Here is a 70192-nt window from a genome sequence, read left to right on the forward strand (position 1 = left end):
CAAGAAGGCGATCTCCAATTACCGGATTTTGCCAAGGCATCATTGTCGAATGTGATGCTTCTGGCTCCAAGATCGGCACCATTCTCCACCAAGGCAAAGAACTGCTAGCGTTCTTCGGCCAGCCGCTGGCACCGCAACACGCTGGACTGGCAGCTTATGAACGCGAGCTCATCGGCCTTGTGCAAGCCATGCGACAGTGGCGAGCCTACCTCGAGGGACGCATGTTCACTGTGCGAATGGACCACTACAGCCTCAAGTTCCTACTCGACCGGCGCCTCTCCATCGTACCACAACATTAGCAAGCTCATGGGATTCAACTTCACTGTCGAATTTTGCCTAGACCGCATCAATGTAGTGGCAGACACACTCTCGCGCCACGAGGAGAACACTACAGCCGCGCTCAACGCGGTGACCCAGCCATCCTTCCATGTGTTCGACGATTTACACTGCGAGATCTACGACGACGCCATGCTGGCGCAGCTCTGGGACAATGTGGCAGGCGATCAAGGTCTGACATGGGTGTTCCATGACGACCTTCTCGTTTACAAGAAATGAGTCTTCATCGCGGTGGCATCCCCATCGCTGCCAGCCTTACTGGAGGCCACCCACGTGGGACATGAAGGGTTCAAACGTATGCTTCACCGCCTTGGAGCAGATTTTGATATCCCGGGCACCAAGAAGATGGTTTAGGAACACGTCTGCATGTGCGCGGTTTGCTAGCGAAACAAATATGAGCACCTCCATCCAGCCGGCTTGCTACAACTGCTGCTCGTACCGACCCATGGACTTCGTCGAAGGCCTCCCTCATGTCCACAACAAGTCCGTCATCCTCACTGTCAACGACTGGTTCTCCAATTTTTCCCACTTCATCCCGTTAGGGCACTCGTACACGGCGACGTCGGTGGTGCAGGCGTTCTTCACCGAGGTGGTCCAAATTTATCTCATGCCCAACTCAATTGTGAGCAACCGTGATCTGGTGTTGACAAGCACGTTCTGGCAAGAGCTCTTTCGCCTGGCCAAAGTAAAACTCAACCTCAGCTCGGCGTTCCACCCATATATCGAGCGACAGCCAATCGGAGGCAACAACCATGTCATTGGGTACCTGAGTTGTTTAACGGGGCATCGGCCTCGCCATTGGCTCTGTTGGCTTATGTGGGCGGAATTTTGCTTCAATTCGGCATATTAGTCGTCCCTCCGAACCACGCCGTTCCACGTCGTCTATGGACAGCAGCTGCCGGTTCTCAGAAGCTACGACCGCGGTTCTGCCTAAGTGCCGGCCATTGATCAAGCATTGGCGGATCACAATGAATTCCTCGCTGACATCCGCGAACGTCTTCTCCCAGCTTAGGACTACGCCAAGCTCTACTGATGACAAGCACCGTGATGTGGCATTTGGTGTGGGTGACTGGGTGTGGGTTCGCCTTCTACAGTGGTAGGCTGCTTCACTACCAGGATTTAGCTGGGGCAAGCTCTCGCCTAAGTTCTATGGACCATACAAGTTGTTGGCTCGCGAGGGTGATGTGGCCTATCATCTTCAACTATCGACGGACACTCGCATCCACGACGTGTTTCATGTTGGAGTTCTTAAGCCATTTCATGGTGCTCCGCAGGTGACAAATCCTTCTCTTCCGGCCATAAACAATGGTCGTGTGCTCCCAGTTCCGTACAAGGTGTAGAATCATATGATGATTTAATCGTAATGATGAACAATTGTCAAAGGTAAGTGTTTATGAAAATACAGTGATGAGTTTTCGGACAGTGCATAGTGTGGGTGTCTGTCAGGGTTATGGATACCACATAACTAATAGTAGTCGACTAAATCTCGGCAGGACCCACCACATACCATGTCCTAGACGGAAACAACCTGCGGATATAAGAGGAGTTCCGGATAAGGAAAGACAACCAGAGTTCTACATGGAAACGACAAGGACTACTCGGATTGTATCCATATTGGTTTTCCTAGTTCTTCTTGGACAAGAAGACACCTATGGGTATAAATACAAGACCCCCTAGGAGGAGAGGGAACACACCCACCATGGAAGAGACCCACAATCAATATACACGGAACAATAGATCAAGACACAAGATCAACATACAAGCCAACATACGCCAAGACAAGACGCCGGATATCAACTTCAGAGATAGGCACGGCTAGTCCCCTACGGTGTCTCCGAATACTGATAGGAAAGACATTGCGCTGTCTCTGATCTCGCTGGGCACGAACTCGAGGAGGAAGACTACCCTGTTGTCGACTACAAGTCAGACCTTCAGACCGCCATGTCGACAACAGTTAGATAGGCTACCCTAAATATTGTACTTGTGTGATTATGGTGAATAAGAGCAATACCGGCTTCGGTCAACAGGATGTAGGGTTATTACCTGACACTTCAGGGGCCCGAACCTGTATAAAAATCCTCATCTCCATCTCTTTTGCCTCAGTCTCGCGTATACCCTAGTACCAACGATCCCCATACTATGCAAATACCAGAATCGCGACATCAAACGTCGACAGCTGTCACGCCCCGAACTAGTACCGACCGGAACTAGCCCGTGACGCTCCAAATTAACCTGTTAATCGATACCAGTCCCAGGAAACAGTGCTGGTATCACAGGAAGACGGATTATCACAGCAACAGAGGTCTCTTTATTATAGAGTAGAGGTACAGTCATGTTGTGCTGCGGACAGATCCCGAGCTCACAACTGCATTACAAAAGGGAAACGGAAGCCAGGACTTGGACCAACCAACACAGGCGCGACTTGGGAACTAGGCCGAAACCCTAAAACTCATCGTAGCCGGCTTGCTCCTGGAAGAACTCCTCATCAGCAGGAACTGCTTCATCTTCTTCAGCAACTGGGGGGGGATTATTTATATAGAGCAAGGGTGAGTACGGGAGTACTGAGAAAACCATGGGAAATAAGTGTTTAATGCAGGCTTCAAGGAACGGCTGTTGTTTTTGCAATTGATTTTATTTGAACTCTTTTCTAAAAACAACTAAGTGAGTGCTTCTCAAACGACGCGGATGAGACAGTGCGTCTTGTCCGGTCGGAGTATGTGCAATGTATCAGTCTTTAGAATTGAAACAAGGTTGGCACCCGGCCAACAGCTTTTCAAATGGCCACCCGGGCCAACAACTTTCAAACGGCCACCCGGGCCTAGCTGATCCCATCAGCTGCAGATTTTTCAAACATCGAACCCCTTTCCACAACAGTAATTTCACAAGCAGTAGTCAAACAAAACTACGCTAGGAATCACCTCACATCCGCCCATGACCGTGGGCACGGCTGTTCGAACAGTTTATTAACCTCTGTAGAGGGGGTACACTTTACCCACACGACATTACTAACCCGGATCATCTAGCCCGTGGGAATCAGCCACGTCGGGAGACCTCCAAGCTTTCATGACAAGGCATTTCCAAAGCCGACACAGGTTTACTATATGCCGACGAGAGGGGTCCCAGACCAACAACAGGTTAGGTCCCAGACCATACTGTGCCAGGAAGCCCAGGGGTCCTCCCCGACAGCACCCCGGCGAATCCACATGTCTCTCGGCATCAAGGCTCCCCTGATAAGCTAGTTACTCAGCCAGGGGTGTCCCATTCCACCCATGTGGTCGTACTTGACTTATGTTTGGATGAAATTCCAAAGAATCGGTCCTTAAGTGCGAGAGCGGCAAACCGTACACCCGGTACGTTCCCCGGTCCGCGGTTTTGGAAATTCATTTAGTTCGCAAGCACCGACCCAGGTGTCGGGTTTTCCATGTCTTTTGTAAAACCCAAGTTTTACCCAAGTTGTTATTCAAATTTTTAAGTTTGAAGGCGTCCGTCGGTACTCGCATAGGGTGCACGAATATCGAGACGCAACTAGATGGATACAAGGGGACATGATATAACAATTGACAAAGGAAGGATCAAATGCAACAAATTAGGTAGGTCCGCCAATCTGCCTTGCAGACGGGACAACAGATTAAGTGCGGTCCTATCAATGCATAATATTTTTCAAGCAACATAATTAAATTTCAAATATAGGCTCAAGATGTTCAAAGGTGGCTTGCCTTGCTCGAGATCTAGAGCTTGATCCTCGAAATCCTCGCACTGCGGGTCTTCGGGCTCCGAAACTACACGCGAAACGGGACAACTCAACAAACGGCGAAAATAAAGCCCTATTAATGACCTCTAACGTGCCATTACATAGATCTCGAGATTTGAGGAATTTTGGAAGTTGAACGTAGTCAAACGGATTTACGGTTGAGAAGATATTGAATTTCTAAGATTATTGGATTTTTGGTCTAAAGGAAAAGGATTTAATTAAATCCTTTTTGAAAAAGAAAAGAAAAGAAAAGAAAAGAGGGAGGGAATATAGACTTCTCCTCGGTGGCTAGGGCGCGGCCCGAGAGGATTGGGGCGGTCCGGCCGAGCTAAATGGGCCGGCCGGCCCAAGGCGGCCCAAGGCGCGCGCGCGCGGGGGAGGGAGGAGAGAGAGAGCCGGTGGACCTTGCTCACCACGCGCGGTCCCGGGTGGGACCCGCTTGTCGGTGACACGGTTCACCGTGCGGAGCGAGCACGCGGCACACGCGCGCGGGCGGGGGAGGGACGCGGTGCACGCGCGCGGTTCGCGGAGAAACGGATGCGGCGGGCCCACGCGCAGCCTCACGGCTCGCGGTGGAACGCGCGCACGGGAGGGGCTGACCGGGGTCGGCCCGATCCGATCTCGGCCGAGCTGGCGCCGACGTGGCGCCTACGTGGCTGCCACGTGGGCTGGCGGGAGGAAGACGAAGGCGCCGGCCGGGAATGGACGGCGGGCGGCGGTGGTTTCTCCGGGACGCCTTGCGACGATGAGGGACGGCGGATTGCGGCGGCGGCACCCGGCGGAGAGAAAAGGGGGAAACGGCGACGAGGTCACGACGGGCCAATTCCCGGCGGTGAGAGCATCTACGCGGCCATGGGGATTCGTTGCTAGCGTCGGATTGAGCGGAGCTACGCCGAGCGAGGCCGGCGACGAGCGGGTGCTACGGAGCACGGGCGGCGACGGCGGCGAGCACACGGCGAGCGGCGGCAACGGTCGGGGCGGCGCCGGCTAGCTACGGGGAGGCTACTCGAGCTACTACCGAAAAGTAAGGGGGGGAGATGGAGCGAGGAGGAAGAACGGAGGGAGGCATTACCGAGTCGAGGAGGGGCACTGAGACGAGAGGCCGACGGCGCGGGAGTGATCTCTCCGGCCTCGGGCCGGGGAAGAGGAAGGAAAGGGCACGCCCGGAGTCCCCTTCCGCGTCCTCGAACGCACCGGCTCTCCCGGCGCTTGGCGATGAACGGCGGAGGCGAGACAGAGCTCGGAAGGCGGCGGCAACAATGGAGTGGAGGCGATGGGAGGAGAAGAGAGGGAGGGCGCCTGGGCTTTAAGGGCGGCAATGTCGGTTTGGAAACCGACTTTGGGCGGTCAAGGCGCGAGCTGGCGCTCGGCGCTCATGTCCAATCGGCGACAGGGCGGAGGGAGGATGACGCCGGCGGGAGGAAAAGGGGAAAAGGAGGGAGAGAAAGGGGGCTCGCCCCTTTCTTCTTTGGGAAAAGGAGGAGGGGAGCGGGGGCGTCGCGGCAGAGGGAGGAGGGCTCTGCCTCCGTCCCTTAGCGGCTTGCGCGCGGATGGAGTGGCACGGCTCGGGCACGCGCGCTGGCTGCGGGGCCGAGCGGCTGCAGGCGCGGCAGGGCAGCGGGGCCGGGCGGCGCAGACGCGACGAGGGCGACGACCACGCGGGCGCGCGTGCGCGAATGACGCGCGGAGAGCGGCAGCGAGGTAGCGGAAAGGAGGGCTCAGCTCGGCGCGGGCGGCTCACGCGCACGCGCGCGGGCAGAGCGGAGGGGGAGGGAGGCGCTCGGCGCGGCGGCTCACGCACGCGCGGGCAGAGCGGAGGGAGCGGAGGAAGAGAGAGCGAGAGAGAAAGGGAGAGAGCGAGCGCCGGGAGGGAGGGGGAGATGGGCCGAGAGGGATTCGGCCCATCGACCCCGAGGGAGGCAAAGTAGACTTTTGCGGAGGAATTTGATTTGGAAGGATTTGGATTCGGAATCGAACTCGATGATAGATCGGGGATTTGAGATCTTGAGATGGCACGGACACTAGACAACAAGCAAAGAAACAAATTTCGCAATTAGGGTTTTTAAGAGATAATTTTCCCGCTATGCGCCACGACGGAACGGGCGCTACAACAGCGTCAGCACTGGATTGCCGGTCCGACTGGTTGGGTGCCACCGGTCAAGCCGGTGGTGTTGGAGTGGTCTAACCGGGTTGCCCAACGGTCAGACCGGCAGACTACAGGTGGGAGTAGGTTTCGGGTTGTTTTCATGGAATTTTTAGATTGCTTCATGTTTACGACTTCTAGATGGTTTCTATTTGTATGTGATATTGTTGTGTGCTGATGTGAGTCAAGTTGGTGCGAACTTGTACTTGGATATGGAGTTTCTTTGTTGTTCATGTGCAGGTGTTGCTTGAGGCCATGGGAGTATAGCCGGTGATGGATCGGGACTAAGCTTGGGGGAAGTTGAGGTCCGGACGGTCAAGAATATCACACGGGATGCTCAGGCTAGAGAACAATGCACATGGAGGTGAAGGTTTCCATATGGCATACACGTAGTGTTGTGTGCGTATGGAAAGCGTGGTCAAATTTGGATTGGAGTATAAGTTTAGGAAGATTGGAGTTTGTTAAGTTTGTTTCTTGTATGGGAAGGTTTTCGCGGGGATTTCTTGTATGAGTTGGATTTGTGGCCAGGGGTAACCACATTATAGGTATAAATAGAGAGGGAGGGTGTGGTCTCCCGGGATCGGTTCTTGAAAGAGTTGAGTTGGAGGAAAAGTTAGGGTTTCAAGTTTAGTCGAGATTTTGGTGAGGAGTGCTGTTGGTGTACTTTGTAAATACTATTTGATGCACTAAAGTCGAGATTGTTTGATCTACATCTTTGAGTATTCATCTACTGGTGTTTTTCTGGATTTTGACGGTTTGACCGAAGACGAGCAAGCGGTATAACCGGCGAGACACTTGTGGTCTATCCGGTGGCGTGGCGGCAGTCAAACCGGCAGCAGCAAGCAGTAGCAGGACCGGTCAGACCGGGCTATGGCGAGGACTACGTCGAGATTTCCATTGATTCGATGGTAACTTTTATTTCCGCTAAATGTTTCTAGGTTTATGGTTTTCCCTACCAATAACCCCCATCAGGTAGATTTGTTTGGTTTTGTTCGATCCTACACAAGACGGTTCGCGGGCGCGTTGCACGTGGCGTTCGGGAATTATTGATCGTGGGATGGTAAATCCGGCAACGGATACGACTTGGGAGGACGAGGCCGAGTTTCGGCGTCGCTATCCAGCTTTCCAGCTCGTCGAGCTGTTTCCTATGGATGGGAGAGATATCATGGTCGGGATCGGCTAACATCGGAAGCGCAAGGGCGGCAAATGTACTAAAACGGATGTGCGCGATGATGACGGAGATGCAGTGTGCGCGGAGGAGGCGTAAGGCGCCCGTGTTGGATGCGCTACAGTACCGGCTTGGAGATATAGGATTAGCGTTAGTTATAGTTCAGATTTGATTATGTCTTCAAATTAGAAAATTAGAATATTCAGTTAATTTGTAAGTCTATTTAGGCAGAACGTCAGGGAATAAACATCGAGCCAATTCAGTCTACAATTCTCATCTCTACATTCTCTGTTTTCTCATCTCTTCTTTCCGGAGAACATCGATCGTCACCACGGGCCGACGATCTTCTAAGTTGCCAAAGCCACGGCCGCCTACATAGCATTCATATCCCGCTACCTGGCGCTCGTGACACCAACCTTTAATGAAACTATTAGCGTATAATTAATTTAATGAAACTATTAGCATATAATTAATTGAGTATCAATTAATTTAAATTTGAAAATGGATTAATTGATTTTTTAAAACAACATTTCTATAGAATTTTTTTTTCTAAAAATCGAACCGTTCAGCAGTTAGGGAAGCATGTACGCGGAAAACCAATATTTTTCTTTCCTTTCTGCTTGTCTCAAACGCAGCCTAAGCTGCGGAGCATGAGGTGAGATTTTCAACTGTGTGTAATGCCAAGGAAAATGGCATAAAATTCCTTAGTTCTTGCAGGAAGAAAAATATTCCAGCCAACAAGGAACGAAATGGTCACAAGAACAGGATGCAGTGGGATAATAGATTTTTTTGTGAACCATCGGATCGATAGTGAGTTGCAAAAGGTTCTTGTTAATGATGGTTTTGCACAACCGCCCTTGGCATACACAGCCATTCAAGTAATCTTCCAACTTGTGTTACTCTATATATCCCAATAATTACCGCCTCTATCCACAAATATAAGCATTTTGTCCAAGCGCATAGCCAGAAAATGCTTACATTTCTTGACAGAGGGAGTATGTTTGTTTACCGATAACAACGAGATAACAACGGTTGGTTACATGGATGGAAGTGTTGAATCCTCTGCTTCTACTAGAGGAAAGAGCGAAACCGTTGATAGAATTCATCTATACCAACTTCTTTTGCCGGGTCGGCCGAAAGATTCAGTACGACCAATTTCATTAAGAAAGGGATCTAGACCAACTTCTCACCGTTCTCATTGAAGGGTTACTCTCATACAGCTCGTCCGCGCCCCTGGATGCTCCAGAGTAGTACTTGAAGTGGTGTGCTAGTAACGACACGATGGTGATGAACTCGCAGCCATTGCTGAGCTGCCTGGCATGCGACTCCTGGCTGCAATGGTTCGCAGCGTACAGCAACATCTCCACCCACACCCCTAGGATGAGTTCCAAGGTGTCACGCTGCTCACACCACCGCGACTCGATGCCGAGAAGCTCGTTGGCGAGCAACACCGAGTACATGTTTGCACTGTCGCGGATGGATTCGCCGTGTGGATTTGGTGCCTTTACTGATCCCTGAGACAGAGGAGGGCAATTAGTAAAAAAAAATAGTGCAAAATAGTTTGTGTTAGTATGTATGCTCCTTTTAGAATTTCAGGGGTAGACTAGCAATGTCTATTTTAACCATAAGTGGATGTAAAGTAGTGCACATTTTAATATTTGTGTGGTATCATATTGAAAGTTATGTTTAACTCTGTTTCCTGACTTCATTTCAACCAACAAAGTCTACTGAAATCAATGATGAGTTTGCCTGAGGAAACAATGTCAGCAATTTCGACTAAGTAAGAGAATTCGCTCAAATAAAATCAAACTGGAAATGCTATTTTTCAGGTGCAATTTAGGTAGACTCAGTAAAGTCAGAAAGTATAAAAACGAAATTAAACTTGTCAGGATCTTTTTTAGTCTCAAATATATCTACTGACGACATGAGTTTCAGTTGAATTGCAATCGAAGGTATACCTACGAACTGAAATTGCAAACAGTGAAATAAGCCAGAACTTGGGAGTTGGGACGTTGTTCCAAGACTAACAAATAGATTTTTGAACAGTAAGAATGAAGTTGGCGCCACAGTCCATACCAGTGCGAATTGGCAGAAACTCCACACGATCTCCGCGAGCTTCTCCCTCCGTGGGATACTTGAGCAACTAGGGCCATCATGGTGGAGCAATTCCTTGAGCATACAGTATGGGTTCCAGCTTATGGGCGATGCCGCCACCGGGTTATCCTTCTCACCACCAAAGCCCATACGACAATGCCCTTCTATCTGTTCACAGGAGGGGAGATGTATGTTGTGTCGTGCAGCACCGGGCAGCATGTTGGGCTTCACCACCAGCAGAAACATCATGTAATTGGACAGCACCTCGGTAGCCTCAACGAGCTCTTTCGCGTGCCTGGCCTTGGATCTCCGGATGTACAGCTCGGTCGCGATGTGCCAAACAAGGATGCTCTCGTCGAAGTCGATGTTGACGCTCCATCGGGCAAAGTCGTCATAGGCCTTCATACTCTTGAGTATGAAGCTGCCCCTGGAGTTCAGGTCGGTATCCTTGTATTGCAGCGCTCGCTCTTTCTCTTCCAGTGCTTGCAAAACCAGTTTCTTGAGATCTTGTATTGAGAAAGAGCCGGTATTCGAGAAGGTGCCCGAGAAGTGCATCATGTTCCACCAGTCCTGGAGCCCCAATCTGGTTGCCAACCTACTCCCAATCTCGTTCGTGTTGCGGGCGCAAAGGTGGAACAGATTGTACTGCCCAATTGAGCCTGACCAGAGTCTCCGGCTTGCCGGGTGGACACGGCGGCTAAAGGATGTGATAATGTGGAGAGGCCACTCCCATGCCCTGCCCCTCCGGTGCATCAGAGAACATGTCCAGGTGGATAGCACAGCCCTGCACACTGATATGATCTCCAGGACCAAGGCCCCAACCAGCAGCACATAGCTGATGACCACATCCTCTCTGCTGTACCCATCTCCTCTGCTGCTGCTGATGATCAGCTGGAACAGCAGGAACGTGGTGGCCGTGCCGAACAACGAGACGAAATGGATGCAGAAGCCGTACCATGTGTGGATCACCGCTGCCTTGGTGTAGAGGAAGTCGTACATCAGGGACAGCTCCATCTCCACCAGCTTGTACAGATCCATCCCCAGGTAGGATATCACCGATCGCCGTTTGGATCGCGAGAGGAGCGACGGATTTGGCAGCATTATGATATCGGCAAAGACGCCTTTGCAGATGTCGAATTGGGAGTGGGCTCCAAGCAGCAGCTCCTCTTCGCTGGTACCCAATGCCAGCAACTCGTAAGGGTCAGTCTTGAACTTTCTGGTGCTTATGCTGCTGCGGATACTGCTGATGTTGCCGCATTTGAGCGCCCATATCCTCTCGCCGTACTTGAGAAGTCCGGCGATGAACATCGAGACTGAGGCCATCAGAAGATCGGTCCCGCTGCCGACAATGTATGTGTAAATCACATACACAGCTCCTAGAACCTGCACCAGGAGTGTACTCTCAGACGGTTGTATCACTTTGATGTAATTGACTGAATTCAATAAAAAAAAACCTGCACGGCGAGAGTCTGCAGGTGGCGCAACCAAAGCGTGTTGTCCTCGAGCGCGTATGCGGTGATGTTGTCTGGGCCACCGAGGTGCAGCAGGAGGAACGGCGCCCAGAATGCCACCAGCTCGTGCTCGTCGGACCTGCCGTCGACGGAGAGGTGGCCCAGGGTGTATATCGCCGTGGAGTCGGCCAGCAGGTACGCCGACCAGAGGAAGAACATCAGCACGGAGGAGGAGCTGTGCCGCCGGATCCCTCCGAAGATGAGGAGGAACACCTGCAACGCGAAGCTTGCTAGGACCAGCATCTGTACCCCCCATTCATTCCACAACTGCAATACCCCTCCGAATTCCATTGTTGCTCAGCTGCTCAAAATGCCTACAGTAGCATGTCAAAGAACTCAATAATATTAGCAAATGTTGTGCTCATTAAATCTTTATATGTGTTGAGTGTTGTGTACATGCAGGGAATATATGCAAAGTGACTGAATGTGTAGCGGGATCTTTGTACGAATGAATACTCAAAACTTGTACTGATTCAAACTGATTCGATGAACCAAGTATTTATTTACTATCATCAAACTTATCCGGGGTATTCGATCATTGAACTAAGGTACACTTACCCATTATTAAACATGATATGAACCTCGCATCACACAAGCATAGATTGCTTGCCGTGACTGTTAATAATAAAAGGACAGGGGTGGTAACAAAAGGGTGGAGGAGAAAAGAACATACGTGGGAGTCAAATTGGCGAGCTTTCTGGATTCCTCAAGCTGCAGGTACAAGCAGGCCGGCCATGGCTTGGCACCATTTGGTCCAATGTGTGAAGTCAAGATTGCCCTGGAACAAGTTTTTCCATACCTCCTCTTTCACTCAGCTTGCATTGCTGCCAAGCCGTTTATACTCCTGCAAGCAATTCATGGAGCAGAGTATAAACGAAGAGATTACTTTCATTTTGAAACGGAGAAGAAAGAGAAGGTTGGCGTACATTTAACGCTTCCCTTGAATTAGCACGTGGTGGTACAAGAAAACGAAAAGCTTGCAATCTAAAAAATGAAAAACAGAATCGAAAAATCGAAAGAAAAACAGAATAATCGATGAGTAGGATAGGAATCGAAGCATGGCGATGGAAGAGATGTGTACGTACTTACCTTCGTTCCATCAGAAAGCTAGGAAGAGAAGACCGATGGAGGATGCGAGCGAAGAACTTGGGCGGAAGATCGAAGAGCGAAAACTTTCTGCGCTGCTCCTCCTCGTCTCGGCGGCTGGGTGTAGGCGTGCAGTGCAGTGGCCAAACCCACCGAGTGGAGAGGAGGGGAGGGGAGGGCCGACCAGCCACTAGCACCAAGCAGAGCGGGGGAAAGGCAAGACGAGGTGGCGCCGTGGCCGCCGCTCGAAGCTCGCACGCACAATGGAACATCTGTACCCTTTTTATTCCACGACACAGCTTGAGACGTCTAACTCAGTAACTCAGTGTTCCAATACCCTCGCTTTACTGATGGCTCGTTTTCCATGAGTATGTTTGTTTTTCTAAGAGAAAGTTTGTTTTCAAAAATCATGTTAATCTAATTTTTAAAATTATTTAGCTAACACTTAATTAATCTTTTATTTTTGCATCCGTGGGACAAAAGTTTCTGTCTTCTCTAACCAAATGCAGCTTAACTTAGGGCCATTTCGGTTGGACGGTTTGACAAAAAATTTTAACAACATGCAAAATAAAATAAGCTATTAGCGAACGATTAATTTCTTATAGTTTTCATGTTCCTGAAAATATTCTATCTATCTCCTAAACGTCATAGAGAATTGAGAATTTTCATGTCTTTCAATTCTCGTACTCGTATTTTTAACAACTTGCGAAATAAAATAAGCTATTAGCGAACGATTGATTTCTTCTGGTTTTCATGTTCCTGAATATATTCTATCTATCTCTTAGAAACCATAGAGAAATTATAATTTTCATGTCTTTCAATTCTCGTACTCGTAGTTGGAAAGTTACAAAAGGAGTTCCATCATTTTGCAATAAAAACTACATAAAATACTCTAGACAATTTCAAAATCAAGCAAAGCGTCTTAATACATGTGAAAAAAATTATTAATTAGTGGCCCGCCATTTATTAGAAGACTTAATTTATTAATTATTATAAATTTGAAAAATTGATTTTTTTTCTTGTTTTTAAGAAACTTTTATATAGAAAACATTGGTACAAAACGTACTACCTTCGTCCCCTAATATACGTTTGACCACTCGTCTTATTCAAAAAATTTATGCAAATATAAAAAATAAAAGGTTGTGCTTAAAATACTTTGGTTAATAAAGTAAGTCACAGATAAAATAAATAATAATTCCAAAATTTTTTGAATAAGATGAATGGTCAAACAGTGCAAACAAAATATCAAAATCCCCTATATTATAGGACGGAGGGAGTATCATTTAGCCGATCAAAAAAGTGTCCTAACGGAAAATAAGTAGGTTGCCGATGTGAGTTGTGGAAAAAGACTACTCTCAAGTTTTAAATATATAGTAAACTAAAATCAAATCAGACACATCATAGTACATATCTATATGAATTTATATATCTAATTTGATGTTAGGTTACTGTATTACAGGATCGATGGGGTATAAGGTTAGAGTACAGCCGCACCAGAGAAATTTAAAGCCGGTGCGCCATCGAATGTGCGCCACTGAATCCGGCCAGAAGCTTCGACAGCCACTTCGGACACCCGCTATATGATGCAACAAAAACGACGCCTCGCCGTTCAATTAAAAATAAAAGAAAAGAAGAAGGAATAGCGACGCCTCTTGGTTGACATTGAGTTTGAGTGTGACAAAACAACCAGTCCTACCACTTCCTTTCAGGCTGTACGTGCCACCACGACACACTTGATCGCATCGTTAAGTAACGTTAGACCGTTCCTTCCATAACAAGGCTTGCCTCATCTTGTCAAACGATCTTGAAAATCCATGGCAATCAATCTTGATTGATACGGATGGAAGTTATGGCTCCATTTGAAACAAATTATTAGAAATGAATATTGTTGCTTTCCAATAAGCTAAAACTTGTGGCTCTAATTATGCCTTTTTCAATTTTCCCATAGACAAAGGCAAAGGCAAATAGTACAAGTAAATACACCATAACTCCGAGGCACAAGGACGGCAAGTTTTGGGTAAGTTTTGAAGGAAAAAATAAAATTCGTTCGGTTTAGTCCCACATCGATAATTGAGAGGAAGCATTAATTAAAAGGTGAGGGAAGTCCTCATCAATCAGATTGGTATTAGAATTGTGTAAGCTCAGGATCTAAAGCTATAGCTTCGGTTGGATCTGTGGTGGAGCATATACCCAATGTGACCTAAGCGGCCCACGGTTGGTGGGCCGGGCTGCGCATATAACAAGTGGTATCGTAGCCCAGGTTTGGAATACAAAATAATTCCCATGGGTCACATGGTGGGAGAGGCTAGATGACGAGTCTTTAGGGTCACATGGGTGGATGTGATGGGAGAGATTGTTGGTTTAGTCGCACATTGTTAATTGATGAGGGGGAGTACAACGTAAAGGTGAGAGCACTTCTCACACATCAAACTAGTTTTTTTGGGTTGTGTAGTCTCATGACCTAAAGTTGTAGCTCCAAATGGATATTTGGTGCAGCAGACCTAATGTGATTTAGGTGGTCCACCAGCCGTGGGCCGGGTTACGCACTATAACAAAACCTTCTCAAACAACACACTTAAAAAGTTTTGAAAAATTTTGATTACCATGACATACAGTTACATACGTTTTCAATACTAAACCTAATTTTTGTTTGTTTGGTACAAAATTTCAGTATTAAAGTGGTCGCCATCTAATCCCTTTCTGTGCCAAGATCGTTCTCCTGTCACTAGTAAGCAATTTATGGATGTTAGTTATCAACCTGGTTGCATCACCAAAAGCTTCAAGCATTGTTTTCCTATATGGTTAAGGAAGATTTGATTGGTTGAAGGAATAGCACGATGGTGTGTAAAGAGAAACCTGATGAATGATGATTCAATTCAATGCATGGTCGTCGCAATCCATTCCAATCTAATTATGTAGATCAACAGCTGTAGAGCCAATCATTTAAAACAAATCCAACTCTTGTGCCCTTTGGTGTATCAGCATTCATACACCTAATGTTTTAATAGATTCGATCTCAATTATTCCTGTAGTATGTTCCAGCATAGCCATCCTTGACATCTTGAGTAAAAAAAATTCTCGAGCTAAATTCTGCGACAATAATTCTCCATTATTATACATCAGTAAACACTTAAATATTGAGTTAAATATCAATTGACCACCATATATATTTTATGATAAATGTTAAAAGCGCAAATGGGTTGTTTGCTCAGTGGTGCTTTCCAGTTTAGAAGCTGCTGGTTGGTCCTAGGTTCAAACCTAGGATTTGCAAAAATAAAAGGAGCACCAGGCTAGCTAGAAAGAGCTTCTTCTTAGTGCAAAACTATGAGAACGGTCTCTCCTCATCTGCCGAGATTTTTTAAAATATTAAAAGTATAAATGTCCAAGATGAAGTGCTATATATATACTAGTGTTGCCTTGATCCGCTTTTCTTTTTTTATATTCGGGGTTGAGGAGATAGAATAATGCATGCACGCACGGGGTGTTGCCATGGGCATCTCTTATCCACCTTTATTGGATCAAATTTTGGGCTTTATTACATGAGGAGGACCTGTAATGCACACAGCAAAGTCACCTTCTCGAGACCACTATTATGGGGATCTTCGACAAGCATGAGTGGCAGTACGAATATATACTTGGTGATTTCTTCCACCCATGCATGTCTTTCCGCGGATCATTAGAACTTTATTCAACTTGATGGTGATTCTTTGCCCAACCAGGATGGATCACCACTTTGTGCGTTTCCGGTTCTATGGGCCAGTTTGGTCCAATGCCTTGTCAAAATATTGATAGTATTAACAGTGCTAAAGCCTAGCTAGGTTTCGAGAATTGGAAAGGTAAAGTTGTATTTATTTTTATATCAATTAGGAGCCAAACTTTAAGTAGAACTAGCGTGGTGACTTGTATAGATTGCGTTGCTAGCATCGTTATACTTTTTACCACATGTAATAGAGTATATATTCTTTCACATTTATTGTCAGTGGAATGACAACATAACTTTTTTTCTCACTTCTCTCCATCTTTATCTTTAGATTATTAGTGGCATCTTTTTATTATCTCTAATTATATTCTTTCACGTACTGTATCATATATTCGTGATAGTTTATAACCCGTTTTAAATAAGAAATGCCATCATCATCACCACTTCATCATTAGTGCTTTTCTTATATTTTGTTTCTTTTGTTGTTGCTCATGGTATGGATTCTAGGAACTCCCTGTTATGTTATTATAGGTTTGAGGATTTAGCCTCATCCGTTAGGTATTTTACTTTTAATGTACCTTGGCAACATAGGCAAATCAAAGCCATTTTCTTTATCTTCAACTAAAGCAAGAATTTCTAGCTATTTTAACCTCGTACGATTAATGTGGGACTCGTAGAAGAACCTCCAATCAACATAAGCAAAGGTATGCACTCTTTTCTTAATACCTTTTACATTTAATCAAGATTTAAAATGTTCTAAATTATACTCCTACACTAAATCTTTTTTCAATAATATTTATTTTAACCCGAATTAAAGATATTTCTAAACTGTATTCCTATATGAACCTTTTCTCTTAATATCATTTATTATTTATTTTTAGTCTGAAGTTATAATATCTCTAAATTGTAATCTCCATGAAGTCCCTTTTATAATATTTAATTTTATCAAATATTTTAGTATTTCTAAATTGTACTTCAACATGAACTATCTTTAGTACTATTTATTTTTACTCCAAAGTTCAGATGTTTCTGAATTATTTCCACATGCACTCTTCTATCAATATTAATTATTTTATTTTTTAATCCAAATCTTATAAAGAATTGGTTATTGTTTAATCTACATGGTATCTTCTTTTAGTTTTCTTTAGTGTTTATTTTTGAGTTTAAATTGTAGTTCTGCATAAAGTTGTTTTTAAAAATATGAATTTCAAACATAATTTATGATATTTTAAAATTGTATTTCTAGTGTATATTTTCTCTTTTTTTTTGTTCTAACATGAATTTAAAATATTTACAAAATGGTATTTTTATGTAGGCTCTTCTCGTAATATTAATTTTTTAAAATTTTAACTCTGAATATCAGATGTTCCCTAAATTGTACTACCTCTGGGTCTTTTATTTGGCATTTGTTAGTTAAAAATTGAACAATTGAAATAATTCCAATGGTTTGGATTCAATCAAAAGGGGCTATATTTTTTGAAATTATTTATCGGAAGACATGCTGTGAGAAATAGTAGTATGGTGATAAACCGTAGTGCTTTTACTATGTTCCGTTTTCCATTTTAACGCTCAGTGCCATTCCAGCACCCAAGCCCCAAGTTGGAATAAGTTCTCGCTCAATTTGTCACCCAGCCTGAAATTTGTCCCTGAACTGCAACATCATAAATGGCACATCCGTTAATTCTCAAAACCAGTGCAAATAAGGTCAGAAGGCGGTTTGGATAGCGGTTTTGGCTGATGTGGCACTTACTGGCGTTGAAAAAATCAGAAAAATTAACCATGCTATCATAAATGTCGGTGAGTTTTCGGTTAAAAATAAAAAAAAAGTACAGTGGGACCCATATCATCACCCCTCTTTCCCCTATTTCTCCCTCTGGTGTTTGGAGGAGAGTGGCACAACGACTGGAAGCACGAGGCGATGGAGATCGTTGCGGCATTGCTCCGGCGGGATTCCGACCGCCGCTTACGCCGCCTCCACTACCTTTGTGCCTCCGCCACGAATAGGGCTGTCAACGAGCCGAGCTCGAGCGAGCTTACCTATATAGGCTCGAGCTCGGCACCAACTCGAGCCGAGCTCGAGTCGAGCCTGTTTAAACTACAAGCTTAGAAATGGGCTCGAGCTCGGCTCGCTCGAGCCTCGAGCTTTCTCGAGCCTAACTCGTGTGCCCTCAAATAACCAATACAGATGAAAGGAGGCTGCATGCATGCTTGTCGAGTACTACTAGTACTTTTTCATACATGATATGACAACTAGTAGTACTATTAAATTGAGCTGCATGCATGCTAGTACGTACTAATAGGCTAGTGCTGCAGAGTAAAGTAGTACTAGTAGGCTAGTGCCTGCACGGTGCAGCCCTGCACGCTCTGTGTTTCTATACAGCTTTTCATTGGGAGTAGGAGTAGTACTAGCTGTTGCATTGAAAATTTAAGAACTTGACATAGGGAAATCTAGGCTCGACGAGCTATTCGAGCTCGGCTCGTCAAGCTCGCAAGCTTGGAGCTAGGCTTGAGCTCGGCTCGAATTGTTGACGAATCGAGCTCGAGCCGAGTCTACAGCGAGCCGAGCTCAAGTAGCTCGCGAGCCTCGAGCTTTCTTGCGCCACCGCCGTCCTCCTTCACCGCCTTCGTGCCCGCTGGCCGTCAACCTCCTCGATGCCAACTCCTTATCCCTCACCACCTCCGCTGCCATTCACTCTTGCAACCACAAATCGCCTACTCCCTTCTCCTCTCCAAGCTCTGCCAAGGCCTCCTCCCTGAATGGCGTGCCTACACCGCCACCCTCGAGCGCCTTCCCTCTACCCATGCCCTCCGCCTCTTCAATGTTGTCCTCCGCCACCTCCGCCGAGCCCCCCTTTACCCACTCTCCCCATCAAAATATTTCCCTTCCCAACATCGCTGCCTTCAATGTCGCGCTCAGCGCTTGCGCCGACACTAGAGATTGCCTCTGTTTCCGACACCTCTGCGACCAGATGCCTAATTGGAACGCGCCGCCTGTCGTGCTCACCTACAATGTTCTCATCAAGATTGGCGCGCGCCGGCTGCAAGGACCTCATCGCACGCGTCCTCAACCGGATCCTCTCCTCCAGTTTCACCCCCTGTGCCATCACGCTCTACTCCTTCATCGGTGCCGTATGCGATGGATCGCCGTGCCCGGATACACCCCTCTGGACCTAAAGGATGTCACCTGGAACATGGCCAAGATGCGGGTGACATCGGTTGCCGGGACAAGCATCCACCGGAGATCATCCGACGGGACGAGATGGCCCATGCCGTCAATGGTGGTATCACTCCGCACCGTGACAAAGAGCACTGCGGGCTTCAATGGCGGCTCAAGGTTTTGGCGGTGACGCGAGCACGAGCAGTGGTCGTAATCCCACCGGAGTGCCACCTCAGTGAGCTCTACTACCTCATGCTTCCGCTCACTGCGCCACTCTCCTCCGAACAGAAGATGGAGAGAAGAGGGGAAAGAGAGGGGTGATGATGTGGGTTCCGTTACAGATTTTTATTTTTAACCGTACACTCACTCACATGTGTGGGTCGCATAGGCTTTTCTGATTTTGTCAGCGTCAAGTAGGTGCCACATCAGCCGAAACCACCATCCTAATCACCTCGGAATCTTCTCTGTACTGGTTTTGAGAGTTAAGGGATACGTCATATTTGGTAGTGCGGTTCTCACGAATTTTGGACTGAGCGATAAATTGAGGTACCGAAAGTGAACTTATTCCCCCGAGTTCATTCGCCCACCCAAACTTTGGGCCGGCCCGGGCTGCATCGTCCCTGCAGATCTTGCCGGCCCATCGCCTGACACGTCGAACCTTCCCCAACCTTCCGCCTCCCTCCCGACTAGAGGTGGCCAAACGGGCGGCACGGCCCGGCCCGGCACGGGCACGCTTCCGGCACGGCCCGTTTCGGCACGGCCCGTTAGGCACGGCTGATGAAACGGGCCGTGCCGTGCCGGCCCACGTGCCGAGCCGCCGGCCCAAGCACGGCCCGTCGATGGCCGGGCCGTGCCCGTGCCGGCACGGCACGCCCGCGGCCCACGGGCCGTTCGGGGGCACGGTGGCCCGTGTGCACAGTTTTTTTTTTTAAAAAAAAAAGCATAGGAAATGTATAAGGAAAAAAAATTAAAAATGGAAATAAAATGTTTAAAAAAAAGTAATGATTTACTAATGTTAAAAAATGAAAAAATGGTATTTAAAAAATGGAAATAAAAGTTTTTTAAAAAAGTAATGATTTGCTAATGTTAAAAAAAAAGAAAAAATGGTATTTTTTTTGTTGTGTTGAAAAATTTAAAAATATAGATTGTGATTCATTATTATGAAATAATTTAAAGGTAAATCCACACTTGCGAAAATATTGCAAAAGAATTTGTTAAAAATAGTAATGACCTTTATTGATGTTTATATCATTACAGGATACAATGATACATGCTGCCTCGTTAAAAACTTTGTCATGTAAAAACTCATAGGGGAAAATGAGAAAACCATGACAAAGAAAAGAGTACAGCTCAAAGGTCAGAACTACTTCTAACAAAATTCTACTGGGGTTGGTCTGGATCCAGGTAGAGTTGCTCGAAGTGGGCGGCCAATTCTTGGTTGTCCGCAGTGTATTGGGCATGTTGTCGAGCAAGCTCCCAGTCTTTAACGCTTAGTAGCATTTCGACGTGGTCGCTGCGCAGAGTCGTCCTCCGGTCTTCGATGATTCGGCCGCATAGACTGAAGGCCGATTCGGAGGACACCGTCGACACGGGCACCGTCAACACATCCCGTGCTAGTTTTGAAAGCACAGGATATGTTATCTTGTGGTCATTCCACCACCCGAGGACGTTGAAATCTTGTGCTTCGTGGTGGATGGCGTCGCTGTCCAAATAACCGGACAACTCTTCGGCCACAACATGCGAAGAGGCGTCTCCACTTGTAGCCGACGAACTGCCACCACCTTGGATTGAACTTGAAGACGATCCACCCCAAATCCTACCCCACTGTATCTTCTTCTTACCTGTAGTGGGGATAGGAGGGGGTCTCCGCTGGCGAACTTCCTGAAACTTTACTTCATATCTTTCAAAAACCTCATATAATTTACGTCTAACCTCAGTATAAAAAGAACTATAATCTACACCTATAGTATCTCCAACAAGTGATAAAATAGCAGACAATCCCCTTAATTTACACCTAGGATCTAAAACAAAAGCAAGAGCATACAACATAGGTATATTTTTCCAATATTTCAAATATTTTTGTTTCATGTGAAAGACAGGTTCAGTTAGAACGTCATCATTTTCGTATTCTTTAAATAAAGTAGCAATTTCAAGAAGGTTGTGCAAAATTATATTAGCAGTTGGATAATAAACATGTGACAAAGTTAGAGTACAATCATAAAAAGTTTCTAGAAATTGGTAAAATTTTTGGACAATTGCCCAAACATGCTCGTTCAGTACTGAAGACCCGTCACTGTTTCTTGGGCCACCACGTGACTGAACAAAATCAGAAAGTAAACTACTATAAGGTAAAACAACTTTTAACATTAAATACGTTGCATTCCACCGATGCTCTGCATCGGTGGCAAACTTACGAGCTTCCACACCGGCCGCATTGCAAAACCTCTTCCATGCAGCAATCCGCGGGTTAGAAGCAGTTAACCACGCGATTGCTTGACGAACAGCATCGATGTGGTCACCTACCCTCTTCATGCCAGTCTTAACAATCAAATTAATTATATGACATGCACAACGCTGATGGAGTAGAAAAGATTGAGCATACACACAAAATAAAGGTTGCAATATTTCAATAGCTCTAGAATTAGCAGATGCATTATCTAGGGTGACAGCAAATATTTTATCAGCAAGATTAAATTCATTAATTACTTCCCTAATTCTTTCAACTATGTTTTCTCCTGTATGTGAGACATCTATTAACCTAAGCCCTAAAACTCTCTTTTGTAATTGCCAATCATCATCAACAAAATGAACAACTACGCTAAGATAATCCTCTCTAGCTCTACTACTCCATATATCTGAAGTAACACAAACAGAGAAAGTACATGTACTAAACAGTTCCTTAAGTGCAGTTGCTTCCTTGTGATAAACATTCTCTAAATCTCTAGTTGATGTTTGCCTACTCACAGCTTTAAACCTAGGGTTATGAGATTGCTGAATGTAATGTTCAAAAGCAGGGGACTCCCCAAAATTCAGGGGTAAATCTTGCCTGGCGATTAACCGGACAAGAGATTCCCGAGCAACCATGGGATCGTACTCCCAACTGCGTACCGTACCGTCTGGGTTTAGCATAAGTTGCTGCTGCCGGAGTTGTATTCCTTGCTTCTTGGCACACGACTCCGCATGGCGCTTAAGGTGACCTGTACCACCAGAAGAACGAGCAGATAAAATTTGCCTACATATTCTACAACGGGCTTTCGATACCTCCCTTCCGTCGGGGCATGTTTCCTTTATCTCGTCGAAGCTTTGCCACACACCGGAGGTTCTCGATCTCTCCGAGCCGGTGTGTGTCGAAACACTTCCGCTCGCGGTTCCGGAAAATCCTTCCGAAGCTGTCGCCTCCTGAACCGGTACCTCCTCAACGACAGCCGTATGAACCGGTACCTCCTCCACAGATGGTGGAGTTGGAGCCGATCCGGAGGTACCGTCAAACCCCGACATGTAGTTGGGGTCGAAATCACCCAAGGTGAACGACGGCGACTGGTATGGAAAGTTCGGATCCATTCTGAAAATTTAAACCGACATAAACAAATTTTCGAATATTTATTGAATTCACAAACACAATACAAATAATACACAAATTTGAATATTACTTACATCTTTCCAACCGCGAGCTCTTCAAACCTCTGCGATCAAACTGTTGAACTACGAAACTAATTTTGATTTTTGACAAAATTTGAGCAAATTTTGTCAAAATAAAAAAAAAATGCACACTTGAGAACAAAGAGAGCACTTAAAACACTTGAGAGCACAAGATGAGGAGTGTGGGATGAGGAGAAATGGCTGGGGTTCATGCCCTATTTATAGGGCGAAATTTGAGATTTTTTGGAATTTTTATGAATTTTTTAGCCTCCCAACGGTTATTTTCAAATTTCAACGGTCAAATAGCCGTTAGTGCCACGTGTCGCCGTCCCATTGGACCGCCGCCCGCCTGCCGCTCCTGACGGGCCGCCGCCGTGCCGTGCCGGGCCGTGCCGCGGGCCGTGCCGTGCCGGCCCGCTACAGTAGCCGGGCCGTGCCGTGCCGGCCCGCGTGCTCGGCCAGCGGCCCAAGCACGGCACGGCTAAACGGGCCGTGCCGGCACGGCCCGTTACTGTAGCAGGCCGTGCCGGGCCGTGCCTGCTACAGGTCCGGCCGTGCCGCGCGCGGCCCGTTTGGCCCGGCCCGTTTGGCCACCTCTACTCCCGACGTAATCCGCCGGAGATGCTCCTCCTCCGCCACCACCCCGCCTCCCTCCGCCGCCGCGTCCGTCTCGACTCCGCCATCCATCGCCTCGCCATGTCGACCGCCGCGTCCGCCTCCGCGCCGCCGGCCTCCTCCGCGGCCTCCGACTACCACTGCCGCACCAAGCACAGCCTCACCGCCGGCTACGCGCGCGGGCCTGGCCGCCTCGACTGGGCCAACCAGCCCAACCCCTTCCTCCGCTTCTCCCCTCCCTCCCAAATCCCGCTCCCCAACCCGCCGCCGGGGATCGCCGGTATCCCCTACCCGTCGCTGTTCCACTCGCCGCCGCCGCCGCCGTCGCCGCAGCCGCTCTCCGTCGACTCCCTCTCCGCGCTGCTGTTCCACTCCCTCGCCCTCTCGGCGTGGAAGTCCGCCGGCGTCTCCACCTGGTCCCTCCGCGTCAACCCCAGCAGCGGCAACCTCCACCCCACCGAGGCGCACCTCCTGTTCGAGCACCCGCGGGACCCCGGCCGCCTCGTCGTCTCCCACTACGCGCCGCGCGACCACCTCCTCGAGGTTCGCTCCGCGGCGCCCCTCGCCGACTTCCCGGCGCTCCTGCCGCCGCCGGCCACCGCGGTCCTGGCGCTGTCGTCCATCTTCTGGAGGGAGTCCTGGAAGTACGGCGAGCGGGCGCTGCGATACTGCAACCACGACGTGGGCCACGCGCTGGCGGCGGTGGCGGTGGCCGCGGCGGCGCTAGGCTGGGATGTTCGGTTGCTTGATGGGTTGTCCGATGAGGACCTTGGGTATCTGGTGGGGGTGGAGAAAGGAGCCCCCCCTCCCCCTGATGGCTTGCCTGACAAAATGGTGAGGGGCAAGGCACCATGGGTGGAGCGGCAGCATCCCGATTGCGCGGTTCTTCTGTTTCCGGCTGGCTCAGAGCCAAAGGTGGATTATGGAGTGATGAGTGCGGCATTGAGGGGATTGGATAGATTGGAGTGGGTTGGGAAGGCTAATGCCCTTAGCAAGGATCATGTGGTGTGGGATGTGATATACCACACGGCGGAGGCGGTCAAGAAGCACGGTCCTGCTCCAGGGGAGAGCTTCTCTGTGAATCCATGGCGGAGGAACGCAGCGTTATCTGATGATCTCTATAAGGAACTGACAGTGCAGGAGGTGGTGCGGCGCCGGAGGAGTGCGGTGGACATGGATGGCGTGCATGTGATGGGCAGGGACACATTTTATCAGATAATGTTGCATTGCCTTCCGTCAGGTGACGTTTCTCCAGAGGAGCTGCAGGGACCTCCAAGTGCTCTGCCATTTCGTGTCTTGCCATGGGACGCAGAAGTGCATGCCACGTTGTTTGTGCACCGTGTCTCAGAGCTGCCCAAGGGATTGTATTTCTTGGTGAGGAATGAGGAGCATTTTGATATGTTGCGGCGTGCCATGAGGCAGGACTTTGAGTGGGAACGACCTGAGGGGTGCCCTGATGGCCTCCCATTGTACAGGCTGATGAAAGGGGATTGCCAGCAGATTGCAATGCAGATATCCTGCTTTCAGGTATTTGAATGTGTGAAATGTTTCTATTCTTATTGGAGTAACAAATTTGAATTTTGTGGCTGCATATAGTCTTATCTAATATTTATTAGCTTCAACTATGCTTGACCCAGCAGATGCATACCACTATTTCTTTATGTCAGTCCTCTTTTGGTAGCAATTTTACTGGACAAATTCCAGTACTCCAATTTCTCTTTTTTATGCTACTGATCATGAAAGACAATATGGTTTTATTATCCATTGTTGATGCCATTTATGCAGGACATTGCCTCACATGGATGTTTTAGCCTAGGGATGATTGCTAGATTTGAGCTTGTGCTACATGAGAAAGGCGAATGGATGTATCCACGTTTGTTTTGGGAGACTGGTGTTCTTGGTCAAGTTCTTTACCTTGAGGCCCATGCTGTTGGAATATCTGCGACAGGGATTGGTTGCTACTTTGATGATGCTGGTAAGTAGCATCATTCGAGTTTTAACACAGGAATTTTCAAGTTTTAAATAGCATGAACCACATCATTTGACATCTACAAATTTCACTTCGATTTATCCATGTATGCATCCTGGCAAAAGCCAAAAAAGGTCAATTGTACAGGCTGTGCTTGATATACCATTTAGCCATAGCTTTGGTAGCTACTACCTCTGTCCCATAATAATTGTATTTCTAGAATTTGAATTTGTCCCAAAATAATTGTCACAATAGAGTACTAATGGTCCCATTCAAATTTCTCCCCATTTTACCCTCAACTACCCTTCCACTCTTACCACTACACCATTTAATAAGGGGCATCGTAATCTTTCTTCTCAAACCTTAATATATGCTAAACAAACTAGAATTACAATATATATGGGACGGAGTTAGTATATAATTGGCCGAGGATGGCAAAATTGTATCTCTTTTTGCCTACAATTGTTTTGGAAAGTGATACTCACAAGCAATTTGGTAACTTCCTTTCTGTTTGTGCACTTTGTGGGACACAACCAACCAAATAAAAAATGCAGCTTAGATAAGCATTCAATATGTTCCTGTTTGATTAATATTTCGAATGAGCTCAGATGTGGCAAATTTTGAGGGATGTGTGTGCTATTGTGTCTTCTAGGATACTTTAGTTGTTTCATTTGTTTAAATGGTTCGATGGTGTCATTTTATCTGGAAGAACATAAAATGTATGCACAATAGTTCATTGTTATGGACTGTATATGTTTACCTATTCAAAGAGATATTAATCAAGCAATTTGGTATTGCTTCTTTCAATTTAAACTGTAACAAAAAATGACTCAAATGGCTGTAAACTTATCATTTTTTCCTTAAGGCCTGGGAGTGGTGATAAACTGTTTGTGTAGTGGTACCCTTGAAAATTATTTTGTCCAGTTATTGAATTCTTCACCTCCTTTTGATTTTGTTCATTCCTTTATTCGGTGCTGTAGGTTATGCATATCTTAAGTAATGAACTCTTATTTGGTGCCTTACTTTGGTGCAGTTCATGAGGTACTTGGCTTAAAAGACTTGGAGTTCCAAAGCCTGTATCATTTTACAGTGGGTGCACCTGTACTTGACAAGCGGATCATGAGTCTTCCTGCATACCCAGGACCAGGGATTGATGCATGACTGATTCTCCTGAAAGGTTTTGTTCGTCCTCCAACTTAACTTGATGATTCAGGGCCTGTTTAGTTTGCAAAAAGAAAATTTTTGGGTGTCACATCGGACGTTTGACCGGATGTCGAAAGAGGTTTTCGAACATGAATGAAAAAACTAATTTCATAACTCGCTTGGAAACCGCGAAACGAATCTTTTGAGCCTAATTAATCCATCATTAGCACATGTGAGTTACTGTAGCACTTATGGCTAATCATGGACTAATTAGGCTCAAAAGATTCATCTCGCTATTTCCCCCCTACCTGTACAATTAGTTTTTTAATTTATCTATATTTAATACTCTATGCATGTGTCTAAAGATTCGATGTGATGTTTTTGGGAAAAAGTTTTTGGAACTAAACAAGGCTTCAGTGAGATAGGAACTCCAGATCTTGTATAGTATTCGTATCGTTCCATTTCAGTTTCCATGTTGCAATTAATCCTCTCGTTAGCCTAACCCCCTGAAATATCTGTAGTGGTTAGTCCAATTGGTCTTATGATAAGAATGTTCTGATCTAAAAAACCGGGCTAAAATAGAAATATGCCATAAAAATAGTGTTGCATTTGTGTGTTGGTGCAAAGCAATGTATAGACAGTAATTTTTTTTTTTGAGGAGAACGACGGTAGATCTGCCGGAATTTAAATTAGGGAAGGGCAAAAACACCGAGAAGAATTAGTGTTTACAGAGACTGGAATAAAGGAGAATTATAACTCAAGCATTTAGAGGGTTACAATTCAGGGGGGCTTGAAAGCCAGTCTACGCAAATCCATGTCCTGTTTAATAATATATATGTGCTACTTCCCTTTCGGAGAATCAGTCATGCATCAATCCCTGTATAGACACAGTATCAAAGGACATTCATATTGTAATGCTTTCCAGTTGGCTCCTGTTCTTATGGGTTTCGTAGCCAATTGTAAATTGTTGTTCTGCTTTTTTATTTTTTATTTTGTTTAGAGTTCATTATGCTCGCTACATTAGCACGTTTAACATGGATCATCTCATCGACCATTAATACTGCCAGGCTGATTGCTCCATTTGAGATATATTATTGATTGGATTATTACCGCTGGTTATCTATTTCATTAGGAAAAAAATATGAACTACCTCTCCCGGAACTATCGTGGTCGACTGAATTATACCCCTAAATACCCATATTTTACACACTAAACTATTTATATCAGATTAATAACCCCTTGAACACTGTTCCGGGCGGTTTTGACTTAAGTTAGCACATGTGGCGCCAACGTGGCAGACTAGTCAGAAAAAAAAAATGTCACCCTCTCTTTGATCCCAACCCAACCTCAAGAGAGAGCAAGGGTTTTGGAAGAGATGAAAAAAAAAATAGAACCAGTACATAGGTGCCGGTTTTTTAATAGAACTGGTACCTATAATATATTAAAGAACCGACACCTATATAATATAGGTACCAGTCATTTTTAAAAACCGGCACATATACTAAGCTGAGCCGAGCCAGGGAGACGACCACGTCCTTACCTATTTCGCCAAGCGCCCACACCCATCCATCCCGTGTCCTTATCCTCATTATCATGCTTTCTCTTCTCTCGTCTCTCTGCCTCCCCTTTCCTATCTCACTCCCTTTCCTCTCTCACGACGGCTGCCCAGCGGAGGCCGCGCCCTCCCCTCCGCCAGATCTGGCGGGAGGGGAGGCAATAGGCTCTCGCATTCGACAGTGGGCTCCTGTGGGCAATGGCAGGCTCCTCTCGGCCTGATCCGGTGAGGGGAGGCAGCGACACCCTCCCCTCCGCTAGATCTAGCGGGAGGGGATGCGGCAGCCAGGCTCCCGTGGCCAGCAGCGAGTGATGGTATTCTTACGTAAGCGCACGGAGATATCGTTGTAGCACTCCACCCGGAGTATTTCAAGGTATCGAATTTTTATATAGAATGTGTGTGTTTAACTTTTCACCATGTTCATCCAAGGACACAATATAAATGTAGGCCAAAGGGGTATAGATGATTTTCTAGTGTTGTACAGGGTCGTTTAGAAAGCTTAACTTTAATCCTATAGCTATATTTCAGGCACTGATTTGCTCGCTGTAACTAGAACTCGGTCTAAGCAATCAATTGTTACTTTAGTGTATGTAACTCACCAAAGCAAACACTATCTCTTAATAAGCAATAGTGAACAATGATCCAGTAATCTAAATAGAAACTAACTAAGAAGTATACAAATCTTAATAACTTAATTACGATATTCTCAATTAGAGCAAAGTAATTGCTAAGGTACAAAAGAAATAAAGAGAGTTGCCAACAACTCCGGAACCCCTCTGACTCTTTCTTCCTCACTCTCTCTCCCTTATTTTAAGTATACATCAAATGAATACAAAGAGCCTCCTATATTTCGGCTCTACATTTTGGTGTGTGTTGAAATGAAGGAAGATGAGTACTTACAGGGGGAGCTTGCTTGGGAGGATATAATTTCTCCATAGCATCCAAAGAGCATCTCCATCCTCCTATTGCCATCTGTCGTCCTGATGATGGTTGGAGCATCGGAAACGGTCACAACCATCATGGGAGGTCGATAATTACCGATCTAGAAAATTACTGGGCCAGGTGGGCTGTCACTGGGTCGGCCGACCCCCTGCCTAGCCCATCTGGCCTAGTGGCAAGATGCTTGGGCCCATTTTCTGGTATTTCGATAAGTTTGTGGGCCCAAGACTCCATGGGTGTAACTCTCCCCCTCTTTTATGTATATTTTGTCTCAACTTTGATAATTTGTCACCTGCAGTCAAATATACACCAACACTCGTGGAAATTGTTAGAACTAAATCCTACCTTTATGTTAGATGTTTTAAATTTTCAGATTTATGAAGGTATTGATGACGTAAATTTGGTATTTAATAGCCATCAACAGCGAGCTCCCCACGGGCGGCAACGGTGGGTTCCTGTGGGCGGTGGCAGGCTCCCCTCCGCCAGATCTAGCGAGAAGGGTGGCAGCGGTGGTGGCGCCCTCCCCTCAGCCAGATCCGGCTGGAGGGGACATGGCGGGCTCCCGCTGCTAGCGGCGAGCTCCCCACGTGCAACGGCCCCCTCCCTTTCGCTAGATCTGGCTGGAGGGGGGACTGTGGCGGGCTCCTGTCGGCGGTGGCAGACTCCCCACAGGCAGCGGGAGCGGGCTCCATATGGCGGTAGTAGATGATTTTTGTGTTTGTGGTTGTGAGTGTGTTTGAGTGATTTTTGTGATTGTGTTTGGATGATTTAGTGATGATTTTGATGGGGATGATGTTGATCTTAGTGATGATGATGATGGATGGCTGGCTCGATGCATCATCGAGCCGATGTATCGAGTCGGCTTTTTTTATTTGGATTTTCTGCTTGGATTGACGTGTGTTGCCTGTGTTGATGTGTGTGAAATTTGATCAACACAATGACCGCTGATATCAAAGGTCCAGTTTTTGGTATTAGCAGATGGAAGTAGTTAAGTAGATTGTTACATTTTTATGAGTCTTTTAAGTGGGTATTCCAAGAAGTTTTTTTAATTAAGTTATATTTTATAATTCACAGTTGTTCGTTGAAAAACTTTTGTAATAATCGGTTGTAACTTCTTTGAAGCAAAGGCTAAAATAAATTACAAATTACGTATACTCTCTCCGTCTCAACTTAAACCAATTAATGTCCACATACATGAGTTCATATTTGTGTATAAAGGGTAATTTATTTTAGTACGGACATTATACTGCAAGATTGCAAGTTTGTTAGTTGTTGGGTTGGGAGAGTGGGCGCTGTCGCTAGGTAGCCCTTTTTCCAATTGAAAATGGTCATAGTTTACATTTACAAATGGTCAATATTATCCAAGCCGCCTCAACCTTTCTCCCTTTCTCATTGTCGTGGCCTGAAAAAATATATTTAACAATAATGCATGATTCTTTTCGAAGCTATAGTACAACTACAAGTAAAAGAATGCACAAAACCTTGCCGTGTCACTACCGTTGTCGTTGTCCCCTTGGGCAAATTCATTTATATCACTGCTATTTGACTGGGTTTTAATATTTAGGGGGTGTAGAACTCCCGATTTCATCTTTCCAGAGGGTTGACCAACTACAGTAGTACAGAGGGTTAAGTAGACTACTTTCATTTTAAAATGCTCCCCTTCCATCTAAGATCAGATCTAGCAAGTACAAGTACAAATATCATAGCATGCGATTACATCCAATCTATCTGGGAAAAGCTGAAGTCAAACTTTAAAATCTTTAATTATAAATAATTTTTAATATTTATATTAGAAATATGAAGACCATATGTAGAAATTAGTCTTAAAAAGTACTTCAATAACATTAGATATTTGTTAATATTTCTACAAATATATTATAATAGAAAATAGTGATCAAAATTGTTTTTTTAACTATATTATGTATCCGGAGTGGTTAGTAATACTTATCGTTCTGGACATTTGTTCTAATGCATAGAAATCTAGATATTCATCCAATCAGATATTTACGATGATAATCCAAACAATTCAAAATAAAAAAAAAGTATCCAATGAGGTAACTGAAAATGAATATTTTCTTTCATTCATAATACTAATTAAGCAACCTATAAATGGTTATGGTTGGAAACAAAGGGTACTACATATGCCATTTACATGTTCTAGATTCTAAGTGTCTTTTGTATTAATCTGCCCTGTTTTGCGCATTTCGTTCTGCGGTAGCCTATGAAGCATAACCATATTCAAATATTCTTCTCAGACTTTGGTGAGGCACTTCCGAATTTGCTTTCATTCACCTGCATTATAGTATTACCTCCGTCCCAAAAGACTAGTTTTATCACCGTTTATATCTAACATTTTGACCATCTGTCTTGATGAAATTTTTTTATAATTAATATTTTTATTGTTATTATATGATAAATCATGAATATTACTTTTGGTGTGACTATTTTTTAAGAAAAAAATAAATAACACGAAACTCACATCTGTAATTAAAATGGGAGGGAGGTAATAGTACTGTTCTTCTGACACGTAGTATTAATTCTGTCCTGACCTTCTCTGACGGTTTCAAAAATTAATACGGTTGTTCTCTTCCATTTCTCTTCAAGAAGCATGTGGCAATCAGTGTGAGCTACTGAGGAGGTGTAGTGATCTCCACTGCCACCATGAAGGCGGCGGCGATGGAGGAGCCGCTCATCGCCGGCAGCAGTGGCGGCGCGGCGGAGAAGAACGGCGGCGAGGAGGAGGGGTTGGTGGTGACCGAGATCAAGAAGCAGCTGTACCTCGCCGGGCCGCTCGTCGTCGGCATGTTGCTGCAGAACGTCGTCCAGATGATTTCCGTCATGTTCGTCGGCCACCTCGGCGAGCTCGCCCTCTCCAGCGCCTCCATGGCCACCTCCTTCGCCGGCGTCACCGGCTTCAGCTTGCTGGTAGGTGCAAACCCACTTCTCCTGAAAGATTAAGCTCGATCATCAATCGCCATGAACGGATTCGAGCGAGCTCATCATCTGTGTAATCGAGGTAGGCTGGCATGGCGAGCAGCCTGGACACGCTGTGCGGCCAGGCGTTCGGCGCGAAGCAGCACCACATGCTCGGCGTGTACAAGCAGCGGGCGATGCTGGTGCTCGCGCTGGTGAGCGTCCCGATCGCGGCGGTCTGGGCCTTCACCGGCGAGATCCTCCTCGTCGTCGGCCAGGACCCGGAGATCGCGGCGGGCGCCGGGAGCTACATCCGGTGGATGATCCCGACGCTGTTCGTCTACGGGCCGCTGCAGTGCCACGTCCGGTTCCTGCAGACGCAGAGCGCCGTCGTGCCGGTGATGCTCTCCGCCGGCGCGACGGCGGCGAACCACGTGCTCGTCTGCTGGCTGCTCGTGCACAGGCTCGGGCTGGGCGCCAAGGGCGCCGCGCTCGCCAACGCCGTCTCCTTCCTCACCAACCTCTCCGTGCTGGCCATCTACGTCAGGCTCTCGCCGGCGTGCCGCCGCACCTGGACCGGCTTCTCCGGCGAGGCGTTCCGCGACGTCCTCGGCTTCTTGAGGCTCGCCGTGCCTTCTGCGCTCATGGTCTGGTGAGCCTCCGGCTAATTCGGTCAACTGTTTATGATTTCGAACATAAATTTCCAAAATTTTGGTTCTACTACTGCTCATGGTCTGGTACTCTGGTAGTCTGACCGAATTTTAGTCTTAAAACTTGAATGTTTTTCTAAAATTTTCCAAAATATGTCCATCGAAATGATAATGCAGCATGGAGTGGTGGTCGTTTGAGCTCCTGGTGCTGCTCTCCGGTCTTCTGGCAAATCCCAAGCTTGAGACGGCCGTTCTGTCCATATGGTGATCTATTCAAATCCTACATTTTATTTTTTTTGGCTAAAATTTAGTGCAATTTGTTGTCTCCGCTAATTAATCATTGCTGCTGCTACTACGATTGCTTGTAGCTTGAACACAAACTCTTTCGCCTTCATGGTGCCACTTGGACTTGGTGCTGCCATAAGGTCAGTGTCTGAACTCTGAACTCTGAACTCTGAACAGAGTCTGAAGTCATAATTCAGAAACAAAACAGAGTCCATTTCTTTAGAAACAAAACCTGTGAACTCTGAAACAACAAATAGACTATGAGAAATACCAGCAGTTTCGAGAACATTGATCGCTTGATTGATTCGATTTACCAGTACGCGCGTGTCGAATGAGCTCGGAGCTGGGCGACCGCAGGCGGCACGCTTGGCGACCCGTGTTGTGATGCTCCTGGCGTTCTTGGTAGGAACTTCAGAAGGCCTCGTGATGGTTATTGTGCGCAATCTCTGGGGATATGCGTACAGCAATGAGGAGGAAGTGGCAGATTATATAGCTAAGATGATGCCTATTCTTGCTGTGTCCATCCTGTTCGATGCAATTCAGTGTGTTCTGTCAGGTACACACCATTCTGCTTCACATTTTTCAGAAGGAATTTTCATATCTGGATCTGAATATTGAAGCCTTATTTCGGAGTTCGGACCAAAATTTCTGATCTTTCGGTACCCGGACAGTTTTTGCTTTCCACAATGTAGAACCCTTCTCTGCAATACATTTGGTGAAGACTAGCAATGCAGGATACCACGAGTTCAGATATAGCAGAAAGCTCTGCATCTGAAGCAAGCTGAATTACCTGGAGTAATGATTGCTACTGTAAAATACTAGTACCTAACTGTGATCTTGACATGATTTTCAGGTGTTGTTAGGGGCTGTGGACGACAACAGATTGGTGCTTTCATCAACCTAGGGGCTTATTACCTGGCTGGCATACCTGTAGCATTCTTTTTCGCCTTTGTCTGCCATCTAGGAGGAATGGTAATCTTCTTTACTTTTTACTCTTTTCAACTTTTGACAGTTTATTTGGAGACATATTTTACATGTTTGAACTCTGAACAGGGGCTATGGTTTGGAATATTGTGCGGATTAGTGGTGCAGATGCTTTTGCTTCTCACCATCACCTTGTGCACCAACTGGGATAAAGAAGTAAGTACACTAGTGTACTGTTGTCGGCATCTTATTATTATGACTTGTCTCAACTTGGTCTTCATGTCTATGATTTTGATTTATGAAAGAGTGATTTTATCATAATTGAGGAGAGATACCAGAAAGTATCAATATTTTTTTTTTTGAAGAAGAACAATTCCATTAAGCAGGTAGTCCAGCTGAATCACTAGCTACCAAATTACAAACAACATCTGGGAATCCTTCAAGCCAAACAAATTGGCTTCGTGGACCCAGAGAAGCACCAATTTTAGCAAGCTCATGCGCAGCACGATTACATTCTCTAGGACAATACATGACTTGATGGACATTAAAATTCATTGCAAGCAAAAATTTGGCCTCTCTAATGATAACAGCGTTTACACTTCTATCCTGTGTTTCATCCAACAAAGCCGCTTTCAGAGCTTGAGCATCAGTTTCAACAATAATGTGGCCCATTCCCATATCATTAGCTAATTTCAAAGCTTGGATGCATGCTAAAGCTTCTGCTTGATTAGCATTATGCAAATTCTGTAAATTCCCAGCAGCCATCATGAGAGGACATCCATCTGTATCTCTGGCCACTACACCCCAACCACCTTCTCCTGTATGTTGGAAAAAAGATCCATCAATATTTAGCTTTATCATTCCAGCTCTAGGTGGTTTCCATGAGTTCGCACAGTTCATAAGACATTTATTTTGTTCATATTGTAAAAAATGTTCAAATTCTGAAATAATTCGGTTAGTAAGAAAAGGCACTTCATGCAGAACTGAATAACCTTCCCCTTCAACCAATTTGTTTCGAGCAGACCACCACAACCAAAACATAGTTAAGATTTTAATTTGTTTGCTTACATCCATTGTCCAGATCTCCTCTAGCACATGCAGTGGTGAAGGGCAGTATAAAAGTTTGAGGCGTACCTCCTCCAAAAATAATTTACTCCACACTTTTCGTACCATTTTGCATCTGAGAAAACAGTGGCCTCCATCCTCATCAAAACGCCTACAAACCGGGCACAAAGTGTCAATATCAACTCCTTTTCTTTTGATGTTTAGCCTCAAAGGCAGACTATTATGTGCAAATCTCCATATAAAGTGTTTTATCTTATTAGGAATGTTATATCTCCAAATACGCTCCCAATTAAAAGAAGAGGTTTTAGCACAGGAACTACCTATCTGTCCTTGCAATTCATTGAGGATCTTCTCATGTAGCTTGTATGCTGATTTTACCGAGAAAATTCCTTTAGTATCTGGTTGCCAAGCAATAAAATCTTCCTGACCTTCCCTTAGTGGTATTCTTGTTATGATTTTTGCATCGTTCTCATTGAAAATCTGCTGGATTAATTCAATATCCCACTGGCCTGTTGTTGGATCAATGAGCTCACACACCCTTGTAATTAAAGATGCCCCTCTTCTTGTTGTGACGAATCTCATATCTCTTGGCAGCCATGGGTCTGACCAGATGTTTATATGCTCTCCATTTCCGACCCGCCATATTACGCCTTTTCTTAGTAATTGTATTCCCTTTAGAATACTTCTCCAGGAATATGACATTTGTTTCCTTGACTGCGCATCAAGAACATTACAGTTAGGAAAATATTTGGCCTTTAGCAGCCTTGAGCAAAGAGAATCAGGATTTTGGATAAGGCGCCAACCTTGCCGAGCCAACATAGCAATATTGAAGGAATGTAGGTCTCTAAACCCCAAACCTCCTTGACTCTTTGGCTTCATGATTTTATCCTTTCCCAACCAATGAATTTTTTTGTCATTATCATGTTGAGCCCACCAGAAGCGCAAAATCATAGAAGTTAACTCATCACAAAGAGATTTTGTTAAATAAAAACATGACATTGCATATGTTGGAATAGCTTGTGCAACTGCTTTAATTAAAATTTCTTTTCCTGCCTTGGATAAAAATTTTTCCTTCCATCCCTGGATGCATCTCCAGATTTTCTCCTTTAAGTATTCAAAGGTTTTCGCTTTGGATCTACCAATAAATACCGGTAACCCAAGATATCTATCATTATGAGCTATACAGTTTATACCCAAGGTATGTGAAAATACCTTTTTTTCCTCCTCATCCATGTTTGAACTGAACATCACTACAGATTTATCTCTATTAACAATCTGGCCTGAGCACCTCTCATAGTCCAGAATAATTTGCTTCATCTCGTTTGCTACAGATTCAGTAGCTTTTAAAAGTAAAAGAGAGTCATCTGCAAAAAACAGGTGTGTTAGAATAGGAGCACCTCGACAAATGCGTAAACCACATAATCTTTTTGAACCTTCTGCTGCCTGAATTGCTGCTGAAAATGCCTCTGCACATATAACAAACAAATATGGTGATAAAGGATCACCTTGACGCAGCCCCCTGTCTGGCTTTATCACTTCCGTATAGTCACCATTGACCTTTATTTTATAATTTACTGTTGTGACACAATTCATTATCAACCTATTCCATTTTTCATCAAAGCCAAGTCTTCGCAGCATATGGAGTAGGAAAGGCCATTCAACTCTATCGTAGGCTTTAGACATATCCAATTTGATGGCCGCATAGCCATCTTTTCCATTTCTCTTATTCTGCAAAAAATGGGTTGCTTCATAGGCAATAAGTACATTATCAGTGATTAGTCTTCCAGGAACAAAAGCACTTTGCGTGTCTAAGATGATCTCTGGGAGGATTGACTTCAGCCGGTTTGCTAGAACCTTAGAGATAATTTTGTACACTACATTACAAAGGCTGCTTGGACGCAACTCTTTGAGAACAGATGGACTTTTAACTTTTGGAATTAGAACAATGTTTGTATCATTCCATCCTACTGGCATCTCGCCACCATTAAGAACTTTTAAAATTTCGTGCGTTACTTTGTCACCCACAATGTGCCAAAACTTTTTGTAGAAAACTGCAGGCATGCCCTGTGTTACTTTATAGTACCCTAACACTACAAATATGCTATGAGGTGCCAAAATTTATGTTAGTACTCTATTTTTAATAGACAACATCATTGAATTTTAGCGTGACGTTTGACCATTTGTTTTATTAAAAAAATATAAGTATTTTTTTGTGACCTGTTTTATCACTAAAGGAAATTTAAGAATTACTTGTATTTTCTTACACTTGCATTACTTTTATTTTAATAAAATAGATGATCAAAAGTCACATTAAAAGTTAATGGTGTGTAGCTAGTACTAGAAAATGAAAAACCGGTTGGTAGCTCCTTAAGGATCGTAAAATTTCTATTGTGATGATACATTTGCCTTTTTGGTTTCTAGGCACTGAAGGCGAAGGATAGAGTTTGCAGTTCTTCACTTCCTAAAGACTTGGCAACATGAGGTTACATCAACAGAAGAGCAAATGCATGCAGTTTTATTGGATGCGAAGTATTACAAATAAATTGTTTTTGGTACCCTTGGCAGAATCAATGAATGCCTGAGTTTTGATAGTTTGAGTTAGCTAGCCTAGGTATGATTTTTGTAACGCGCAAAAACCTATCAGATCTTGTATTACACATTCTAGATATAACAAATATTAGTGTTTCCTCTTGACCATTAATTTTCAGAACGAAAATTAAATATAACGGCAACAGCATTGTTCTTGTCAATGCAGCAGGCCATTGTCAAGCATGGATAGTCACCTATAGCCAATTTATTTAATTCGTGGGTTGAAAATTAGTTATGACCACATGCTGCACTGCTTCTGCCGTTCTGCGGGGCCGTCAATTCCTTTTAGTTTTATACTGCCGCACACATTTTTGTAAGTTCAACGTACGCTGCCAAGACAAACTATTTTACTGATATATCCAGCTAAATTGCGGATCACATAATATCTGGATTCTTACTGACATGGTGATATGCAGCCCGGGGCAACATATAAATTGTTTAGTACAATACTACTGCGCAGCGGCGGTTGTATAGCACACTAGCGCAGAGGGCAGTAAACGGAATAGTCATATAAAAATTTAATTGAATTGTAGTTTGAGGCACCTTTTGTTGCAAAAATTTCAGTTTGGACTACCTTTATGTAACCTTTCCGCTTCTGATATACAAAAGGTATGATCTACACATATTTGGAAGTTCATCAACGTGAAACTGCTGGTGTAATCAAAATCATTGATGTAGTAGAAAAGAGAGTTCAGCTGGTCTAAAGTACAACAATGGTAAAGTCACCTAATCCAAAATAAAAACATTAGATAAAGGTGGTCCAAATTAGATCTTTGGTTATAGAAGTGGTCCAAACTGTAATTTACTCTCAACATTTTACTACGTACATTGAAGTGGTAGGGTGGGGTGGAGCAAGCTACGCACGCAGAGTAAAAGATGGAAACATCTGGTATACGTAAATAAGTGTGGGTGGTTTTCAATATTTATGTTTTCGCATGTCCATTATATGTCCTTCTACTACCATGGAACTCTAAGTAGGTGGCACGCACTTATGGATGCCAAAACAAACCGTGTCTCTAAAATGATATCAAAGACAAGTTGAAAGCCAATTTGCGTGTGATAACTTGCTTGGTTGAGGCCAGACGTCTCCTAACTAATCATCATAGATGCTTCCAAAGAAAGCACATAAATGTTGTGGGGATAAAAATTCATAGATGCTTGTAAAGAAAACATGTATGTGAGTGAGGTACATCTTCACATACGTTATTCCATAAAAAGTGTCCCTGTAATGTATCATAAATGTACGACATACATGTGTATCTGATTACTTATTCACATATACGAGTATGTATCAAAATTGTAGATATTGACGCGATGTACAAGTTTGTAGTGGACAACCTTTTCATTTGACATTATTTACATGTAATATGCGTTACAAGTTCTCAGATCTATTTAAAGAAATAATCTTTCAAAATTTTCAAGTGACCTCAGATGTATATCAAAGTTGTAAAGCTTGATGGTTGACGCGATCCACAACTTTATAGTTGACAATCTTTTCATTTGGCATTGTTAGAATATGCGGTTCAAGGTTTCACAACTATTAGAATTTTTTTAAAAAAATTTGTAATGACATTAGATGGAGACATGCTCTATATCAAAGTTGTACAAATCAAGAAGATCTATAACTTTGATGATGACCTTTCCATTTGAAATCATTTAAAATTTTAATAAATACGTATTACAAGTTTTGGATTGGTGAACCTAGCTAAAAAGAATAGGATCCCTTATTCTATCAACAAATGCATCAAAAGTGGGAAGGTAAGCAGACTTGGCATGGAGGGCGAGGTCCCAGGTTCAAAGACATATTTCCTAGGGTAACTCATTTTTTAATCAATCCCCATTCTTAAATTGTTTTGGACCTTTTCTAGCTCAACTAGAGTTACCTGTTTTATTATGGTCTAGCAAATGTTTAGCCCCAATTTTCCTTTCTACTACACGAGGCATTCAGCTTTATGTTGATCATTTAATTTCTTGTTAACAATGCATTGCCAAACTTCAGATTTAAGCCTCATATTCTTAGGTTTTGTTTCTGTACGTTGTGAATTAGCAGGTCATTGGGCAGAGTTTGTAGTAGAGTTTGGCTAGAGCCCATAGCATAGTGTTAATGAAGTCTGAGGCTCCCACTTGTAGCAGCTGGATTTTACATTCTATCAGAAAAGAGTGATTAAAAAACATAGATCTAGGCCTTAAGCACATACTCCCTCCGTCCCAAAAAAAAGACAAACCCTGTGTTTCCGTGTCCAACGTTTGACCGTCTGTCTTATTTGAAAAAATTATGAAACAAATTAAAAAGACAAGTCACGTATAAAGTATTAATCATGTTTTATCATCTAACAACAATAAAAATACTAATTATAAAAAATTTCATATAAGACGGACAGTCAAACGTTGGACACGGAAACCCAGGGTTTGTCCTTTTTTTTTTAAGGACGGAGGTGTGCTGTACTACTTGTTCCTATGCTTAGAGAGATAGATCAATAGCATGTTCTAGGGCATCAATCAAATCAATTTATTTTAGTATGGATCCACATTAATTGAGTACCAAATCATGTTCTTTGACATCAAAATAAATGCATGCAGTACCAAACCTGAATGCAAGAAGTTGAGGAAATCAGGGAAGGAGTGATTGAGGATTGAGCAGTTGAGTACTCTTGAAGAATACCTTTCTTGCCTCTTGACAGAGCTGAGCCGTAGAGATATGAGTGACCATGACAAGGGGTAGGTGGCAATGGTGCACTGGTACGGGGCACCAGCCATGGGGGATGGACTGGCGATAGGAGAACGGCATGCTGCCACATCGTTCATGCAGCATGGTGGAAGAGGCTGCGCCGCCTCCTTTGCATCTGTTGGGGGTGACAGTGTGAAGATCTGTGGGAGCTGTGGATTTACGGAGTTAGGGTTGGTTTATATATGGTTGCCTCCAGTGACTTGGACTGGTAGGTTTGGAATGGCTACCTCTAGAGAGATCATACCCGTGGGGTCTTGTGGGTCACTTTCAGTTCAGCCCTTGCTACTAGTTGGGCCTCCAACCACCACACCCATGGGACAAAAAGTAACCCTGCCCCCTATGGGGATATCGCCATCCCTACTATGTGTGCTCATTAATTAGACATATTCTTCTCCAACTATCAAACTTGAGCAGACGACTCCAAGCTGGACGGTTCTTTCTCTACATCCATGATTTAGTATCGTTGTTGGGACCTGACTTTGAAAATCTGATCATGAGTTTCATTCTTCCATATGCTCACGTTGTTACCTGAGCTCATGCGGATTAACCATCTTATGTTATACAAAATATTGTCCAAACTCAACTTCGTTCGTCAGATATAAAAATAACATATATTTCTAACTAGTAAGTTGTCCTAATGATAGTTATAGATTAGTTATTTTTATGTGTCGGAGACAAAGTCAGGTTAAGAAAAGAGTTTTTACATGGTTATATAACATCATATTATCTACTTTTTGATCGTTTGTTTGATGAATTTAAACGACTTCTTGATCAGGGTTTACACCAGGTTCACCTGGATATTCTATTTACCAACCATATGATCCATAGCTAGTTCATTGTCCAGCGAACACTTGTGATTTAGACACCGCCTAAATCCATGCTCATCGATTATTCATAAAAAATGGAGATATACTTACAAGTATCAAATAATAACCATTTTCGAAATAACAAATAATAATAGTGCTCAAAGGAAACAAATTAATAAGGTTCCCCAGGAATAGTGGACAACCAGGCAAAGGACCAGCTATGCAAATCAACATGCATACATAAGAAGGGAAAATTAACGTATTCTCTCCAGGAAGGAAAAAATAATGATCTTATTACACAGGAATGGACATAGCCACAAGGAGGATGCTGAAGAAGCTCGAATATACCATCCACTGGGCACCATGAGGAGCGGCACTGCTGTCTGAGTTTGGAGCTGAAATCATTGAAGCGAGAAAGGAAATTATTTAGAAAGGAAAGTTAAAAAGTATAAAACAACAAAAGAAATTATCGGAAAATAAATATTAATTTAATTTTTGAGAAGTTAATACTACCTCTGTTTTTTAATAGATGACGCCGTTGACTTTTTTTCACATGTTTGACCATTCGTCTTATTCAAAAAATTTACGTAATTATAATTTATTTTGTTATGAGTTGTTTTATCACTCATAGTACTTTAAGTATGATTTATATCTTATACATTTGTATAAAATTTTTAAATAAGACGAATGATCAAACATGTGAGAAAAAGTCAACAGCGTCATCTATTAAAAAACAGAGGGAGTACGTGGAAACATGAAAAAGAAAAACACGAAGTTGCACTTACACGCTGTGGGAGGACTGCTGGCTGGAGCTGAAAAACAAAAAAAGAAAAGACAGATGTATCAGTAATACGGTAATCATATTTAAGTATTACGGGTTTGAAATTTTCAAATTTTCGGGAGTTTCGGACCCCCGGTACACAACCATTTGCTCCAAAAATTTCGGATTCTTTTACATTTTTGAAATTTTGGTCAAAATTTATTTAAATTTTAACTAATTTCGTACCAGCACTTTCCCAAATTTCAGTGACCCGAAACTTCGGTATTTTACGAAATTGTAAACCCTGACTGATTATACAATATCACACTAACAAGAGCCTGTTTAGATCCCCTGACAAAATTTTTCACCTGTCACATTGAATGTTTGGACACATGCATGGAGTATTAAATATAAACGAAAAAAAAACTAATTACACAATTTGCGTGTAAATTGCGAGACGAATCTTTTAAGCCTAATTGCTCCATGATTTGACAATATGGTGCTACAGTAAATATTTGCTAATGATAGATTAATCAGGCTTAATAAATTCGTCTCGCAGTTTACATGCGGAATCTGTAATTTGTTTTGTTATTAGTCTATATTTAATACTTCAAATATGCGTCATTATATCCGATGTGACACGCCGAAACTTTTCAGCCACCGAGTCTAAACACAGCCTAAGTTGGCAAATACTCTTATCAAGAAAGACGAACATTCTGTCAACATCATGTTATTACTACGCATATACGTACCAGGAGCAGGCGCATGGCTGCTGCACACGTCGGCGGGAACCTTGACGTCGCAGCGCCCGAACAGATCCAACCCCTTCTTCGTGTCGACGCCGACGGTGGCGGCCATCGCCGGGTTCGTCAGCACGGAGCACAGGCATCCCAGCTCGCTCTCGTACGCCTTCTTCAGCGGCGCGCAGCACGCGCCCGTGGGCTTCGCCGTCGCGTTCCGGTAGAACTCGGAGCACGGCGCCAGCTCCGCCACGCACGGCAGGTTCGCCTCTGGCGTCGGCGGCAGGGAAGGAGGAACGATGGCCGGGATCGGCGGCAGGGCAGGAGGAACAGCAATGGCAGGCGTCGGCGGCAGAGCCGGTGGAACGACGATGGCCGGCAGCGGCGGCGGCGGCGGTAGAGCAGGGGGGACAATGGCCGGCGGCGGCGTCAGCGGCGGCAGAGGAGGAGAAGGGGCAACGACGGCCGGCGGCGGCGTCGTTGGCAGAGGAGGAGCGACGACGGTCGGCGCGGGCGGCGTCGTCGTCGGCAGAGAAGGAGGAACAACGGCCGGCGGCATCCCTGGCCTCTGTGCCATGGCGGCCTGGACGACGACGACGGCTGCAAAAGCAACGACCAAGACAATTCGCGCCATTGCTCGAATTCTCTATCTCTCAAAATCTCTCTACACGTGTGTGCTGCTCATATCATGTTTATTCTAGTCTCTCTCTAACATATATATACGCAGAACTAAGCAAGGGATTATGTCGTGATAGCCACTAATTTTTCCGTCCATGCTGTAAACAGCAGCTACCTATACTCGCTTCACTATTTATTTTATACTCACTCTCAGTGCATATATATTTTGTTCCTATTTTTCTATTTATAAGAATATTGCCAAATTAAATAAATTTTCAATAGAAATCTACTCGTATCTTTTTTATGTGTCGATTCTTGATGTTTTTTTTAACTTATATTAATAACTGATGAAGATTTCAATGTTTGACCCGTATCGCAGGGTATCCAAAATCCATACATTTTCGGGATTCGGGAACACACATGGGGTACATATTTAATCATATTTGAAGATTTGAACATAAAAGTAGCTGGTTGCATATGCATACGTTGCATTTAAGTTGGCATGTTCTTCCCCCGTTTCACAATATAAGGTACTTCCTCCGTTTCACAATATAAGACTTCACTGGTGGAGAAATTCTTTTTAGTCCCGGTTCGTAACCCCACTTTAGTCCCGGTTTCCAAAGATCGATCTTTAGGCTGAGCCATCTTTAGTCTCGGTTGGTGAGCTGACTTTTTTTTTTTTTGCATGGCCCTGTTGCTGCATGGTTTATATATATGTTTCAATACATATATATGCATATATAATATATGCATATATATATATTATATTATATTTATATATGTTTCAATACATATGTACATGCATAATATATATGTATTTATACATATATATATATATATATATATATATGTGTGTGTGTGTGTTATGCAAATGCATATGTATATATATATATATATATATATATATATATATATATATATATATATATATATATATATATATATATATATATATATATATAACCAAAATATATTTACATTATAGAAAATGTGTACACATGCATATAGAAACATATGTAGTCATGTATAAATTACAATCCATTATATGTCCTAGCTAGCTACGATTTCGACGTAGTAGTAGTCGCTAGCTCAGAAGCTAAGGACCTATGAATTGTGTTTCCGTCGTAGTAGAATTTACCCTTGGGATCAAGGATTTGTTCGTTGATGAATCCCATGAGTTGTTCTTGAACCGCCGCGATAAATTCCTTGTGTGTGGTCAGGTTATCCCTCATGCTAATAAACTATATGAATATATGAAATTGATTAGTAATTAAACAAGAAATCGATACGTAATGAAATTTTGAATTTATTTGTACGTACATCGAGCTCTCTTGTGGTGATGATTTGGTCTGCAAAGCAGTGGCAATACTCGCACACGTAGTAGCCACACAAGTTAGTTCCTTGCTTTGGCTTTGCGCACTACAAATAAATGACAAATTAACGGCGTGAGATCTAATTAATATACACTTGTTTGTATTAATTTGAATCGGAGAAATATAAATGTAGAGCATGTGTACTCACAGGAAATTTGAACCTCCGCCTAAGTCTCTCTCCGCGGACCAAATGACGGAACCGATACCAAGCCCTACATGGAGTTTAAAGATATGATTCGTAGTAGCAATTAACATAACAAGAATTTCTTAATTAACAGAGGAACTTATGACAGTACCTGTCTATAAGTTCGAAAACCTTGTCAAACCTAGGCTCTTTTTAATCCATTGAGTCATATACGTTGACGGTGCAGGCCGATAGGTCGAAGAGTAAAAGCACCCAGTGGAATCTGCAATGTGCGTGGGATGCATTACATATGAAACACTTAGCAAGTTCGTACGGGAATGAAATTTGATATAGGAAGACAGTAAAATTAAACTAACTCTGTGTTGTACGGCAACAGTATGAACGTCTTGTAATGCTGCGCCTTCAGGAGATGGACGAGATTGTCCTCTGTGGCTTGCGGATATTGGTCGAGCATTGCGACGTTTACTTTCCGAGGGTCGATGAATCCAATATCGAAAACCCCCCGCCGTCGGGCCCTTTGAATCTCCATTCTACAACGATAAAAGGGAGTATTTTATTTTATATAGTCTACTTATATACAAGGACCTAATTAATTAAAGGAGACGTAGTAATTAAGAAATATAACTGAACGATATACTTACAAAATCCAGCAACTCATAATAGAGACGTCGAGGGCGTCCAGCTGGTATACTTCGTAGATTCCCTTGAAATTGATCCAGAGAATGTCATCTCCTTGCAAGAAGTCCGGGTCCCTGATCCTCGCTCCGATCATCTCTCTACCGGTGGCGCTCATCTCCATGTACAGCTGATGGAACTTGTACATTTGTGTGGGTAGGGACTGCACCAGCTCAGGCTTGACAAGCGGTTTACCGAGTTCGTACATGTATTTCACTTCCGCCTTTTCTATTGGTGCGACTCCTAGCAATTGATCCGTAGTTAGACCGGTGTCAGTAATAAATTCTTCTATCATCATGTCTTCACCGGTCACCAACGGCTCAATCTCCTGGTTTGGTTGCTCTCCAAGCTGAGGGACTGGTTTGGACTTCCCAGAAGATGCTTTCTTCTGCGTTCGCTCATAGTCCGATAGCTTGATGGCCTCTTGACAGGTGCAGACATACCCCTGAAGAAGTTCTTGACACTCGGGTCTATAGGAATCTTCTTTTCCGGACTTCGAGGCTTGAATTGTCTCTTGACTTCTGATGCCACGTAAGCGTCAAGCTCCTCTTGCGTGCAATCGTACCCCGGGTCCTTGTTCTTGGCGGCGTCAACTTTCGCCTTCTTCGTTGCCCTTGTGTGGGCAGGCGGTGGAGCTGGGGTGGCCCTTGACTTTGAAGGTGCCGGAAGAGGAGCTTGCGGAGGAGTCGGTGCAGGAGCCTGAGGAGGAGTCGGTGCTGGAGCCTGAGGTGGAGACGGTGCTGGCGGTGCATGAGGAGGAGACGGTGCAGGATCCTGAGGAGGAGATGGCGGAGCCGGAGGAGATGGTGCACGAGACGCCGCTTGTCGCCCAGGAAGGATGATGTACCGCCTGCGCCATAGAATAATGGCATGGCTTGTGTCTCGTAGATGCGTCTCACCGTCTCCTCCAGGGTAATCCAGCTCGAGGTCCTCGTACGCGCCTTCGACCAACTCAACTTCGACCTTGGAGTATCCTGCTGGAATCGGCCTGCAGTGGTAAGTACCTGAAGGGTCCGTTGGGATGACCATGCCCGACGCCGCCTTCATGTGGTGAGAGATTATTTATTAGTAATCAACATATATAAGCAGCAACTAGCGGAATGGCCAAATCTAAAATATATAAACTACGAGCTTACCTTTATTGATAAGTTCTTGAAAGGAATATGCAGCTCACATGGTGTCCGCTGAGTGATGTCATCAACGGGACAGGTCGATTCGTCCTGGGTTTGCATGGCGTCCATGCTCTGTGATCCTACCTGCCCCATTGAGGCGCAGCTGCTACGGTTTCCTGACGGGCTCACCATTGCAGGAGGAATGGTCGGCTGGGGATAATGGGACCGATGTGCGGCCATGCGTTCATCAACCTTCCTTGCCACCTCCTCTTGCATGCTGAGCTCGTAGCTCGATACCCGGAACTCTAGATCTGCAATCTTCGCCTTGGTATCTGTCTTGCTCCTCATCCAACTCCTGTACGTGTGGATGTCCTCCTTGAAACCAATCTTCCAAGGAATCACCCCTTTCCCTCGTGTTCGTCCTGGATGCTCTGGAGTCTGCAGGGCGAGTGTCAACTTCGGCATCGCGACGCTATAGCCTCCTGACCCCAAGTGGTGATGGTACGTCTTCTTGGCGGCTTTTTCTTTGTTTCTTTCCATCATCGCCTGCCCTTGTTCACCTGTCTTATATGCAGCGAACTCGTCCCAGTGATCCCTTAGCTTTGGGTATGTGTCGAAGTTCGGTGTCTGCCCCTTCAGGATATACTTCTGGTACAGATCTCCCTTGAAGCTCTGAAACTGCTCTGCCATTTTCTTCAGAGTCTACCTTTTCACTTTGTCCTCTGTACCCGCAGGAAGGGTGAATGTCTCGAGCATTGTGGTCCACAGCATCTCTTTCTCCGAATCTGGGACAAAGCTCTCATGATCTCCGCGTGTCCTTGTTCTTCGCCAGTACACCGTACTGACAGGCACGTTATCCCGCACAACCCAACCGCTGTGACGTACATAGTTCTTGGCGGCTTCGGCCGGGGCACTAGGTCGTCCATCTTCTTCCACCTCCGTTATGATGTGCCGACCCTCAAGCTTCTTTGCTGCACCTCGTTGCCCGCGTGCCCTCTTCTGTCCAACGGAGGGTTGACTTCCACTAGCCTCCTCCTCCTGATTCCCCTCCACTTCCCTTTCCACGTGCGCCTGCTGGTTCCCCTCCGCATCCCTCTCCACGTTCCCTTCCTCGTTCAAGTACTGGTTTGGATCCTCGTTCCCCTCTTCTTCATTCCAGTACTGGCTGCTTCCCTCCACGATTGTATCGTACAATATCTGTTCCTCATCGCGATCAGCCATTTGTTGATACAAGAAACATCTGCTAAGTCATGAGACATTTATATTTTAACAATCTAAGTCATGTATGCTAAGTGTAAGTGTCGTACATTAGAACCCTACACAACCTTACGTGCTAAGTCTAATTACAAATCTAATAATCTCATACTAAAATTCAAATCGTGATATATGCTAAGTCTAGGTGACGTATATTATACGACCCTAGCTAGTCAATAATCTCATACTAAAACTCAAATCGTGATATAAGTTAAGTCATGAGACATTTATGTTTTAACAATCTAAGTCATGTATGCTAAGTGTAACTGTCGTACATTAGAACCCTACACAACCTTACGTGCTAAGTCTAATTACAAATCTAATAATCTCATACTAATTAAAACTCAAATCGTGATATATATATGCTAAGTCTAGGTGACGTATATTATACGACCCTAGCTAGTCAATAATCTCATACTAAAACTCAAATCGTGATATAAGCTAAGTCTAGGTGACGTATATTATACGACCCTAGCTAGTCAATAATTATATACTAAAACTCAAATCGTGATATAAGCTAAGTCTAGGTGACGTATATTATACGACCCTAGCTAGTCAATAATTATATACTAAGTCTAATTACAAATAAAATAATCTTATATTAAAACTCAAATAATCTTACATGCTAAGACTAAAATAGTCATGTATGCTAAGTGTAACTGTCGTATATGCTAAGTCTAATTAAGACTAAAATAGTCAATTGTTAGGAGTCGCACCAATTCCGTAGTTAGACCGGAGTCGCACCAATAGTAATAAATGACTAAAATAGTCATGTATGCTAAGTGTAACTGTCGTATATGCAATTAAGACTATTATTAGAACACTACACAATCTTATATGCTAAGTCTAATTACAAATCTAATAATCTTAATTGCATTACAAATATAACAATCATATATATTATTACGTCACTTGCCTGAGCGAATTGCTTCTAGGGCTAGCTCTTCCACTCCGGCTTGAGGGACGACTCCGACAACACGTCTTTTCTGCAAGATACAAAAAAATGTATTAGGATAAACGCGAAGTAACATACATATATATATTGCATTTCACGTTCACGTTCGTTCACGTTCATTCGCTCGTTCACGTTCCCTCGTTCACGTTCGTTCGCTCGTTCACGTTCCCTCGTTCGCTCGTTCACGTTTGTTCGCTCGTTCTCGTTCGTTCGCTCGTTCTCGTTCGTTTGCTCATTGATCACGTTCCCTCCTTCACGTTCGTTCCCTCGTTCTCGTTTGTCTTCGTTCGACCGTTCTCATTCACGTTCGTTCCCTCGTTCTGGTTCACGTTCACGTTCGTTCCCTCGTTCTCGTTCGCTCGTTCGCGTTCACGTTCGTTCACTCGTTCACGTTCTCGTTCACGTTCGTTCTCATTCACGTTCGTTCGCTCGTTCTCGTTCACGTTCATTCGCTCGTTCTCGTTCTCGTTCATGTTCGTTCGATCGTTCTCGTTCTCGGTCACGTTCGTTCCCTCGTTCACGTTCTCGGTCACGTTCGTTCGCTCGTTCACGTTCTCGGTCACGTTGACGTGTTCGTTCTCTTTCACGTGTTCGTTCACGGCGGTGTGGCAGCATCGGGCCGGCGCGTGGCGCGGCGGCGTGGCGTGGCGGCGGCGTGGCGACGGCGTGGCGCCGCGGCGGCGTGGCGGTGCCGCGACGGTGGCATGCCGCGGCGGTGTCGTGGCTTCTCGTGGCGCGGCGTCGTCGTGGCGCGACGTCGTGGCGGGCGGCGAGATACGGAGAGAGAGAGAGATCGAGATTGGAGAGAGAGAGAGATCGAGGGAGGCGGCGGCGGCTCTCACCCCAGAGATGCGGCAGCGGCGGAGGAGGCGGAGGCGGCGGCGACGACGACGAGCTCGAGACGACGGCGAGATACGGCGGCGTCGGCGCGGGGATGCCCTAGGCAGTGGCGGCGAAGGTCTGGCCGAGAGAGATCGATCGGCCGAAAACGTCTAAGTGTTGGTGGAGAAGACGATGGCGCACCGGGAATATATATACCCCCCGGATCTTTAGTCCCGGTTGATGAGAACAACCGGGACTAAAGATATCTTTAGTCCTGGTTGATGAGAACAAGCGGGAGTAAAGAAAAGATCTTTAGTCCTGGTCTTTTCTTGGAAAGAAAAGATCTTTAGTCCTGGTCTTTAGTCCTGAAAAGTAAAGATCTTTTCTTTACTCCCGCTTGTTCTTATCAACCAGGACTAAAGATATCTTTAGTCCCGGTTGTTCTCATCAACCGGGACTAAAGATCTTATCCCGCTATTTTCAAATTCTTTTTAAACCCGGTTAGGGTTAAGAACCGGGACTACTGATTATAGCACTGAATATTATTTTCCCTTACATATGTGTTTCTAAAATAGAAGATAATGCATTACAATTATTTAAAGTACAAAGATTAATGACAATTACTTCGAAAAATTATTGTTGTCTGTAATAAATTAAGTGGATAAATCATAATAAGCAAATATATGACTTAAAATTAATAAAAATTCCAATAATCATATATACTTAGCATATGAATGCTATTATTAAATTGGTAAAAACTCTAATTAACATATGTATGTACATATGGCATGATTTAAAATTAATAAAAATTGTAATCATCATATATACTTAGCATAGGAATTATATTAAATTAAATGTTAAAAACTCTAATTAACATATGTAAATGCCACATGCATGATTTAAAACTTTTAAAAATTCGAATAGTCATATATAATTAGCATATGAATGATAGTAATATAAATTGTGAAAAACTCTAATTAACATATGTAAATGCCACATGCATGATTTAAAACTTTTAAAAATTCTCTAGTCAATTATAATTAGCATATGAATGATAGTAAATTAAATGTTAAAAACTCTAATTAACATATGAAATTGCCACCTGCGTGATTTAAAACTTTTAAAAATTGTAAGTATCACATATAACTAGCATATACATGATTTAAACTTGTTAAAACCTGTAATAATCGTGCGTAATTAACATATGCCATACATCAATTGATTTACATGGATAATCAATACATCCAAAATAGTTTACATAGTGTACACAATTGTTGGCAACTTTTTGTGACAAGTCGACAAGCACGATCGCAGCACCTAAATGCCTTGCGGTGATCCTAGAGTCGCCGACCACCTCGATCTCGCCAAAGGGCCAAATCAAGATGGGTTTTGTAGAAAAACAGCTAAACCGGCTAGCGGAGCCAATTTAGAGATCAAAATCAGCCTCTAGGCCGATTTAGATCAATATGAGGATAACTACCCGTCTCGTGGGCAAAACGGAAGGTTTTCAGAACAAACCTACAAAGAGGTGTCGCACTCTCGCAGCGGCGGCGGACGGTTTACGGCGCAAACCGACAAAGATGGACTAAACTAGGGTAAAATAGAAAACATAGTAAAAGAACGATTCAAGTAGATTGTATTCGGGGGTTTTACAATGAACCGGCCTTGTCCCTTAAATAGGGGTTGGTCTTGCCCCCTACAGGCCCTTCTCCGCGTCCAACTCGGGATAGAAACCAAAGGAAACACGAAACATGCCTTCCCGAGCAAGGAAACCCGAGACCCGACGAAAACATACTCGGACTTGGACCCTGCTGGTCTGACCGCCCATATACCTGCGGTCAGACCGGCCCTACTAGCCGGTCAGACCGCCCATATACCTGAGGTCTGACCGGCCCTAAGAAAGAAACCCGGCACTTTCCAAACTTTGGCAATTTTCCTCTATTTCGTCCATAGGTGTCAAATTTGGGTGTAAACACATGCCCCCCTGCCTTTTTGATGAACACTGTGAATCTAAAAGCATGGAACATGTTGTCTTAGGGCGATAATCCAATTACCGGCCATAGGACTTCCTAAGCACCTTGCCAAATGCTCGGGAAGTATTTCTTCAAGTATTTTCCATTAATTGCTCTCCGAAAACACCGTCTTGAAGTGTCTTCATCTCCTTCAAAGTCTTCAAACGCTTGTCGATGACATCTTCAAAATTGCTTCCCATCAAGGTCTTGTAATCTTCAACCGACAAGTCATCTTGCTTGAAATACCGAAGAAAGCCAAGATTTACCTCAACTGGCAAAACGCCAATTTCAACAATGTTTTATTACTCGACTCGGCTTATCCATTAGCCCGAGCGTAGTAGAGAGAAGAACTCAACAACTTAATATCATAAAATTCGGCAAAACTTCTCACCTCCTTAGACATAAAAGAAGCTCCTCGATCAAAGTTTAAGGAATACTGTCACGCCCGGAATTTCTATCCAAAATTCCAAACGCTTACATGTGTGTGAACCCTCGTCCAGGAATCAGCCGAGGCACACAATAACAAATTGATAATAGAGTACAAATATTACTCTAATTAATAAGCGAATAGAATGTCATTACAGAGGTAGATAGTTCCTCTCAATCAATAAAGTTCTAAGCAGCGGAAAATAAATAAACGGCGCAGACGGCTCCACTCCACAGGCAGCTTGACCAAGGCTACACCTAATCCTCCACACCATCAGCCTCATTGTAGAACTCTTCCTCTGATGAATGATTGCAAGGTGAGTATATGACATACTCAGCAAGCCACGCAGCAAATATGCAAGTGCACAGGATAACAAAGGATGGCATAATAGGGTTTCATTTGCAAAAGCAGCATTTAGCAAACATTTGAGAATTTAATAAAACGGTTGAGTAATAATTAAACAATATTAATCCAACGCTATACAACATACCCTGTTGTATAGGCCCAACCATTCTGAACAACCACCCCGGCTGCACAGTTCTATCTCCAAACCAGGAATGTACCATTCCAAACCAGGAGCTAATCAAATTATTACCAGTTTAAGCATCTTTTACTATGATGAGAGGTGTGAGACTAATCACGAAAGACATTGTTAGACCCGCCCATAACCGCGGGCACGGCTATTCGAATAGTTTTACTCTGATCAGAGGTGTACCACTGTACCCACAAGACACAACCCCACATCATGTCACCATGTGCCTCAATACCACCACGGTATCTCGGAAAGGAGTTGTGACAATACCCCTCGCATAACACAATTCACTGCAGCGCACCTTCCTGGATCATAATCACCCCCTTATAAACAAGGCATGGACTCCCCAGCGACCCCCGTGGGCTTATCTCCGCCACTTCTCAGTCTGGTGCCCCGCAATGAACCATGCTATACAAAAGATAAAGCCGTTGCCCATGCTGGCTTGTGGTTGGCACGATAAATGTTTCACAACCGAAACTCGTGAACCGGTCCTTAATTGTCATGAGCACGACCATCAAAACCATGTGCCCACAACCCACCATTATCAGGTTTTAGTTGGCACATTAATTAATTAACTAATCACGAATGACCATCGTGAACTATCAATAAGCCATCATGAAATAATAGTGAATCATTAGTTATCCCATAAGTGTACTAATGTTTCTAAGCAGGGCTAAGCAATTATATCTAATATCTAGTTGAACCAATATAAATAAAGCTCAACTAGTCAAATTAATATAACCCAAGGTATCAAGGAATAAGGTAATCAATGTACAAAAGGGCCATAACAAAGAATAGGTCAATTCCACCCAATGACATTCGAAAATAGATGCAATAGTTGAATAGAAACAATAGCTTTAAATAGGATCAACATGCTCAAAGGGTTGTTTGGGATCTGTGTGACTTGCCTTGCTGGCCTTGGAACTCTTCAAACTCTTCTTCCGCGAAAACGGACTCTCCGGAAACGACGGAATCTAAGCAGAAAAGAGCAAAATCACCAAAACAGCATAAAAACAAGCATGAACAGTACATGTGGATATTTTTAATGTGTAGATCTCAATTTTAGAAAAATTTAGAGACTTGAACCAACTAAATCGGAGCTAAGATGAATTAGTTATGAATTTTTAAAGATTAAATCGGATTAAAACACTTAAATCGGTTTAAATTGAATTATGACGCAATAATGAATTATTTTTGAAAAGGAAAAGGGGATTTATTGCGTCAGCAACTAGGGTTTGGGTGGACCGGCGCACGGGCGGCGGTTCACACGAACGGACGGCCGAGATTGATCCGATCCAAATCGGACGGCCAAGATCGATCGGTCTACGACCGGCTCACGGGATAGGATCCCGATGACGTCAGCGATGACGTCACCGACGACGGCGGCGGCTCGACGAAGAAGACGGCTCGGGCGGCGGACACTCGCCGGCGAACGGCGGCACCACGGCACCAACGGAGGGCACCAGCACGTAGAGGACAACGCGGCGAACACACCGGTGACCAAAACGGCGGCGGAAAAGGAACGGACGGCGACGGCGACGAGAAGGAAGCGGCGGCTACCTTCGGGTTGACGACGGCGACGATGCTCCGGCGGGTTCCGACGGCTGCGAAGGGGCGGACGAGGACGGCGGCGACTTGGCGAGCACGACGGCGGTCTTCCCGAGCGGCGGCGACAGCTGGAGCGACGGCGGAGCACGGCTGAAGCGGCGGCGGCGACGGCGAAGCTAGGGCACACGGCGCTAGAGCTCTTCCGACGACGAGAGGCGAAGGCGAGGGTGGCGGCGGAAAGAGAAGAGCACGGGGATCCTTTTAAAGGGGCTCGGAGGCGACGGCGAAGGCCCACGGCGACGGCAACGGCGAAGGAAAGCTCGGCTTGGAGAGAGGGAACCCGATCCGAATCGAACTCGATTCCAACGCTTTCCAAAGCGATTTAGCCGAAGATCCCAAAGGAGAAAAGGTAGAGGAGATCCCGGAGATCATTTCCCCTCTATTGATTCGGCCGGAGAAGGAAAGAGGCGGCCGGATTTGGAAGGAAACAGCGGCGGCGGCTCGGCGGCGGCGCGCTAGGGTTTCGGCCCGAGGAAGACGACGGGCCTGACAGGTGGGACCCACCTGTCAGCGGCTGCGAGGGCGCGCGCGCGCGCGGGCTGCTGCGGACTGGGCCGGCTGGGCCGAGAAGAGAGAGAAGGCGGTTTTGGGCCGACTTTCGGCCCAAAGCCAAAAGAAGACTTTTTAAAACTTTTTCAATTTAAATTATTTCTTAAATGCAATTCCATTTATTAAAAATACTTCCTTAGCTCAAATAAATCCCAGAAAAATCTAGGAATTATAGAATTAAGCAAAGTATTTAATGAAATTTTATCTGGCCCAATTTTATATTGGAATTTATTAATTAGAATTAGATTTTCTTTTCAAGACTTTTAAAATAAATTCTAGAAATTCCATTTAAACAACAATTTATATATTTTGAATTTTCAGGGTGTGACAAACCTACCCCCCTTAAACAGAATCTCGTCCTCGAGATTCGGAAGAACTGGCGAACAGAAGCGGATGAGCTGACTTTAATTCATCTTCTCGTTCCCACGTTGATTCTTCTTCCGAGTGATTACTCCATTGAACTTTGCAGAAACGGATAACTCGATTCCTGGTTCTTCTCTCATTTGTTTCCAGTATACGGATTGGTTTCTCAACATAAGTCAAATCCTCTTGGACTTCTATCTGGTCAATATTAGCTTCTTCGGTAGGTACCCTTAAACACTTTTTCAATTGCGACACATGGAACACATTATGGACTCCTGCCAAGGATTGAGGTAACTCCAACTGATAAGCAACCTCTCCTCTTCTGCTGACAATCTTATAAGGTCCCACAAAACGCGGTGCCAATTTTCCTTTGGTCTGAAAACGATGAACTCCTCGAAGAGGCGTGACACGAAGATACACATAATCTCCTTCTTCAAAACTCAAATCTCTGCGGCGATTGTCGGCATAACTCTTATAACGAGATTGAGCCACTCGCAATCTTTCTTGAATGATCTTTACCTTTTCTTCTGCTTCCCTTAGGATATCCGTCCCGAAAACCTGACGTTCTCCCGTTTGATCCCACAAAAGCGGAGTGCGGCACTTCCGACCATACAGTGCTTCGTAAGGAGCCATCTGTAGACTAGCTTGATAACTGTTGTTGTACGAAAATTCTGCATAGGGTAGATTCTTATCCCAACTTCCACCGAAATCTAGAGCACAAGCTCTCAACATGTCTTCCAAAATTTGATTCACCCTTTCGGTTTGCCCGTCTGTCTGCGGATGATAAGCAGTACTAAAGTTCAGCTTAGAACCCATCTCTTCCTGAAGTTTCTCCCAAAAATTTGAAGTAAACTGACTGCCTCGATCAGACACTATCTTCTTAGGGACGCCATGCAAACACACAATCCTTGCCATATACAATTCCGCCAAGCGACTTCCAGAATAGGTTGTCTTTACCGGAATGAAATGAGCCACTTTGGTAAGTCTATCGACTATCACCCAAATAGAGTCATGGCCTGATGACGTTCTGGGTAAACCAGTGATAAAATCCATACCTATTTCTTCCCATTTCCATTCAGGAATCTTCAAAGGTTGCAACAAACCGGCGGGTTTCTGATGTTCTGCCTTGACTCTCTGACAAACATCACATACTGCTACGTATTCTGCGATTTCACGCTTCATACTTGCCCACCAAAATCTTTCCTTGAGATCCTGGTACATCTTGGTACTACCAGGGTGAATGGAGTATAAAGTATCATGAGCTTCTTTCAGAATTGCATCCTTTAGATCTTTGTTGTCGGGGACACAGATTCTTTCACCCAACCATACAGTTCCGTGCTCATCTTCCAAGAAACCAATAGCTTTTCCTCTTCTCATATTCTTCTTGATCTCTTGAATATCAGGATCATTAATTTGGGCTTCTCTAACTTGATCAATTAGAGTGGGCTTTGCTTCTAAAGCTGCAACGAAACCTCTACCGACAATTCCCAAATTTAATCTTTCAAATTCCTTGCATAATTCCAATGGCAACTGTCGTCCTTCTGTAGCATTGCAATAACCTTTTCTGCTAAGAGCGTCTGCTACAACATTAGCCTTTCCCGGATGATAATGAATTCCCATGTCATAATCCTTAATTAATTCCAACCATCTCCGTTGTCTCATATTCAGATCCGGCTGAGTAAAGATATACTTTAAACTCTTGTGATCGGTGTACACTTCTGTACGAGTACCGAAAAGATAATGACGCCAAATCTTTAATGCATGAACGACTGCAGCTAACTCAATATCATGAGTAGGGTAGTTCTTCTCATGCGGACGTAACTGACGAGATGCATAGGCAACCACCTTCCCATCTTGCATCAGAACACAACCTAACCCAAGTTTGGATGCATCGCAATACACTTGGAAACCCTTCTTTGGATCAGGCAAAATCAAAATAGGAGCTGATATTAAGCGACTTTTCAACTCTTGAAAACTCCGCTCACATTCTTCCGACCATTTGTACTTCACATCTTTCTGAAGCAGTCGTGTCATGGGCTTAGCAATCTTGGAAAAATTCTCTATAAACCTCCGATAATATCCTGCAAGGCCTAGGAAACTGCGAATCTCTGAAACTGTCTTTGGTTGCTTCCAATTGGTTACGGATTCCACGTTACTAGGATCGACGGCAACTCCTCCGGCTGAGATGACGTGACCAAGGAATTTCACTTCGGACAACCAAAATTCACACTTGCTAAACTTAGCATACAGTTGATGTTCTCGTAGCTTCTCCAATGCAAGGCGAAGATGTTCTTCATGCTCTTCTTTGGTTTGAGAGTAGATAAGAATATCATCAATAAAGACCACCACGAACTTGTCTAGGTATTCCATAAACACCTTATTCATCAAATTCATGAAGAAAGCAGGGGCATTGGTAAGTCCAAAAGACATAACAGTACATTCGAACAACCCATACCTAGTGGTAAAAGCTGTCTTAGGTATATCTTCCTCTTTGATTCTCAACTGATGATACCCTGATCGAAGATCTATCTTGGAGAAAACAGTGGCACCTTTAAGCTGATCAAACAAATCATCAATCCTGGGTAGTGGATACTTATTCTTGATAGTCACATCGTTTAGTGCACGATAGTCCACACACATTCTCTGAGTATGGTCTTTCTTTTCCACAAAAATAACCGGAGCTCCCCATGGTGATGAACTCGGTCTGATGTATCCTTTCTGTAGCAAATCATCTACTTGCCTCTTAACTTCTGCCAACTCATTGGCTGCCATTCGATAAGGTCTCTTATGGATCGGAGTTGTTCCAGGTACCAAATCTATTCTGAACTCTATATCCCTTTTAGGCGGCATACCCGGTAAATCATCTGGGAACACATCAGGATACTCCCGGACTATAGGAATCTCTTCCAAAGTTATCTGATTCAGTCTTGACCTTAAAGACTCAGAAGACAATGCATGAACGGTTACAACTCGACCATCATAGCTGTTGAGAGTTACTTTTCTGTTGGCACAGTCTATCACACCTTTATGTCTGGCTAACCAGTCCATCCCTAGGATGACATCAAGGTCTTTGGATTCTAACAAGATAAGATTGGCCAGAAATGGTACTCCTTGAATTTCTATTCTGACCGAGGGGCTACGTTGCAAAGAGAGTGCTTGATTACTTGGGGTACTAACCATCAAAGGACGTCTAAGATCTTCTACTTCCATCCCATGATTTCCCGCAAAACTCATAGATAAGAATGAATGTGTAGCACCAGAATCGAAAAGTACTGTTGCAGGAACTGAGTTAACAAGGAACGTACCCAAAATCACATCTGGAGCATCTTGAGCTTCTGCAGCAGCAACATGATTGACACGGGCCTTTGATGCTGGTACAGCAGAGTTACTCTGGGCAGGGACAACCTTCACGCGTCGGGGCTTCGGACACTTGTCAGCATAATGTCCTGGATCTCCACAGTTGAAACACACCACGGGCTTGCTGCCTTGCTCCCTCTTGGCAGGTTGTTGCTGTGCTGGAGCTGCAACAGGACGTGGAGCTTGATTACGGATGTTGTTGCCAGCATTGTTGTTGAAGAACTGACGTTGCGGACGAACAACAGACGAAGAACCTCCCTGTGGCATGGACTGGGGTCCTAAAGTAAGACGCGACTTCTGATTATTTCCCTGTTGTGTCTTGAATTGAGCAATCCGACGTTTCTTCTGCTCCATGCGATTGTACTTGTCTTCCTGACGAATAGCCTTATCCACTAATTTCTGGAAATCAGGGTAATCTCCAACCATAAGTGGGTAAGAAAGCTCATCATTAAGTCCTCCCAAAAACTTCTCCTGGCGCTCTTCATCATTGCGCACATCTTCCGGAGCATAACGAGCAAGACGATTGAACTCGTGCAGATACTCCGTAACAGAGCGAGATCCCTGGGTAAGCGACCTGAACTCCTTCTTCTTGAGAGACACTACCCCCGATGGTATATGCGTCTTCCGGAAAGCAGCGGTGAATTCAAGCCAAGTGATAGGTTCAGCAGTAGTCCTGTTAAGACGGAAGTGATCCCACCATTCAGAGGCAGGGCCATGCAACTGATGTGATGCAAATGAGACCTTCTCCTGATCAGTACACGGAAGTAAATCCAACTTCTTCTCTATGGCATGTAGCCAATCACTAGCTTCAATGTCGCGTCCCAAATCGACTCTAAAATTCATCCTCGAAATTGTGCAAAAGAATAATTAAAAATCATGTGAAAGCCTCCAACAATTAAAATGTGCAAAGATAAAAGTCAAATGAGGCTTGGAGGATTTTTGTATATTTCCGAAAAGCCTAAAATGCTTAAAAAAATTTTAGTGGAATTTTCAGAGCACAAATAATAAGTGAAAAGAAATAAACAAAGTTGAAAAGGTTTTATAAAAAGAAAATCCTAAAAGAAGTTCTTTTCCCCCCCCCTTTTCCCTCTTGGGCCGGCTCGGCCCACTTCTCCCTCCCTCTCTCTCTCTCCTCTCCCGCGGCCCATCGGCCTCCCCGCGCGCGCGCGCCGCTGACAGGCGGGCCCGCCCGCCGCTCTCGCTGACGGGTGGGACCCACCTGTCATCGCCCTCCTCGCGCCGCGCCCGCCGCCGCGCCCGTGCCCTAGCGCCGCCGCCGCCGCGAATCCCGCCGCTCCCGTCCGCCCCGCGTGCAATCAAGAGGGGGGAATTACTCCCCGTAATCCCCTCCCCCGTTTCCCCCTCTTTCCCCTCTCTCTCTCCCTCGGATTCGCTCGGAATCAATCCCGCATTCATCGCCGGCGCAATCAATGGCGGCCGAATCCTCCGCGCGCGATTCCTCCCTCCCCGGCCGCTCTTTCCTTCCCCCGGCGCTATTTAAACGTTGCCCGAGCTCCGCTCTTTCGTTTCCGCCGCTCGCCGCTCGCTCTCGCCGTCGGAATCGTGCTCGCGCCGTGCTCCTCTCTCTCCGCCGTCGCCGCCGAGCTCCGTTGCGCCGCCGTCGTCGCTCCGGTTCTCCTCCCGACTCGGCGACCCCTCCCTCGGCATCGCCGCATCGCCGTCGACCTCGTCCGCGCCTCCGTTTCGCTCGCCGACTGCCGGAGCGCCGTCGTCATCGTCATCCCGAACCGCGCCGCCGCCTTCTTCCGCTCCGTCCGCCGTTTCCGCCGCCTTCGCTGTCTCGGGGTGAGCCGTGGACCGTCCCCTTCGTTTCCCCCTTCCCTCCTCTCTCTCGGGTGCCGCTCCGCCGCGCCGTTGGTCGCCGGCAGTGACCATCGGGGCGCGGGCGCGCCGCTCCCGTCGGCCGTGCCGGCGAGGCCGCCCTCGGGCGCGCCCTCGCGGCTGCCAAGTGGGCCCGGCCGTCAGCCGCCCGCGCCCGCGGGTGCGGCTGACGCGCGGGACCCACGGCGCCGACCGCCGCCAGCCGCGTGCGCCCGGTCCACCGTGGACCGAGCGGCTGACGCGTGGGCCCCACTTCCCGTGGACCCGGTCCGCGCGCCCGCCCCTCGGCTGACGCAATAATCCGATTTTTAATTAAAAATTAAATGAAGAAATTCGCAAATATCCATTTAAAGAGCATATAAACTTCAAAGGGCCATATCTTGGCCATTTGAACTCGGAATTGGACCGTTCAAGTCTCTAATTTTTCCTTAAGATGTAAAGAACCCATTTTTGTGCTTTGTTTCTGCTGTTATGTGGAGTTATTTAGTGTTAAGGCCTTTTTCTTTTCCGTTGGTCGTGTAGACGCTGCAGCTTCGGAAGATCCGCTCTTCGTGGAAGTCGAAGCCGTCGATTGGGAAAACGAGCAAGGCAAGACACATCATCTTGATCATATTGAATCCCATTTTATAAAATTATGTTGATTTAAATTATTGCATTATCGCTTTATTTAAATTCCCGCGTTATCACTGTTTTACTTAGCCATGCCTATTTACCTTTGTTATGACCATATTATTATTGTTATTGTTATTATTATTACCTTGTTCACCCTAGACAAACAAAACCTCAACTAGTGGACACTCTACTCATAGTACCACTAGTATAATTTTAGGTAGATGCTTCGCAAGTTAATTAGGCAACATTAGGTGGTTTTATAACTCTAGACTTGGGAAATTCTCATATCACCTGGATACTTTGGAATTGTTGGTTTATTGTGGAATTGGCTTCACACCGCCCCCTCTATTCAAAATCCCCTAAAATGGTTTTAGGCTGGGCTCGGGGTGCATGGTTTTGATGGTAGCACCTCGGCCGTTTAAGGACCGGTCTTCGGGCCTCTGTTGCAAAGCACTACCGTACTTCCACATGTCTAGTGGGTAAGGCTTAGTTTGTGGCTCAGTCTAGTCATAAACAAAAGTACACGGATTGGAGATGGATGAAGTCGGGGGTCGATGGACATTCTCCAGGGCAAATGAAGGCTACACGAGCTGCGGCCCGGTAGTCGAGATGTCAAAAAGCACAGGGTTGGTGCCCTGCTGCGAGGGGCTCAGTTCCGTCTGCCTGTCCCGGGGGTTCCGGCCGTAGGCGGGATTGGGTCGGTACTCTTGTCTAAGGCTAGGATGGGTTGGAAACTATGTCACGTCTTTCGTCTGTATACCGTGGTGGTATGTGGCACGTGGTTACACGTGAGGAAGATGTGTCTTGTGGGTAAAGATGTACACCTCTGATCAGAGTATAATCTATTCGAATAGCCGAGCCCTCGGTTATGGGCAAGCCGAGCAATGTACCCAAGTTAGTGTTTTAATTCCTAAAATTTGCTTAACAACTAAAATATGGAATGGTTGGCCTGGGTTGGCTTAGGACGAGCTGGGACCCAGGGTCGGGTTGCCAGTTCGGTCTGAATCATCATAGGCCTTGGGTTAAGGCAGGTTCGTGTGGGTTCACGGCCTTGATTAACAATACTGGATAGTTCTAGGATCGTGTTTACAAAATGGCCTTGAGCAACTAAATGTCTTTAAATGCTGTTTACTGCAACCCTAATCCTTTATATTATAATTCCCTTGTACTCCCTTGCATTTATTTTGCATTTGTGGGTGTGTCTTGTTGAGTACGGTGGTTGTACTCAGTCTTGCTCAATTTTTCCCAAGCCCAGTTGAGGAGTTCCTTGAAGATGAAGGCTTCGGTGTCTAGCTCGTGCCTGCCGTCAAGCGCCTGTGGTCTTCGCCCTAGTCTTCCGCTGCTTCTTCGTTTGTCTTTGTGTGTTGGGCCTTCGCTGCCCATGTAATAATTTTATATACGCTTCCGCTTGTTAAACTCTGAATTGTATCAACTTTTGGTGTACCTTGCCTCCTGGGACAAGGAATAATACACGCACGTCAGGAACGCCTGTTGGGTGATTTCCGGTCGTGACAAGTTGGTATCAGAGCCTCCCTTGACCCTAGGACGAGCCGTAGATCCCAAGCCTTAGCAATATTTTCAAAAATAAAAATCCTTTATTATTTGTGAAAACCCGCTATTCTCTCTTTGTCTTGCTGCTTCATTTATCGTCAAAATCTGATCTTTTAAAATGTTGCTTTTCTTTTGTTTTTGTTTGTAGATGGCCGGCAGCGTTACCCGTCGTGGTTTGAGCATGACTGGCTTCGTCTTGGAGCTGCGAGGCATGTGCGTGGTCTTGGGGTATCCACATGGAGTGGATTACCAGGCCCGGCCGCTTCCGGATCAGGAGGGTGAGGATGCAGAGCCTCACGCTGCTTGGGAGGTCACTGCAGTGATCCTCTCCGGCTCTCCCGAGCGGACTTCGCTGGCAGTCACCGCGGGTGGGGATTCCTTCCCCGCCGCTTGCCAGAACGCCGCTCTCCTCGCCATCGGCACCCTTCACCAGCGCTACCCGGACGAGTTGCAGCACTCGCCCTACCGCTACCACCCTCGTCGCGGAGGAGCCAGCGACCACGCCACCTTCCGAGACGCCAGCTCGGAGGATGACGCTACCGTCGTGCATCTGGCACGTATGGTGGAGGCGTACGACGCGGCTCGTATCGACTTCCACCAGATGGTGCGTCGTGGCATGGTGGAGAACAACATGAAGATCCTGGAGCTGCGTCAGGAGAACCTGCAGCTCAAGAAGGACCTCGACGCGTTGGAGGCGCAGCTGCACCAGCTCAAGATCGCCTAGGGAGAGATCTGCCGCCCCAAGCGTCGCCGCGTCTGCCGCAGCCAGAAGATCACCGCCCGCAAGAGCACCTCCAGGCCTGAGCTTGTTCGTCAGTCCCTGGCGTGGACTTGCTTCGTCGAGACCCCTCGTGCCGAGCCTGCGCCCGTGGTTCCCCAGGAGGGGGAAGCCTCCGGCGTTGGTAGCTCGGAGGGTGCGCTGTTGCTCACCTTCCGTCCTGGCCCGTCGCAGCGGTAGACGAGCAGTTAGTAGGCTTGCGCGTGTGTTTTTCCTCGTTTGTCTTTTTGAGTTGTGTGGGGCATGGTTACACCGGTGTGTGGTGTAACTATGTCGGAGCCTGTCTTATTTTATTTGCCTAAGCAACTTGAACTTTAATGAACCAATTTAATATCAGTAATAAATTCAAGAATAATAGTAGTCGTGGGTGGTTAGTTTTAATCGTCAGCTCTCCTTCTCTATTTGCTGGTTCTGTGTGGGGTTTTCAGATGGTGACGACCAGGAGAAATGTTAACACCGGTGAAGGCAACCAACCCGAAGGCAGCAACCCCAACCACCAAGGCAACCCACCTCCACCACCACCACCAGACACCAACGCCATTCTCACCCAGATCCTCGCCCAGCAAGCCAACATGATGAATGCTTTCCTCCACCACCTCCAAAATCCACCACAACAGAATGCTCCACCACCACCTCCCCAACACTCTAAACTCGCCGAATTCCTCCGCATCCGCCCACCTACCTTCTCTAGCTCCAACAACCCCGTGGATGCTTTGGATTGGTTGCATGCCGTGGGGAAGAAGCTGGACACTGTGCAGTGCAGTGATGAAGAGAAAGTCATCTTCGCCGCCCATCAGCTGCAGGGGCCCGCATCTCTCTGGTGGGACCATTTCCAGGCCACGCAGCCCGAGGGGCAACCGATTACTTGGGCTCGCTTCACCGCCGCTTTCCGGAGAACCCATGTGCCCGCTGGAGTCGTGGCTCTTAAGAAAAAGGAATTCCGAGAGTTGAAGCAAGGCAACCGCTCTGTGATGGAGTATTTGCATGAGTTCAACAATCTAGCCCGTTACGCTCCGGAGGATGTGCGGGAAGATGAGGAGAAACAAGAGAAGTTCCTGGCAGGAATGGACCCCGAGCTGTCCGTTCGTTTAGTCTCTGGGGACTATCCGGACTTCCAACGTCTGGTGGACAAGAGCATCCGCTTGGAAGCCAAGCACAAGGAGCTGGAATTGCACAAGCGCCGCTTGGCGAACTTCCGCAATCAACAGGGTGCTAACCAGAGGGTCCGCTACACCAATCCCTACCCAGGGGGATCCTCCTCGCAGCAACAACAGCAGCAGCAACCTCGCCCAGCGCCCCGACCTCAATTCGTGGTGCGCGTCCCACAGCCGCAGCAGCAGCAGAATCAGCAAGGGACCCGTGCACCCCGTCCTCCTACGCCAACTGTGCAGCCCGTTCAAGGCCGCAGGGACGCTTCAGGTCCGCAGCGGCTGTGCTTCAACTGCTTCGAGCCCGGACACTTTGCGGATAAATGCCCAAAGCCAAGGCGTCAGCAAGGCCAAGCGCCTCCCCGCTCCAACAACGGTGGCAAGGACGTCAGCCGTGGTCGTGTGAATCACGTGACGGCCGAGGACGTGCTGACAACTCCAGACGTCATCGTTGGTACGTTCCTCGTTCATTCCATCCCTGCTACTATTTTGTTCGACTCTGGAGCTTCCCACTCGTTTATATCTGTGCCATTCGTGGGGAAAAATCAGTTGGGGGTAGAAAGGCTTAGAAACCCTCTGCTCATCACCACCCCTGGCGGGGTTATGACAGCAAAGTATTATAGCCCTGCCGTTCCTATAGAAATTCAGGGGATTCCTTTTCCCTCGGATCTGATTCTGCTAGACACAAAGAACTTGGATGTGATTCTTGGGATGAATTGGTTGGCACAATTCCAAGGAGTAGTGGATTGCGCTAGACGCACTGTCACTCTGTACCGAGGACCGGAACAGCCGGTTGTTGTCTTTGCACCTCCAACCTCTGTCAGAAGTTCAGAACTGCATCAGATAGGTCTGTCAGAAATCCCCATAGTCAGAGAGTTCGGAGACGTGTTTCCGGAAGAACTACCTGGTATGCCGCCCAAGCGAGAGATTGAGTTCCGGATAGATCTTGCTCCAGGAACCACTCCTCTGCACAAGCGACCCTACCGTATGGCAGCAAATGAACTGGCCGAAGTTAAGAAACAGTTGGAAGAGTTGAAAGAAAAGGGGTACATACGTCCGAGTACTTCCCCATGGGGTGCTCCTGTGATTTTTGTAGAGAAGAAAGACAAGACGAAGAGGATGTGCGTCGACTACAGAGCTCTCAATGAAGTCACCATCAAAAACAAGTACCCTCTTCCTCGGATCGATGATCTGTTCGATCAGCTTAAAGGTGCCACTGTATTCTCCAAGATTGATCTTCGTTCCGGATATCACCAATTACGTATTCGTGAAGAAGATATTCCGAAGACCGCATTCACTACGCGATATGGACTGTATGAATTCACGGTGATGTCGTTCGGCTTGACCAATGCTCCTGCCTTCTTCATGAACTTAATGAATAAAGTGTTCATGGAATACTTGGATAAGTTTGTTGTGGTTTTCATTGATGACATTCTGATATACTCACAATCAGAAGAAGACCATCAGCACCATCTCCGTCTGGTGTTGGGAAAGTTGCGGGAACATCAATTGTATGCCAAGCTTAGCAAGTGTGAGTTCTGGTTGTCCGAAGTCAAATTCTTGGGGCACGTGATATCTGCTAAAGGAGTTGCTGTGGACCCCGAAACAGTGACCGCCGTCACCGATTGGAAGCAACCTAAGACAGTCACTCAAATTCGCAGTTTCTTGGGTTTGGCAGGATACTACCGGAGATTCATCGAGAACTTCTCCAAAATCGCTCGACCCATGACACAGTTGTTGAAGAAAGAAGAGAAGTTTGGGTGGAGCCCGCAATGCGAAAAGGCGTTCCAAACTCTCAAGGAAAAGCTGGTTTCCTCGCCAGTGTTAATCTTGCCGGATACTCGCAAGGACTTCATGGTGTATTGTGATGCTTCGCGCCAAGGATTGGGGTGCGTGCTCATGCAGGACGGTCATGTGGTAGCCTATGCCTCACGCCAGCTACGACCTCATGAAGGCAACTACCCTACACATGACTTGGAGTTAGCCGCAGTGGTTCATGCTCTAAAAATTTGGCGGCACTATCTCATTGGGAATCGCTGTGAAATATATACCGATCATAAAAGTTTGAAATACATCTTCACTCAGTCAGATCTGAACCTTCGGCAAAGGAGATGGTTAGAACTCATCAAGGATTATGATGTGGGAATTCACTATCATCCTGGTAAGGCTAACGTGGTTGCCGACGCTCTAAGTCGAAAGAGCCACTGCAACACTCTCAACGTCCGAGGCATTCCACCCGAGCTTAATCAACAGATGGAAGCCCTGAACCTAAGCATAGTTGGTCGCGGATTCTTAGCTGCGTTAGAAGCCAAGCCCACCTTGCTCGATCAAATCCGCGAGGCTCAGAAGAATGATCCGGACATGCATGGACTCCTCAAGAATATGAAACAGGGTAAAGCCGCTGGTTTCACAGAGGATGAACACGGAACCTTATGGAACGGAAAGCGGGTATGCGTTCCAGATAGCAAAGAACTTAAACAGCTGATACTTCAGGAAGCTCACGAAAGTCCTTATTCCATTCACCCGGGCAGTACCAAGATGTACTTAGACTTGAAGGAGAAATACTGGTGGGTTAGCATGAAGCGGGAAATTGCAGAGTTTGTGGCTCTATGTGATGTGTACCAGCGTGTCAAGGCAGAACACCAACGACCGGCCGGACTTCTCCAACCTCTCCAAGTGCCGGAATGGAAATGGGATGAAATTGGGATGGATTTCATCACCGGCCTTCCAAAAACCCAAGGTGGATATGATTCTATATGGGTAATTGTGGATCGACTAACAAAGGTAGCTCGATTCATTCCTGTGAAGACCACCTATGGAGGAAACAAACTAGCGGAGCTCTACTTCGCTAGGATCGTGAGTCTCCATGGTATTCCCAAGAAAATCGTATCTGATAGGGGAAGCCAATTCACCTCTCACTTTTGGAAGAAGCTCCAAGAAGAGCTGGGTACTCGGTTGAATTTCAGCACCGCCTATCACCCGCAGACAGATGGACAGACCGAGCGTCTAAATCAGATCCTAGAAGATATGCTCCGCGCATGTGTCCTAGATTTCGGGAAGACCTGGGATAAGAGTCTCCCCTATGCCGAGTTCTCCTACAATAACAGCTATCAAGCCAGCATACAAATGGCACCATATGAAGCGTTGTACGGGCGCAAATGCCGGACACCGCTCCTGTGGGACCAAGTCGGAGAAAGCCAAGTGTTCGGGACTGATATCCTGAGAGAAGCTGAAACTAAAGTCAGAATCATTCGGGATAATCTAAAGGTGGCACAGTCCCGGCAGAAAAGTTATGCAGATAACCGTCGCCGTGATCTGGAATTCGCAGTGGATGATTTTGTGTACCTTCGGGTCACGCCATTGCGAGGTGTACACAGGTTTCAGACAAAAGGGAAGCTCGCACCTCGGTATGTGGGTCCCTTTCGTATCACTGCTCGACGCGGAGAAGTCGCCTACCAGCTGGAGTTGCCCGCCTCCTTGGGCAACGTGCATGATGTGTTCCATGTGTCGCAACTCAAGAAATGTCTCCGAGTGCCATCCGAGCAGGCCGACTCAGAGCGAATTGAAGTTCGCGAAGACTTGACGTATGTGGAGAAGCCAGTGAAAATCCTGGACACCATGGAGCGCAGGACCAGGAACCGAGTAATCCGTTTCTGCAAGGTCCAGTGGAGCAACCACGCCGAAGAAGAAGCCACTTGGGAGCGCGAAGACGAGCTGAAGGCAGCCCATCCCGATCTCTTCGCCAGTTCTTCCGAATCTCGGGGTCGAGATTCCGTTTAAGGGGGGTAGGTTTGTCGCGTCCCAAATCGACTCTAAAATTCATCCTCGAAATTGTGCAAAAGAATAATTAAAAATCATGTGAAAGCCTCCAACAATTAAAATGTGCAAAGATAAAAGTCAAATGAGGCTTGGAGGATTTTTGTATATTTCCGAAAAGCCTAAAATGCTTAAAAAAATTTTAGTGGAATTTTCAGAGCACAAATAATAAGTGAAAAGAAATAAACAAAGTTGAAAAGGTTTTATAAAAAGAAAATCCTAAAAGAAGTTCTTTTCCCCCCCCCTTTTCCCTCTTGGGCCGGCTCGGCCCACTTCTCCCTCCCTCTCTCTCTCTCCTCTCCCGCGGCCCATCGGCCTCCCCGCGCGCGCGCGCCGCTGACAGGCGGGCCCGCCCGCCGCTCTCGCTGACGGGTGGGACCCACCTGTCATCGCCCTCCTCGCGCCGCGCCCGCCGCCGCGCCCGTGCCCTAGCGCCGCCGCCGCCGCGAATCCCGCCGCTCCCGTCCGCCCCGCGTGCAATCAAGAGGGGGGAATTACTCCCCGTAATCCCCTCCCCCGTTTCCCCCTCTTTCCCCTCTCTCTCTCCCTCGGATTCGCTCGGAATCAATCCCGCATTCATCGCCGGCGCAATCAATGGCGGCCGAATCCTCCGCGCGCGATTCCTCCCTCCCCGGCCGCTCTTTCCTTCCCCCGGCGCTATTTAAACGTTGCCCGAGCTCCGCTCTTTCGTTTCCGCCGCTCGCCGCTCGCTCTCGCCGTCGGAATCGTGCTCGCGCCGTGCTCCTCTCTCTCCGCCGTCGCCGCCGAGCTCCGTTGCGCCACCGTCGTCGCTCCGGTTCTCCTCCCGACTCGGCGACCCCTCCCTCGGCATCGCCGCATCGCCGTCGACCTCGTCCGCGCCTCCGTTTCGCTCGCCGACTGCCGGAGCGCCGTCGTCATCGTCATCCCGAACCGCGCCGCCGCCTTCTTCCGCTCCGTCCGCCGTTTCCGCCGCCTTCGCTGTCTCGGGGTGAGCCGTGGACCGTCCCCTTCGTTTCCCCCTTCCCTCCTCTCTCTCGGGTGCCGCTCCGCCGCGCCGTTGGTCGCCGGCAGTGACCATCGGGGCGCGGGCGCGCCGCTCCCGTCGGCCGTGCCGGCGAGGCCGCCCTCGGGCGCGCCCTCGCGGCTGCCAAGTGGGCCCGGCCGTCAGCCGCCCGCGCCCGCGGGTGCGGCTGACGCGCGGGACCCACGGCGCCGACCGCCGCCAGCCGCGTGCGCCCGGTCCACCGTGGACCGAGCGGCTGACGCGTGGGCCCCACTTCCCGTGGACCCGGTCCGCGCGCCCGCCCCTCGGCTGACGCAATAATCCGATTTTTAATTAAAAATTAAATGAAGAAATTCGCAAATATCCATTTAAAGAGCATATAAACTTCAAAGGGCCATATCTTGGCCATTTGAACTCGGAATTGGACCGTTCAAGTCTCTAATTTTTCCTTAAGATGTAAAGAACCCATTTTTGTGCTTTGTTTCTGCTGTTATGTGGAGTTATTTAGTGTTAAGGCCTTTTTCTTTTCCGTTGGTCGTGTAGACGCTGCAGCTTCGGAAGATCCGCTCTTCGTGGAAGTCGAAGCCGTCGATTGGGAAAACGAGCAAGGCAAGACACATCATCTTGATCATATTGAATCCCATTTTATAAAATTATGTTGATTTAAATTATTGCATTATCGCTTTATTTAAATTCCCGCGTTATCACTGTTTTACTTAGCCATGCCTATTTACCTTTGTTATGACCATATTATTATTGTTATTGTTATTATTATTACCTTGTTCACCCTAGACAAACAAAACCTCAACTAGTGGACACTCTACTCATAGTACCACTAGTATAATTTTAGGTAGATGCTTCGCAAGTTAATTAGGCAACATTAGGTGGTTTTATAACTCTAGACTTGGGAAATTCTCATATCACCTGGATACTTTGGAATTGTTGGTTTATTGTGGAATTGGCTTCACACCGCCCCCTCTATTCAAAATCCCCTAAAATGGTTTTAGGCTGGGCTCGGGGTGCATGGTTTTGATGGTAGCACCTCGGCCGTTTAAGGACCGGTCTTCGGGCCTCTGTTGCAAAGCACTACCGTACTTCCACATGTCTAGTGGGTAAGGCTTAGTTTGTGGCTCAGTCTAGTCATAAACAAAAGTACACGGATTGGAGATGGATGAAGTCGGGGGTCGATGGACATTCTCCAGGGCAAATGAAGGCTACACGAGCTGCGGCCCGGTAGTCGAGATGTCAAAAAGCACAGGGTTGGTGCCCTGCTGCGAGGGGCTCAGTTCCGTCTGCCTGTCCCGGGGGTTCCGGCCGTAGGCGGGATTGGGTCGGTACTCTTGTCTAAGGCTAGGATGGGTTGGAAACTATGTCACGTCTTTCGTCTGTATA

General features: G+C 45.9%; 4 protein-coding genes and 3 long non-coding RNA genes across 10 annotated transcripts; 2 read left to right on the forward strand and 5 right to left on the reverse strand.

Moving 5' to 3' along the window:
* Positions 1-8271: 8271 nt before the first annotated feature.
* Positions 8272-12347, reverse strand: LOC4348234 (uncharacterized). 3 transcript variants are annotated; one of them, XM_015757415.3, is made up of 6 exons: positions 12093-12345; positions 11930-11987; positions 11677-11847; positions 10947-11317; positions 9475-10875; positions 8272-8912 (listed from the first exon to the last, which is right to left on the reverse strand). In XM_015757415.3, exons 4-6 carry the CDS (start codon positions 11292-11294, stop codon positions 8559-8561), a joined length of 2103 nt encoding a protein of 700 aa, XP_015612901.1. In that variant the 5' UTR covers positions 11295-11317; positions 11677-11847; positions 11930-11987; positions 12093-12345; the 3' UTR covers positions 8272-8558. The 3 variants fall into 3 exon arrangements, with proteins under 3 accessions (XP_015612901.1, XP_015612900.1, XP_015612902.1); XM_015757414.3 differs by lacking the exon at positions 11930-11987 and having other exon boundaries at positions 12093-12347; XM_015757416.3 differs by lacking the exon at positions 11930-11987 and having other exon boundaries at positions 12089-12347.
* A 7809-nt stretch (positions 12348-20156) lies between these two features.
* Positions 20157-21879, reverse strand: LOC136353682 (uncharacterized). Its single transcript, XR_010737076.1, has 2 exons — positions 21361-21879; positions 20157-20833 (listed from the first exon to the last, which is right to left on the reverse strand). It is a non-coding gene; the product is annotated as an uncharacterized lncRNA (long non-coding RNA).
* Positions 21880-23159: 1280 nt separating this feature from the next.
* Positions 23160-29873, forward strand: LOC9268466 (uncharacterized). Of its 2 annotated transcripts, XM_015757507.3 has the most exons (4): positions 23160-24727; positions 24986-25175; positions 26203-26346; positions 29221-29873. In XM_015757507.3, the coding sequence occupies exons 1-3, from the start codon at positions 23207-23209 to the stop codon at positions 26328-26330; spliced, it is 1839 nt and encodes a 612-aa protein (XP_015612993.1). In that variant the 5' UTR covers positions 23160-23206; the 3' UTR covers positions 26331-26346; positions 29221-29873. The 2 variants fall into 2 exon arrangements, with proteins under 2 accessions (XP_015612993.1, XP_015612992.1); XM_015757506.3 differs by lacking the exon at positions 29221-29873 and having other exon boundaries at positions 26203-27370.
* Positions 29874-31467: 1594 nt separating this feature from the next.
* Positions 31468-37393, forward strand: LOC9270974 (protein DETOXIFICATION 16). Its single transcript, XM_015759458.3, has 8 exons — positions 31468-31731; positions 31827-32371; positions 32547-32633; positions 32738-32794; positions 32972-33210; positions 33508-33626; positions 33708-33794; positions 37065-37393. The coding sequence occupies exons 1-8, from the start codon at positions 31468-31470 to the stop codon at positions 37122-37124; spliced, it is 1458 nt and encodes a 485-aa protein (XP_015614944.1). The 3' UTR covers positions 37125-37393.
* On the reverse strand, positions 33929-35191 carry LOC136353680 (uncharacterized). Its single transcript, XR_010737074.1, has 3 exons — positions 34964-35191; positions 34713-34794; positions 33929-34396 (listed from the first exon to the last, which is right to left on the reverse strand). It is a non-coding gene; the product is annotated as an uncharacterized lncRNA (long non-coding RNA).
* On the reverse strand, positions 35217-35995 carry LOC136353681 (uncharacterized). Its single transcript, XR_010737075.1, has 3 exons — positions 35856-35995; positions 35447-35531; positions 35217-35357 (listed from the first exon to the last, which is right to left on the reverse strand). It is a non-coding gene; the product is annotated as an uncharacterized lncRNA (long non-coding RNA).
* Positions 37394-40796: 3403 nt separating the features above from the next.
* LOC107276274 (classical arabinogalactan protein 9) lies at positions 40797-42956 on the reverse strand. The gene is made up of 3 exons (XM_015758467.3): positions 42279-42956; positions 41552-41578; positions 40797-41161 (listed from the first exon to the last, which is right to left on the reverse strand). The coding sequence occupies exons 1-3, from the start codon at positions 42898-42900 to the stop codon at positions 41061-41063; spliced, it is 750 nt and encodes a 249-aa protein (XP_015613953.1). The 5' UTR covers positions 42901-42956; the 3' UTR covers positions 40797-41060.
* Positions 42957-70192: the final 27236 nt, after the last annotated feature.

The sequence above is a fragment of the Oryza sativa genome, chromosome 10, assembly GCF_034140825.1.
Source record: "Oryza sativa Japonica Group chromosome 10, ASM3414082v1".
Classification (NCBI taxonomy): Eukaryota; Viridiplantae; Streptophyta; class Magnoliopsida; order Poales; family Poaceae; genus Oryza; species Oryza sativa.

Coding starts and splice junctions, on each gene's coding strand:
- LOC4348234 (XM_015757414.3), bottom strand. CDS start 11,294: ATGGAATTCGGAGGGGTATTGCAGTTGTGGAATGAATGGGGGGTACAG. Junction 10,876..10,946: donor TGCAGACTCTCGCCGTGCAG/GTTTTTTTTTAT, acceptor CTCCTGGTGCAG/GTTCTAGGAGCTGTGTATGT. Junction 8,913..9,474: donor GTTTCTGCCAATTCGCACTG/GTATGGACTGTG, acceptor CCTCTGTCTCAG/GGATCAGTAAAGGCACCAAA.
- LOC9268466 (XM_015757507.3), top strand. CDS start 23,207: ATGCTCCTCCTCCGCCACCACCCCGCCTCCCTCCGCCGCCGCGTCCGT. Junction 24,728..24,985: donor TGCAGATATCCTGCTTTCAG/GTATTTGAATGT, acceptor CCATTTATGCAG/GACATTGCCTCACATGGATG. Junction 25,176..26,202: donor TTGCTACTTTGATGATGCTG/GTAAGTAGCATC, acceptor ACTTTGGTGCAG/TTCATGAGGTACTTGGCTTA.
- LOC9270974 (XM_015759458.3), top strand. CDS start 31,468: ATGAAGGCGGCGGCGATGGAGGAGCCGCTCATCGCCGGCAGCAGTGGC. Junction 31,732..31,826: donor TCACCGGCTTCAGCTTGCTG/GTAGGTGCAAAC, acceptor TAATCGAGGTAG/GCTGGCATGGCGAGCAGCCT. Junction 33,795..37,064: donor GCACCAACTGGGATAAAGAA/GTAAGTACACTA, acceptor TTTGGTTTCTAG/GCACTGAAGGCGAAGGATAG.
- LOC107276274 (XM_015758467.3), bottom strand. CDS start 42,900: ATGGCGCGAATTGTCTTGGTCGTTGCTTTTGCAGCCGTCGTCGTCGTC. Junction 41,579..42,278: donor CAGCCATGCGCCTGCTCCTG/GTACGTATATGC, acceptor TTTGTTTTTCAG/CTCCAGCCAGCAGTCCTCCC. Junction 41,162..41,551: donor CAGCAGTCCTCCCACAGCGT/GTAAGTGCAACT, acceptor CAATGATTTCAG/CTCCAAACTCAGACAGCAGT.